Source organism: Parasteatoda tepidariorum, chromosome 6 (genome assembly GCF_982258835.1).
Source record: "Parasteatoda tepidariorum strain Cologne lab strain chromosome 6, Ptep-v5.0, whole genome shotgun sequence".
Lineage (NCBI taxonomy): Eukaryota > Metazoa > Arthropoda > Arachnida > Araneae > Theridiidae > Parasteatoda > Parasteatoda tepidariorum.
This window is the reverse complement of record NC_141760.1, coordinates 110,970,860-111,042,948: the sequence shown is the minus strand read 5'-3', so window position 1 is coordinate 111,042,948 and position 72,089 is coordinate 110,970,860. Positions and strand designations below refer to the sequence as shown.

Here is a 72,089-nt window from a genome sequence, read left to right as displayed (position 1 = left end):
CGCATTCAGGACTGGATATATTGACCACGCATTCAGGACTGGATATATTGACCACGCATTCAGGACTGGATATATTGACCACGCATTCAGGACTGGATATATTGACCACGCATTCAGGACTGGATATATTGACCACGCATTCAGGACTGGATATATTGACCACGCATTCAGGACTGGATATATTGACCACGCATTCAGGACTGGATATATTGACCACGCATTCAGGACTGGATATATTGACCACGCATTCAGGACTGGATATATTGACCACGCATTCAGGACTGGATATATTGACCACGCATTCAGGACTGGATATATTGACCACGCATTCAGGACTGGATATATTGACCACGCATTCAGGACTGGATATATTGACCACGCATTCAGGACTGGATATATTGACCACGCATTCAGGACTGGATTTATTGACCACGCATTCAGGACTGGATTTATTGACCACGCATTCAGGACTGGATTTATTGACCACGCATTCAGGACTGGATTTATTGACCACGCATTCAGGACTGGATTTATTGACCACGCATTCAGGACTGGATTTATTGACCACGCATTCAGGACTGGATTTATTGACCACGCATTCAGGACTGGATTTATTGACCACGCATTCAGGACTGGATTTATTGACCACGCATTCAGGACTGGATTTATTGACCACGCATTCAGGACTGGATTTATTGACCACGCATTCAGGACTGGATTTATTGACCACGCATTCAGGACTGGATTTATTGACCACGCATTCAGGACTGGATTTATTGACCACGCATTCAGGACTGGATTTATTGACCACGCATTCAGGACTGGATTTATTGACCACGCATTCAGGACTGGATTTATTGACCACGCATTCAGGACTGGATTTAGAGCAGTTCCTATCAGTAAGAGTATTTTATCCTTCTAGGATCTTTATTCCAAGACACTCCCCTCTAAAATTATCTATCGATAAGTTATTCAATATTCTCTCAAAGTTAAATGTTTTGTTAAAAATGTTAGATAATCAGTTAGATATGTATGATTTATGCAACAACGTAACTTTTTATGCTATATTCAAAATTTTACTTGCTGTTTTGTGTTAAAATTCAGTTCAAAATTCTTAAATTTTCTAGCTTTGAAGTTAGCCACTCTTTTTAAAGTTTACTTAAATGCAATTTTGTTACAACTAAGTTTTTTCAAAGTATTTAACTTAAATTTACTTTAAAACATAATTTGAGAGCAGATTGTTGCGAGAGAAAATTATTAGCATACTTATGAGCAATTAGAAAACTTATATTTTGATCCCTTGGTTTCTATTGAAATTTTTATACGATTAGAAATTTAGAGGTTGAGATTTTAATTCTGGTATTACACTTTACTCGTATTTTGTTTATCGCTAGTGGTAAATTCGAAGCAGCATTGATAGAATGTAATACTTGCGAACTTTTAATGTATTCAGCAAATCTTCATATATTTTAAAATTCTAAATCCCTGACAATTTTATTTTTAAAAAAAATTACAACTTCAAATTGAACGGATAAATGACAAATTTACTGGATGTTTCAAAACTGCGATTGATATACAAGAACTGACAGTTACTATTCAAAGCAATGCAGTAAATTATATGTAAATTCTACGTTCTAGGGATAATCAATAATATGATAAATATACCATATCTTTAATTTTACATTGATAGTGTCGGATCTCATATGGTTTGTTACGGAATAGTCACCTTGTTTTATATAAGTTTGAATATCATAATCGAATTTAATACTTTGTTATATACCAGAAATAATTTCCAATGAAACCTAATAGATTTTAATAAAAAAGCAACCGAGCATTGACATACTTTTATTAATCTATACGCAAAATTTTTTCAAGCATTATTATTTAAAAACTTGTTTGCTTAAGTATATTTCAATATTGTCTAGCCTCAAAAAATATAATTGTGTGTTAGCAAATGATTTTGGTTTCCTATTGAAATTTCTGTTAAACCAAATATTTCGGGAAGTTTTTAAGAAATACTTGATTAGTTTTTAATACTATAAGAGTCGGTGCAAATTTTCAAGTCTTTTAGAAGAAAAAACGTTTCACTAATAAACATGTTATATTCATATCTACAGATCACTTTGCGACTGCTTTCACACGCTAATTATTAAAGTATTTTATCTGTTTAAGCATTATTATACAAAAACTTTGCTAAAAAATTTCTTTTTCAAAGAATCTGTGAAAATCTCCTGCGTATGAATTATATTGGGAAAAAATATAACGTATTGTAACGTACATTGTAGTATTTTTTAAAAAAAAAAAAGACAAAATACAGTTTGTGTTAACTGAAGTTTAAGAGCTCTAGATTCTATTCCTTCTACACAGTGTAAAAATACCTTTAACTTCATAGTCTCGGGGCATACAGTTCAACTAAGCGGTAAACTGGGTTGTATATTTGTCACTCTTTTTCGAAGCAGACACTCTATGATCACATTCATTAAATATTCTTCGTTGCTAAAAAAGTTAATATTCGTTAAACCAGTTAAATAACAATACTTTACACTCACTTGAATAGTATTGTAATTTAAAACAGAATAAAGTGCATTATTCAAATTGGGCGTCATGTTACTCTTAACAATGAAATTTTCGAAGCTCTATATCCAAATTCCTTCTCAATGAATTCTTATCTTTAAAATTTATTTATTAATGATGCATTTTAATAATTTTCTGTTCATGTTTCGTTTAAAGTGTAATTTTACTTATTGCTTGGCTTCTAAGGATGATTGCGCACAAATATAAATAAAACAACCTATATAACTTTAGATTCAGCCCATAATTAAACATTGCATATACTAAACACCGCGTCAGATGACGCGGAGAAAATTAAGAAAACAGATGTTTTCTTAATTTCGGCAACAAAAAAATTTTAGAGGTCTCAGAGGAAATTAATTCATTTTCAGTGATACGGAATTCAATAATTCTAATTTAATGTAATCACTTTTAAAGAAAAGTCTATGCGTTTTAATTTTAAATTTTGCGAAGGAAAAATTCTGACTCATTTTTAAGAGTATGTGGGGAAAAAATGTTTTTAAGTGAAATATTTAATATTTTCTCTCCTAAATACGCACAACTTAGTTTTAACAATTTTTTTTTTTTTTTTTTTTTTTTTTTTTTTTTTTTTTTTTTTGGATTGATCACTTTTAAAAGTAGTGTAATTGTAATTTTCATGTCTATTATTGCAAATTAAAAACAATTTAAGAGGATTTAATTCTAAAAAGCGAAATAAATATTTTATCGGGAATTGTAATTTGAGAAACTAGTTAATAATTCTTAAAATTAGGAAGAAACTGTTTAAGACTCAGTATTTCTTCCAATATGGTATTCATGAAATCTAAATTATTTTTATTTACGTTGGAATATTTCATTTCTTTCGCATTGCTTGTGAAACATCAACAAAATATCTCAGTATTTAATTTTATTAAGGATAAGAAACTACCAAAACGGTGACTAATAAAATGAATAAGAATTTTTGAAAACCAATTATTACAGTAAGTAGATGGTTTTGATACAGGTATTTTAAACTGGTATCAACAACATTGATGATACACTGCTAAATACTTTGATGCTAATAACATTGACTTTTACTAAACACTAGCATTAATACTAATAATCCTAACACCGAAAAGTATTTAGGAGTGTTGTCAGTAACATGGAGGGTCTACAACTATTTTAAATATCGGGCATCTGGTCGCTACTGCTATAGCAGGCCCAAAAAGTGAAACAAAAGCAAAAGTCTTTAAGGCTAGTTTATGTTCTAGAGCATGCTGGGCTCTTAAAAATTTATACTGATTCCTAGAAATTTGTTTTTTTGTAGACCCCAGAATATGAAATGAGACAAATTTATTACCTTGCAAATAATATGCTATGAAATGTTTTAATTAGTTTTTTGTATAAAGTACACAAGGATGTATACAGTCTATGCAAGTAGTGCAAATGTGTAACAGTACGTACTTTTTTAGATGCAAATCAAGCAATGCAAAAGAAATACTTATTCTAATGTAGTTTAAAATAACGCAATACTTTTAATATGAAATTTGATAAAATCTAGTGTAATATGGCTTCAGCTAAGAAAATAGTGATGGGAGCTTCCAGATTATGAAATTTTTATCGGAGTAATTTTTTATAAATGGAATTAAACATGGGATGAAATAGCCCGGGAATTTCCTCTTGAGTTTAATTCCAGAAAATAAACTTTTCTCAATAAATTTAATTCTTACTTTGATTATATAATTAAATTTATTAATTTTAGTATGTTAATAGTAACTAAATTTATTTCTTCCCACATACAGTCTTGTTCAGAACTTAATTTTAATGATTTTTAACAAATTAAAGAATTCACTTCTTACTGATTTTACTTAAGAATTTAGTTATTTCAATTTATTTTCCACTGTTTTCTAGTTTTAAGCTAGCTTATAACAAGCGAGTTCTCAACGGAGCAAAATTACATTATTAAATTCTTTGCTAGTTTTAATTTATCAACACAGTACAAGAGATTTAAAATTTTAAATACAATAAATGTATCTAAAAAAGTTGAACCAAACATTAAATTCAGGAATCTGTTTATGAAGTAAAGGAGCAATTTTTAATATTGTATTTCAGGAATTTTCAATATGAGATCTGAAACTTCGCGTTCATTGAAAATATTATTATTTATAATTTAACCGAATGTAAACGTTGACCAACTTAAACCTTAGTGTACAATAGATTTTTTAAGCTAATTTTAATTATTTTCTAACCTAAAATATTTAAATCTATCAATAGTTCGATTTTAATTCGATTAAAAAGATAATTATATCAAAGTAGTTTGAGTTCGTGGTGAAAGAATTTAGATTATATTAATTTAAACATTTCTTCCATTTTTAAAATATGCTTTAAAGATATAAATTCGTTAAGATTGGAATTTTGTCTAACATTGTAAATTAGTTACAAGTTTCAAAATGAACTCTCCTTACAAACTTCAGTTATCACAAATAAAGTATTTTTTGTCTGCAGATGTATGGATTAATTAAATGATACTTGAATATACAGCACAATGGCAGTATAAACAGATATTTTTTGTTTAAAATTTCCTCTTTGTATCTCATATTTTAAATTTGAAGGAAATCTTAAATTATTTAACACACTGAAGTTGTAATTCCTAACTTTTGTCCCATTTAATTTTTATGCTTATAAGTCTCTTTTCAGTCAAAATCAATTTGTGTTAAATTACTATTTTTAATATACATTTTTTGTAATGTTATGTTTCTTTAAAAATAGCACACTTCCTTAACGAGGACAACTTCAGCAGAAATGAGTTCTCTAATTTGTTACGAAATACTGAAATCCGTTCAATTTCTACAGTGCATATTTATCCCAATTTTATACATACTCTACAATCTTAAGCCTATATCATCCAAAATACTTAAGGGAAGTCACCAATTTAAGTTTAAGAAACACATTTTTACCCTATGTAGCAAAAGGTGAAAATTCGGTAATAACACCTGCTCGCGGAATTCTGAAAATGCTGAAACAATCAGGGTTAGTTCAAATATAATAAAAATTAAATGAAGGTTTCCAGATTTTTAATTTCCCGTTGATAAGAAAGCTCAGTTTTAGCAATAAAATTTTTAGTGGCTCTATATGACTTTAAATATTTACACAATTTTAACTGTATCCTATTTTTTACTAAACCAATCGGGTTCCTGATAGGATACTGGCAAATATACGCGTTTGAATAATACTCTAGAAATTTGACGGGGAAAGAATAAGCTGTGGGTAATAAAAAGTGCAGTATTTTAATTAAAGAAACTAAAACCAAATGTTTTTCATTTGCTCCCTACTGATTGATTTATTTGTATGTATTGCTATGTTTCTAGAATGAAGTAAAAGCAAATTCTTAAAATAGTGGTACTGTTCGTTTCCGAAGGGAACGATTACCAGGACGATTGTCATAGAGAATGAGTAATTTGGTTGTATACATCCTGAAATAAGCGCGGCACACGTTAAAGACGGACACTTTTTTTTCACTACACTCATGCATTTATGAAATCGAAGTAGTCCTGACTCATGCGCAAATGTGCGGAATGCTTAGCGATAAAAAATATACAGAACTACCATTCCAGACAGTGGTAAACTAAAACTTTTATAAATAAAAAAATTAACTGCTTATTATTTACTGGGAGTCTCGTATTTAAGAATGGATTTATTTACTGGGAGTAGCCACGCATTAAAGACTGGATTGAGAGCAGTTCCTATCAGTAAGAGAATTTTATCCTTCTAGGATCTTTATTCCAAGACACTCCCCTTTTTATCTATCAATAAGTTATTCAATATTCTCTCAAAGTTAAATGTTTTGTTAAAAATGTTAGATAATCAGTTAGATATGTATGATTTATGCAACAACGTAACTTTTTATGCTATATTCAAAATTTTACTTGCTGTTTTGTGTTAAAATTTAGTTCAAAATTCTTAAATTTTCTAGCTTTGAAGTTAGCCACTCTTTTTAAAGTTTACTTAAATGCAGTTTTGTTACAACTAAGTTTTTTCAAAGTATTTAACTTACATTTACTTTAAAACATAATTTGAGAGCAGATTGTTGCGAGAGAAAATTATTAGCATACTTATGAGCAATTAGAAAACTTATATTTTGATCCCTTGGTTTCTATTGAAATTTTTATACGATTAGAAATGTAGAGGTTGAGATTTTAATTCTGGTATTACACTTTACTCGTATTTTGTTTATCGCTATTGGTAAATTCGAAGCAGCATTGATAGAATGTAATACTTGCGAACTTTTAATGTATTCAACAAATCTTCATATATTTCAAAATTCTAAATCCCTCATAATTTTAGTTTTAAAATAATTACAACTTCTTCAAATTGAACAAATTTACTGGATGTTTCAAAACCGTGATAGATATGAGAACTGACAGTTACTTTTCAAAGCAAAGCAGTAAATTATATGTTAATTCTACGTTCTAGGGATAATTAATAATATGGTAAATATACCAAATCTTTAATTTTACAATGATAGTGTGATAGATGATAGTGTGATACATATGGTTTGTTACGTAATAGTCACCTTGTTTTGTATAAGTTTGAACATCATAATAGAATTTAATACTTTGTTATATGCCAGAAATAATTTTCAATGAAACCTAATATATTTTAATAAAGAACAACTGATTATTGACATACTTTTATTAGTCTATACGCAAAATGTTTTCAAGCATTATTATTTAAAAACTTGTTTGCTTAAGTATATATCAATATTGTCTAGCCTCAAAAAATATAATTGTGTGTTAGCAAATGATTTTGGTTTCCTATTGAAATTTCTGTTAAACCAAATATTTCGGGAAGTTTTTAAGAAATACTTGATTAGTTTTTAATACTATAAGAGTCGGTGCAAATTTTCAAGTCTTTTAGAAGAAAAAAACTTTCACTAATAAACATGTTATATTCATATCTACAGATCACTTTGCGACTGCTTTCACACGCTAATTATTAAAGTATTTTATCTGTTTAAGCATTATTATACAAAAAATTTGCTAAAAAATTACTTTTTCAAAGAATCTGTGAAGATCTCCTGCGTATGAATTATATTGGGAAAAATATAACGTATATAGATATTGTAGTATTTATTTTTTAAAAAAGTGATAAAAATACTGTTTGTGTTAATTGAAGTGTATGAAAGCTCTAGAATCTGTTCCTTTCCTTCTACACAGTGTAAAAATACACTTTATAATTTAGTGATATACGGTTCTCTTAAGTGGTAAACTGGATTGCATATTTTTCACTTTTTTGAAGCAAACAATCTAATTCATTAAATATTCCTCGCTCCTAAAAAAGTTAAATATTCCTGAATGCAGCTAAATTAGTATACATTAACTTGAATAGTATTTTAATTTAAAACAGAATAAATGACATTATTCGAACTGGGCGTCATGTTACTCTTTACAAGGAAATTTTTAAAGCTGTACATCCAAATTCCATTTCAATAAATTTTTATCTTTGAAATTTATTTATTAAATGGTGCATTTTAATAATTTTTGCTCTTAATGCTCCATTTAAGGTGTATTTTACTTATTGCTTGGTTTCTAAGGATGCATGCACGCAAATATAAATAAAACAACAAATATAACTTTCATTAGATTCAGCCCATAATTAAACATTGCATATGACACTGAACACCGCGTAACTTTTTTCTTAATTTCGGGACAAAAAATTTTCAGAGTTCTGAGAAGAAATTAATTCATTTTCGGTTGAGTATACTTTCAAAACAAAATATTAAATATATTTACAAAATTGTTTTAAAAGTGTCATTGTTAATATTTTTTGATGCAAAATTCAATAATTCTAATTTAATAAAATCAATTTAAGAAAAAGTCAAATAAGCGCTTCATTTTTAATTTTATGAAGGAAAAATTCAGGCTCATTTTTAAGATGAGTATGTGGGAAAAAATTTTTTTAAGTGAAACATTTAATATTTTCTCTCCTAAATGCGCACAGCTTAGTTTTTACAGATTGTCTTTTTTTTCTTTTTTTTTTTTTTTTTTTTTTTTGATTTATCACTTTTAAAAGTAGTGTAATTGTAATTTTCATGTCTATTATTGTAAATTAAAAACAATTTAGGAGGATTTAATTTTAAAAAGCGAAATATTTTATCGGGAATTGTAATTTGAGAAACTAGTTAATAATTCTTAAAATTAGGAAGAAACTGTTTAAGACTCAGTATTTCTTCCAATATGGTATTCATGAAATCTAAATTATTTTTATTTACGTTGGAATATTTCATTTCTTTCGCATTGCTTGTGAAACATCAACAAAATATCTCAGTATTTAATTTTATTAAGGATAAGAAACTACCAAAACGGTGAGTAATAAATTGAATAAGTATTTTGGAAAACCAATTATTACAGTAAGTAGATGGCTTTGATACAGGTATTTTAAACTGGTATCAGCAACACTGATGATACACTGCTAAATACTTTGATGCTAATAACATTGACTTTTACTAAACACTAGCATTAATACTAATAATCCTAACACCGAAAAGTATTTAGGAGTGTTGTCAGTAACATGGAGGGTCTACAACTATCTCAAATATCGGGCATCTGGTCGCTACCGCGTCTAAAAACCTATAGCAGGCCCAAAAAGTGAAACAAAAGCAAAAGTCTTTAAGGCTATTTTATGTTCTAGAGCATGCTGGGCTCTTAAAAATTTATACTGATTCTTAGAAATTTGTATTATTGTAGACCCCAGAATATGAAACGAGACAAATTTATAACCTTGCAAATAATATGCTATGTAATGTTTCAGTTTTTGTATAAAGTACACAAGGATGTATACAGTCTATGCAAGTAGTGCAAATGTGTAACAGTACGTACTTTTTTAGATGCAAATCAAGCAATGCCAAAGAAATACTTATTCTAATGTAGTTTAAAATAACGCAATACTTTTAATATGAAATTCGATAAAATCTAGTGTAATATGGCTTCAGGTATGAAAATAGTGTTGGGAGCTTCCAGATTATGAAAATTTTTTATAAATGGAATAAAACATGGGATGAAATAGCCCGGGTATTTCATCTTGCGTTCAATTCCAGAAAATAAACTTTTCTCCATAAATTCTCACTTTGAAATATTTATTGCAAATACAATTTGTGCAGCAATAAACACTAAATTCGAAATTTTGCAATGTAAATATATTTCTACGTCAAATTTATGAATTTTTTCGTGTGTATAAAAAGTCCGTGTGTAACAAAATTTCTTTCTTGTAGATATAAATTTAGTGTTTCAAATGTCCATTATTTTTTTTGAAAGAATGATTTTTGAATATTTTATTTTCATAATTAACGTTTTCCTAATTACAAATATTTTAATTATGTCTTATAAATGTTAGCATGTAATAGTTCAGGGTAACTAATTTTTAACTATTTTTCCCATATAGTCTAATTTAGTTTCTAAAAGATAATTTTAATGATTGTTCAACAAATTCCCAATAATTCACGCCTTGCAGATTTTACTTCAGAATTTGGTTATTTAAATTTATTTTTCGTGGTTTTAGATAGTTCTAATGTCGTTCGTAACAAATTAGTGCTTTATTTTGCATTGTTGGGAACAATTACATATTTAAAATCTGCACGTAATAAAAGAGATTTAAAAATTAAAACTTTTAATTCAACATAGCAAACGAGCATCTGAGTTAGTTAAACCAAATTTTAAATCTGGGGATCTGTTCATTAGTTAAAATAAGGAACAACTTTTAATATTGAATTTGGGGAATTTTCAATACGACTGGGAATTTTCAATACTGTAACTTTGCATTCATTGAAAATATTTAATTTATAACTTAAAACCAAACTTAAATCTTGACCAACTTAAACCTTAGCGTGCAAAGGAATTTTTTAAAGCTAATTTTAGTGATTTTCTAGTCTAAGATATTTAAGACCATTAAAATAGTTCTATTCTGTTAAAAGATAATTACAATATTATAAAGTAGTAACAGTTTTAAAAGAATTCAGATTACAATAATTTCAACATTTCTCCTTTTATTTAAAATAAGCTCTAAAATTTATCCAGATATAAATTCGTTAGCATAAGTTTCTCAATTATTGTAAATTCATCAGTTTTAAAATAAACGCTCATTACATACTTCAGTTATCACAAATCAAGTATTTTTTGTCTATAGATATATTAATTAAATAGTATCTAAATATACTGCACAATGAAGCATAAATTGCTGCTTTTCGTTTTAAATTTTTAAATTTTATCATTTATTTTAACTTTAAGGAAATGAAATCATTGAGTTATTATCATTTTTACGAGTTAATGAGGAATTTAATTTTTTAATTCGTAACCTTTGTCCCGTTTAATTTTTATTCCTTTTCAGTCAAAATAAATTTCTATTAAAGTCATATTTTTGATCTTATATTTTTGTAATGTAGTGTTTTTTTATTTACATGCTTACTTAACGGGACCAATCTCTGCAGAAGTAAGGTCTCTTAATTTCTAATAAATACAGAAATCCGTTAAATTTAAACAGAACTTATTTATCCAAATTTCTTTATAGCTACTCTACAATGTTAAGCCTATATCCACAATACTTGAAGAAAATCTCTAACCTAAAGTCAAAAAAATAAACTTTGTCCCTATGTAGCAAAAGGTGACAATTCGGTTACAACCCATGCGAATGCTCGTGGAATTTTAAAAATACTGAAACAATCGGGGTGGGGTTACTACTAATAAATTAATGAAGGTTTTAAAATTTCTAATTTCACAAGCATGCTCAGTTTTTTATTAATTCCTAAGTAAAAGTGGCCCTATACAACAATACTTATACATGTAATCACTTCAAGGCAAAATCGGAGAAACGTAATGTAAATTTTTTAAATAAGCAGTGGCGAAGATTATAAAGCCTCCAAAAGATAATTTTAAATGTCCTAAATTTTTCTGTACTGTCAGGTTCCTAATATGACCTACTTACGGGCTTTGAATAATGCTCTAGAAATATGAGTCATAAATATGATAATAAAAAGTATAATATTTTAATTTACAGAGAAATTAAAGCCAAATATTTTTAATTTGTTCCTTTCCTATCAATTCATTTGTATGTTTAGTTTCTGGACTTAAGTTAAAAGCGAATTCTTAACTTAGAGATTCAGTTTGTGTCCAAAAGGAAATGATACTACTGCAGGACGATTTTCTTCGGTAATAGGTACTTCCCGAAGAACGCGCATAGTAATACAAAGTAACCAAACTATTTCTCCTCGCCTATTTTTCGATGAAATCGAAGCAGACCTGGCAAATGTGCATCCATGTTTCTCGATATACAGTATTAGCATTCCAGATAGAGGTAAACCATTTACTTTTTATATACAAATAAAATCAACTACGCGTATTAAAACTACTCTCGGCAAAAATCCATCACACTGTGTTGAACATTATGTGAAATTCAAAAGTTCTAAAATTTAAAAAAATCATACTTCTAGTTTAAATTTCACGTGATTTTTTAAAGTTAATTCAAAATGTTCCTTAGACATTTAATGTTGCATTAAATAGAAAGACTAACGAGTAAAATAGCATGAATCATAAGTTTTGTAACGAACTTAAGCTGAACTGAATTAACTTTTCTTTATGCTCTAATTTGTTCTCAAATTTATATTATTCTGTATTTTATACAATGTGTTATGAGCGTAATCAATTTTATGTGCTCATAACATTAAGATACTAAAATGTCAAAATTTCATGAACAGACTGCATTAAAATAAGCAAAATTTTTAAGTACATATTCAGCACAATAAAGTATAAAATATATATATTTTTTAAAATATTAGATTCGAAAACTTCCTGTAATTCTTACTAGAGTGTCGTTAAATCTCAGTGATTGCAGCATTTTCGATTGTAGAATATAAATTCAAGCTTATTCATTAATGCACACTGCGTGGTAATTTAGTATAACAAAAATAAAATTATGGCAACAAACAATGTAAATAAAATTTGTATGAAATATAAGTTTATTTAAATCTGGTAATGTTTTTTTTGTTTAAAGTTACATTGTGCTGAATGCAGTTAAAGTTTTAATTAAAAAAAATTTTTTTTTTGATTTTGCATCTAATATTTATTTTGAGGACATTTTTTTTGAATGCTTAATTCAGTACTATTATTCATATAGTTTAATGTTTCATTTAAAATAAATTTGTTGCCATTGTTTCTATATTTTATCCATAACTGTACTAGAACAAAACTGTTAGTAATCCATAATGTAACAAAATCTGTTAACTGCTATTAGACTAAAAGTAACAATTCGAACAAACCATGACAAAAAGTTCAATCAAAATCATTTAATAAAAATAGGAGAGAGTTAATATTGAAGCCGTGGAAAAATTTCATACTAGTTTCTTATCGAAAATTGCAGTTGACAAATTTTGCATCCAGTTCTTTATTCTAAGACCAAAAAGATGCTGCATATTGTTGTATATTGTTGTATTTTGAAATTAAGTGTAATTGTATATTTGGCTTAAACCCGAAAATTAATGTATAATTTATGAATTTAGAATTGAATAAAATTGATTATTAAAGCGTGATGTTGTTTTTAGTGTTTCTCACTGAGAAATTTATCCTTCTTTAAATATATTGTTCTGACTCTTTTGCGTACATAGTGATTGCTAGATGTTACCGTGTTACTTTAATGTTTTCAGAGTGAACGTGAAATTTTAGCACTTAACTTTACTTGAGGGAATTTAAGTGCATTTCTCTTAAGCTACATCGATATTTTGACATAAGAGGAGAAATAAATGTTTTTAATTTGTAGACCTAGTCTAATAATTAATCAGAGGAAAGTCTTATAGGGTTAAGATAGTGGCAAGACTTCTTCAATCCCCAAAGCATAGCATATAAATGAATTTAGAGAAAATTAATTTTAAAAAGAAAAGGAAATTCACTGAACAGTTATTCCGTTAATTAACTTTAAAAAATTTTGATTCAAAACTGAAATACAATGATATTTAAAGCGTAAGAGAGATAAAAGTTTTGATTTAAGAAATAATCAAAGAAAACTTTGTTCATTTGAAAGAAAGTGTGCTAATTCATAGTTAAACAAAGTTACATGAATTACTAACTAAAGAAAAATAAAATTTGATATCAGATTATAATCTATATTATTGGGAATCCTTTGGGTAACATTCTGGAACTTTAAAATTTCAGAACGTAAAGAATTAGAGTAAATTAGGGTACTTGTTAGTCAAAAACTCTTTCATTTACAGGTTTATTAGTCCGGTGGTATTCGCTGAATTTAGAGATCAATCACGAGACTAAGACTCGTCGGAAAATATATTTTGCCTGATAAAGATAGTTCCTTGACAACAATATAAAGTATCAGTATGCGTCGGAAGTTGTACTTGAATACATAAAACTCCTGTATTTTTTGAACTACAGTCGCACTTCTATTCCATTTTCCGATTTTTCTCCCATTCTTCCATTTTGCAATTTTTTTTCAAGGAACTTTGGAAATTTTTACGTAAAATAACCTCTAAATAGCGAATAAAGAATTTTCTACTTAACGAACTTTTCTTTGAGATCCACTTTCCCTATTTCCCAAAATATTTCTGAACATTTCAAACTTGTTAACGCATTTTATGGGTGATATTAATAATTCAAATCCACTTAACTTTTAGAGAACGCACTAAAATCCCTTTCCCTTTTTATTTGCATTTCGAAAGAAAAACTCAGACAAAATTAGCGGATTCATGAGTAGCAATTAAGTTTAAGAACGCATGTGGTAATGTATGTTTAAAATTAATTTTAAATTAAATGCAGCTATAATTTTACACATAAATTTAGCTTTTTTTTAGTCGAAAATGTATGCATCTTGATAGTGTAACACTGTATAATGTTTTGCTCTATTCTTGCTTTCCATGCAGATTTCTTTTATGTTTAAGACTTATAAAACAAATGCGTAGTAGATACTAGTTTACAAGATAGAGGTGTATCAATTACTATTTTAATTAGATCTAGTATTGATGAATTCAAAACCAGTTTTGTGTTTAAGTATTTTAAAAGTTGATTTTCTATTGAACGAATTTTCCATACAACGAACTTGTTATCGGATTTAGCGACTTCGTTAAATAGAGGTGAGACAGTGTTTTGTCCATTGACGTGTGTAGTCTCATTCAATCCATCATAAGAAATTGTACAGAAAAATTTCGTCACTTGTTTAGGCAGGGACCGATCAAGGCAAATTCAGGCCCTCCAGATTTTTTGGGCTCTTTACAGAATGTTTGAAATTAAATTGCGGAAGAGTAGTCCTAGCAATTAAAAAAGAATCTATTAAGGTGCATGATTCAAGAGAAACATTCTAAAAAATTTTAAAAGCAGGCAATTGAAGATTTTCCTTCGAAGAGAAAGTTAACGCATCTATATATTAATACAAAATATGTTATGTCAAAATAAAAATAGTTTGGCGACCACAAGCAATTGATTTTAGTGATTTTTGCTAAAAGTCACTGATTCGCTGAATTATTTTTATTGTAAGCTGTATTTATTTTTTATTTAGTATTTAAACCAACACAAAGCTAGCCCACCTTTCATTAGATATAAATACAAGTTCAGCACGTATTCTGAGATATTAAGGCTGTTAATTATAATTTTTATTAAAATACTTTTCAACACATAAAAAATATCCAAAAGAGCCAAAATATAGATAATGCTCATAGATAATTAAAAACTCATTTAAATAATAGTTTATTCAGATGTAACATATTTTAAAAAATTAAAATTCATATTTAATGAAAAAGTTATACTCAAAATATTCATACATTTAAAAGTATTCAATACAATGGATTTCTTTAAAAAAAAAAACTTTTTTTTTTAAAAAAAAAAACATTTTTTTCAGCAATTTCGAGAATTTTAAAATCCTATTCTATAGTAATATCTGATTCAACTTATAAGATAAAATTTTTAATAAAATTACTTAAGAACATTTGGTGGCCACTAACAAGAACTTTTGCTGCTTCACTAAGCTGCAATTATTCATTAGTTAAACGAACACAAAGCTAGCCCATCTTACTTTCGAATCTGATTAGTGCAATTTTTACGTGAGTTTCGTCATATCACGATATAAAGAAAATTTGAAATAAAGAAAATCTATTTTAAAGAAAATTTGAAATAAAGAAAATCTTAGAAAAAAATGTTTCTTATAGTATTTAAAAGAAATAGTAATGTTGATTACATTTTATTAATTTTCGTGACCCCTTAGAAATTTTGGGACCTAGGCCCATGCCCACTAATCAATAATAAGGCAATGTGTTTAGGTCAGATTCGTAAATACTTATAGTACAATTTTGTACTTAAAACGCTTATAACTTCTAAACTATTAGTATGATAGTTTCGACATTGATTTCATTCTTTTCAGGGAGAAAAATACAATGTGTCACTTGCCGTAGTTTTGTATTTCAGGTCTCTGCTATTCACTGATTATATAGGAGGTCTGATAGGAGAAAAACATTGGTCATTTGGTGATGGGATACTGCAAGTACAGAACTTCCTTTTTCGTGTCCGCGTGATTGAAATAATTATAACGCAATTTCAAATTAGTTAAAACCATGTAAGAACTTAAAAATCGAATTAAAATGTGAAAAAAAATATTCCTAGTAGAAAGATATTTTTTTCATGTTTGCTTCGTGCCCCCTTTACCTCTGGTGCCCTACGCACGTGCTTAGTATGCTTAATGGTTAATCCGGCCTTGGGAGAAAGAGAATTTGGTTATGGTGACCTCTTGAAGACCAGCGAAAGACGTTTTCACTCTCTGATAACGGTGCCCTCAATTCGATTTTGTAAGAAGAAACTGATTTTTTTTTTTTTTTTTTTTTTTAAAGAAGGAAAAAAAAAGTAGATATTTATTTTTTCCTTTAAATTTTCTCACTGGTGTAATCAATCCTGTATAAAATGGTTTTTTACATTCTAAATTTTCTACCAGCAAATTATTAAACCCGAAATTATTTTTACCAGAAAATTATAAAATGATATCAACCCTAGATGTTTATTTAAGAAACATATCAAGAAGATAAATAACAATTAACGATTTCAAGGTTAAATAAAGTCATTGATTTAATTAATGAGAATAACAGCTTAAGTACTCAAGATTAAATACCCATTGTAAGTAATATTTTTATGAGCATAATCTTTTATGACATATAAAAATATACATAAACATTAAAATTTATTTTTTCGTGCTTTAGCAGACGCAGTTTTATAGACCACAAAACCAACTGTTTTTGTGGTTTCATTTTGGATAGAAATTATTGCCAAAGAATTTAGTCTCTCTTGTGTCACTATAGATATTAATTAGGTTTTTCAAGCTTTCAATTTACTCAAAGAACGTTCACCACTTGCTTCAGATAGTGCAATTGTTAACAAAATTGTTTAACTTATTCACAAGTTATGAAAAATATCTCTTAAACTGTTCTTATTATGAACGAATATTATGAGACGGACTAGAGACAAGAAAGAAATAGTAAGATAATATAATTGTACATGATTAAATTATAAATATTTTTTCTATTCAATATACGCCATTTTGTTAACGCTTATTTTAAAAAATTAAAAACTGTTGAGATCAACTGCCGAAAAAAATTTTATGCCTTATAAATTCATTCTCTGATTCGACCATTTTCGAAAATGTCCTTCTATGATTCGCCGATAAACAGATTCACTGCGATTTATTTCTGACTCTTTGTTAATACACCATTCACTAATACGTGTGTGCCAAAATGTTTATGAAATATATACTAACCATTTAAAATAAACTAAAAATGGAAGGTTAAAAATACAGATTAGATAAGGGGAGATTAGATATTGTTTAACTAGACTAATTTTTTTTTATTTTTATGAAACTATAGATAAAAATAAATAAAAATCTACGTGCAACGCAAATTACAACAATAATAAAAGTTAAGATAAATCAGATGAATCACGAAGTTATCGATTTCGCTCAACAAATATTTGTAGAAAAAAAGAAAGTCTTACTTTAGTTTCCTAGAAAATCTTTTAATAACTATTTTAAATATGTATCAGAGAACAAAATACCTAAAATATTTTAAGAATGAATCGATATTTCACGTTGTTAATATAAAATTTACTAAAATCTTCGTAATTGTCTACTTATAATTTTTTCGTCTGGTTTCTAAATAGCCCCCTCTAAAACTTGGATGAAAAACTTAAATTAAATTTTTTTTTTGAGACGAAACAAGAGTATTTCCTACGTTTAAATGTTAAGGTTTATATCAATAAACTAAACTTATATTAAGAGAGTATTTCATACACGGATTCACCTGTACAGTGCGCAAAAAAAAGGGGGGGGGAACACTCTGAATAACTTTTGGTTAAATGATCTTATTTTAACATACTATGAATCAATCTTAATGGTTTGAGGCATCGACCTCAAATATGCTAACTAGTTAGTGCAGGACTATTTTTTAAGTTACGAAATCAAACACAAAAACGTTCTGTCTCTGAATAAATTTACCTTTTTATCGATGGATTGTCGAATGGATGTTAATGATTGTATATTTTCTTATTGAGAAAATCAGATCTTCAAACAGAAAATATTATCAAAATTGTTCTACATTGTTTTATTTTCTTTGCACCCCTTTCATTTCTCAAAAAGAGAGAAACAAACTCTGCACTTTCTCTTTAAGGGAGGAAAACAAATTATTTTGAAAATACCATTGTAATGACTACTTTGGTGAAATTGAAAAGGCACAGGATCATCCATAGAGAGCAAAATAAAGCTAAATAAATAAAAATGAACTATTTGATCTAATGATAGTATGTTTACGTACTAGGAATCAATCTTGGTGGTTAATAGAGTGTTTAATGGTTTAAGGAGTAAATATGCTAATTAATTTCAAATTTAAAACTTTTTAAAATACAATTTCTCTGGTATTACTCGACCGCCGATTGATTTCGCTCAAATTTTGTAATTTAAGTGATGTAAAAAAATCTATATACCTTAGGTAGAGAGTTCTGCTCTACGCCAGCTATAGCCCATTTCAATTTCAATTAAAGATGTCTTCCAAATAAACTATAGAAAAAAAATTCTTTTTCCAAAGTTCCAAACCTCATCGTGTGGGTTTGGAATGATAGCGCGGACCCTTAAAAAACTTCATATAAAAGCTTAACAGTTTTCATCAACTAATTTCTTATGTAACTTATAATGCATCTATTAAATTTACTTGACAAATAAAATTATAATTACTAAAAACTTGAATGCGTTTTCATAAAAATTGCATGCATTATAGTTTTAAATTTTCTTATTGAAAATAAGGACACATTTAGATAGATTCAGAGACAAATCCTGTGTTATAAAATCTGTTTAATTTTTTGATGTTAATTATAGTAATGGTTTTTAAATAACAGCTAAAGCAGAATGTGCAAGCTTTAATGCAAATTTCTCCAATTGAGCAATTATTTAAAACCAATTTTTTTACAGTAACCAACAGGTTGTTAAGCGCAAAAAAAATTTATTTAAAATACAAACATTTAAATAAAAGTATGTTGTTAGCGCCAAGTGAAAGGAAACCATAAAAAATAGATCTTTCTTTTTAAAATAATGAAAAACTTTTACATATACGAAACTGTCTCTGCGAGTTACTACTAAACTTTTTACCCATTTGTTTTCTTGTTTAGTTATTCATTTCAAGTTAAACAATTATTTAAGAACTTTACTTTTTTACTGTAACCAACAAGTTGTTACGAGCAAAAAATTTATTTTTCTTTTAAAAACACTTAAACATAAGTATGTTGTTAGCGTCAAATGAAAGGACAATGTAAAAAATAAATCTTTCGTTTTTACACAATGAGAAACTTTTACATATATACGAAATCGAAACTATCTCCGCGTGTTACTAAACTTTTTACCCATTGGTTTCATTTTTATTTCAAATGGGAAAGATAAAGCATGCATTATATTATTCCTTCAACGTCACGTTCTTCTAGAATTACATTTATTGAGTGATTTCACTCTCTATCGCACTTAAAATTATCTTTTTTAAAGCGAGTTACGTTTCTCACATGATCGAGCTCTTTTAAATGTCTTTCACAATATCAAAAATGATAAAAATATTCTCTTTCCATTTATATCAATTACAAAACAGATAAACAGAAACAAAGGATTTGCTGCAATTGATAAATCAACGCATGTTCGGGAATTTCGGACACAATTTTTTAAATCCAATATGTAAAATTAATAATAACTGAATGTATTTCGTAATTCATTTGGTATTCCATAAGTTAATCTTAATTTTTTTCAGACGTTGGTTGTTTTCAAACACCACTGAAATTTAAAGGGGGGGGGGATTCTTTTAATCATTGCAGAACTTAATAGAGTTGAGAATATTTTCTACATATTAGGAAATATAGAGCTTTTTACATTGACGCGCATTGATGTCGCCTATTCTCAAAATTAATTATATTTTTTTACATGCACCTCTATAATTTTCAACCGATTTATTTAAAAATGTAAAAACCTGAAGGAAAGCAACGCAATTTGCTTTGCACATACGATTTTATTCATAAAGTTAATCTTTTTCTCTCGCATTACAGCTCAGATCAGGTAAATTTTTGATAAAGTAAATTTAGCGTATTTTTTTTAAGAAAAATATTTTTAAAAATTCCAAGAAAAAAAAAATGTTGCAATGGACCAGACACGAACCTGGAATCCTTGATGAAGATGCAATGAACTTTAAAACGTCTTACGGGAGCTTTTCTATATGAAATAGGAAAGGCTTGATAGCACCCACTTACTCTGTCGCAAAATAAAGAAATTGCTTTGCAAATTTAATAAAAATCAAAAACGAAAAAAAAAAAAAAAAAAGCAAATGCGGGTTATTTTTATCAAAAAGTTCTCTACTGAGGTTAGTTTGTCCCGATGCTTGATACAGGAGTTCCCTTGATTTCTGGGTTGGATTCAAAATTACGGTGCCGGTTATAAAATAAAATAAGAACAATGAAATTTTTATATCGTTTTATCATTAATAATATTGAACTAGGTTTTCACAGTTAAGGAGTGGAAATCCAGTCTAGCTATGAATTTGTTTTTGGAGTAAATAGGTAAGCTGAAAATGAATTTAAAAAAAAAAAAAGAAAGCAAAGCTAAGCTAAGATTGCTGTTTAAGTGAAAACTAAAAAGAATTGAACGAATATAAACGCTGAAAATAGTTACAAGAAAAACATAATTTTTTATTAACGAATTTAGTTTTTTTTTTCTATGGCAAAGCATGATGGGAAATATAATGCAATTTTTTATGAATACATATTCTTTCCAAAATCAATTCATTATATTGTTATTAAAAAAATTATACTTTTCAAAAAAATATTTGCAATTTTTTTCATTTAATTTAATGAAGACAACCGAAATTTTGAATAAATATTGGATTATTGATTGCATGCATACTTGACTATTTAGTCTTTGCATAATAATAACCTAAAATTCAAAATGATTATGTAAAGCACAATCCCTTAAATCTAAGATTATGTTGTGAAGGGGTGTAAAAGCTGAGTTTGTCCCTAGGAGATGTGAGATTCAGCTATACCTCTGAAACTAAGCAGCAGATGGCGCCGGTAGTTATATTTCGTAATAATACTTACAGGTTACTTCTTTTGATTTATTTTTATATCTAAGCTTAAAAACCTCATCATCATAGACTGTTATTGTATTTGCAATGTCTTGTGATATTTGCTATTCCATTTGTAAATATATGAAATTTCAGCTGATATTAAAATAATTAACACTCAAAACATGGCAACCTTTACACTCTATTTAGGTCATAATATATCTTTTATAGATTATAACTTATATCCTTAAGTCGATTTATGGCTCATGACCTTTTACAAAATACAGAAAAATCTAAAGAATACTAAAACTGTGTGTGAATTTAAATACAAATTCGACTCGTAAAACTAGCTAGAATATCAAACCTTTTAAACAGATCATAAGCGCAAGGATACACCAGAAGTTTTCAAGATTCAGAGTGCGAGAATCCTGTTATTGTTTACAGTCAGTTAACCATCCTTAAAATAATTGTAGCTTCGTTAGGTTGATAAGCCAGATTTAACTATGTAACAGACAGTAAATGATGAAAATATCTGCTCCTTTTAGACATTCCACTTAAACTAAATTTGAATAAAACCATATCTAGACTTCTAATGAAATACAGAATGATGTCTTGTTGATGTTTAAACCCAAATAAAGGAAACATTTATTGACAATAACATATATTTAAAAACAAATGAGAGAAAAATCATATTTCTTAAAAATTATTTAAATTCAGCATTTAACTGGAAGATATTTAGGGAAGATTATTTTGTATGTCTGATCACACCACCAAAATTCTTAAACCTGATCAGTTATTTGATATGTATACCTACGCGAAAGTTGGATTTTGTTAGAAAAGGGGTAAAAGGGTTTGTTTTTTGTCCATTTATGCTTCTGATCTCTTGCTGTTAGAATCGTTATTATTTCATTTATTACCATTATTATTGAATTTTTTGTGTGCAGTACCAGATGAAAATGGCGGGCGTATAATTTAAATTGTTTCTTTTTAATAATTAAAAGGCAACGTTGATTCCAGTAATAATTGCGAACTTGGCGAGATTTCAAAGCCAAGAGGTGGGCTATTCCAAGATTTTACCATATGATTGTATAGCGCATTACAACAACTATCTTTATACAAAGAGTTTAATGGGTCCACATAGGTATTGCCAGTATCTTTATAGCACTTATCATATGTCAGAGAGACATTTCATATTGTGATTTTAAATTCGCCGAATTTATTAAAAGAATTTCCAATTATAGTTCAAATATAAATTTCATTAAAAAAAAAACGTCATTGACGTCAAAAACGTTTACTTCCGAACTATTGTAAGGAAATTATCCAGAAAAAAAATTCAGTTTAGATTATAACCAAAGAAAGCTTAAAGTTAATATGTTCTTTATTTATCAAATTTGCCATCTAAAATTTTAATAATAATAACTGAAAGAAAAGTAAGTTACAGAATTTTATAAGCGTGAAAATATTATTGGATTAATTTAGTTAAAAAAGTTTAGAGCTAGATTTCTCAGTTAACATCTTCTCCTCTTCCAAAACAGATAATTTTTTTGGTTCGAGAGTTATCTGCTTTTAAAATATGTCACAGTATATATCTCAAGTGGCATCAAAATAATACATACTTCTGTATTTAAGTTGGCAACCAGTTATTTATATTAGCATATGATCTACTGCTGTCTTCAGAAAGTATACAAATATAAAGCAAATTAAAAAACTGAATTTTACATACACTTAAAAAAAGTTTTGAAGTATAAAATACATTTATTGTAAAAAAAAGTTTTTTATTAAATATATTTTAGAAGTCAAATATGTAGGATGAAAAATAGGTTACTATATTATGTAAGCACTAACACTTCAATGATTTTGGATTTGTGAAGATTGAATTAAAGGGATTTTTGAAATATTAGATTTCAGAAATAAAGTATTTAATAGATTTGTAATAAACATAGGTAGTTATTCTGTTTATTTTAAATTCAAACTTCTAACAGTAGTTTGTTTTTATGATAAATGTACTTTTTGTCATATTTCAAAATAAATAATTAGAATAAGAGTTTAGTCTCCAACAAATTAATACCTTTAAAAGTTTCACAATTCTTTGGGGTTAACTAAAAGCTACGAATAAAAGTTAAGAATATCATATAAATGAGCTTAAAGTTTTTATTTTAATACTTTTTTTAAATCAATTATTGAAATGTCTCAATTCCGAAATGTCATATTTGGCAGTCAAGAGTTTGTGAGCAGATTGAGCTGGTCTCTAAAGGGGGCAAGATATCTTTAAAACTGTAAATTATAATCAATTTACTGCCCAAAAGAAAATAAAAAGCACTCTTTAACTGAAGAATAATTTTTAAAATATAACTCAATCATCAAAGACTAAAAATAATAATCTAACCATATAATAAATAAATCTAAATGCAAATGATAAAAAACCATAATTCAACATAATAAAATAATAACTTGTAAAAAAAAAAAAAAAAAGAAACTAAATGAAAATAGAGTGATTTTTATTTTTATGATCGCTATCAGAATTTAAGAAATTTTGCTAATAAATGTCAGGTGATATTGCAAAAAAAAAAAAACATTATTTTATAATTAAGAAGTATTACTTAATTATGCATTTCTTACATTATGTATTACTTCAGCAAATTTGTAAGATTGGTTGGTAAAATAAATGATGTAAGATTGTGTAAATATAAACAAAAATTTCCGGTTTTACATGTCTAAATTTGGGAAAAAAATAATCAAAGAAGAACGCTTGAGTAAGTAGTATATAAAAATTTTAATCTCAGTTACAACTAAATTTTAACAATGCAATCAACAATATTTTGCAGTTCAGAAACACTATTTTCTAAAAGAATGAATTTAAAAAAAAAAAAGAATGAATTAAACAAAAAAAAAGAATGAACCAGAGCATAATCTAAAGAATTATAAATAAAAACAAAATAGCATATAAAATTAAAAAAGAAACATTATAATAAAAATACAACTGCAAAATAATTATATGAAAAACACCAACAAAGTTATTTCCGTGAGGAGTATTCAAATCAAAAAGTTTTTCTTTTAAGTTATAACCAAGAAATAGAAAAAAAAACTCTCGTGGGCAGCTTTCTTCATTCTTTGAAAGAGGCCTGAGGTTTTCTGTCTCTGTAGTTAGCACAGATGTGTCAGGCTTTAGTGAAATCAACTGAAGATCACAGGAAAGCATCATTTTGATTCTGTACGCATCTTTTTATTCTGGAAAGAAAAGTTACTTTATTGAATATATTTAGAATAATAGGAGGGAATTAAATTATGCTCCTAAAGTAAATCATGCAAAATTAAAAAAAATATATATGGAAAATAAAATTTCTTAAATTGGGTTCGTTGAGCCACGGTGGCTCAGAGGACAGAGCGCTCACCTCCCTATGGTGCGACCTAGGTTTGTATCTCAACAATATGAATTCTGATCCCAGTTTGCACCTACCACATTTCCGATGTAAAATATCCTTGATGGTAGATGGATTATGGGTAAGAGTCCCCTTGCCATTGGGCTAACCATGTGGGATTTTCTGTTCCATGTAATGCAAAAGCAGGTTTCCATCAAAAAATTCTTCCAAAGGCTAGTCCCAATGGTTGATCCAGGAGTTTCCTTGTCTTCTGCGTGGAGTTCAAAATTACAAAGCTATGGAGTTGAATATTGATAAATTGTGAACTCAAAAGCAGGTCAGCTGCTTAAAGATTTCGATAGTAAAATAAAATTAAACAGGGTGTGTTGATTTAAATCAATGCGACTTCAAACATAAATTAAATTCGTTTTAAAAAAAGTTATTGATAAATTAATTAGTAAAATGAATAAAATAGAAATAAATTATTATTTGTAATTCTACAAACACTAAAATGAATGATGTGTACTAAAAGGAAAATGCGGCAGTAAAGCATAATTAAAAATTAATTAAATTTGACAACAACAAAATTCACAACATTAACAAAAATTTAACAATTTATTAATTCAAATTTAAGTTTAAAGTAAAAAAAGAAATAACTTTCTAACAAAGAAAGAGGAACAACAAATCCAAAATGTATCTCCACGAAGACAATCAAACATATAATTTAAAATATTAAACATGTAAGTTGTTTTATTAAGCAGGGTGCAGAGATAAATTATGAGTGTCCCTCCCCTTTCATTTCATTCAAAAGAGAGGCTGCAACATCCTCCCACCAAAAAAATTTTTCTTTCATATTACATTAATAAAGTTATTTTTAATAAATTCAAAGAATGAATTAAATTTAAAACCATTTTAGCAAACTGAAGTTTTATACTTAAATCTGACGTTAAAATTTTAACGATTGTTATTAAAGATAAAAAATGCTAACTGAATTCAAACATATATGGGTGATTCTTTTTAAACATGACAATTCGTACCAAAAAATTTCTTCATATTTAAAGACTTCAAAATAATCTAAAATTTTTTTTGTATACTTCTTTAGTTACACTTATTAATATCTTACAGACAGCAGTGTAGTTTATTAACATTTGCTTGAGAAAAAAAAAATAAAATTGAAATTCACCAAATCTTGAATGCCAGGAAAATGACATATTAGCTTAGAAGTTTAAAATAGTCATTTTAAGTTAATAGTAAGTAACTCAACTTGAGCCTTTATGTTAGATGGACCATCAATTGCTTAAATTAATTCTTTTTATTGACTGTAGAAAGAATCAAAAAAAATTTTGTTGCTGATATGTACAGAATAAAATTGTGTATAATAATCAATCATTAAATAAATAAATAACTTTGATTACATCTGAACATATTATAATCATACGTAAACTTGGTATTAGGTTAATATTTGCTTCCCCTCCTTACAGTATTAGCGGTTAAAAAAAAAAATTCTGGGAACACTTCAATGTCTTGGCATTCATAAGCCAGGATAATGACAAATTCGCCATTTTATAGCATACAACTTTACTTTCATATTTTGGCTTAAGACATTTATATTCTACAGAAAACAACAAGATTTCTAATAACTCAGATAAATTTATGTAGTTTATGTTATTAATGATTTCAAGAGGCCAGGAAAATGACAACCCAAAAACCTACTCAGCTTGAAAAATTTTTTGAAAAAGATTTTGAACCAGAAAATTGGTTCTTTATTCATACAACAAGACATGTTCATATAGGAGGGTACCTAATCAATCTATTAACATAAGATATTGATTGCTGGCTCTATCTATTTTGGTTATAAACCACTAAATAAAAGTATCCAGGAAAATGACAGATTTTCTTAGGATAAAGAAATTACTGACAGAAAAAATTATTTTAAACGAAGTTTTTGTAAATAATACCCTCTGCGTATATTCTAGAAATGCTTACACCGGTTGAGATAAAAAAAATTAGATATAGAAAAATTTATGGAAAGTTTTGAAGCTAGTTATTATTGGAAACATTGTTTGTGACATGAAAGAAACATGAAATTTTGAAGTTCAATTAAATTTTTTAACTTTACAAAACAGTCAATGCTAGTGCAAAGTCATTTTAAAATGCTAACAGCAATGCCATTTATTAATTTTTTTTAAAAAAAAAGTTCTTTTAGTATTATAGTATTAGATCTTGGAGCAAGGCAGTGAATTGTCAGTGTCGTGCATATCATTTTTCAAGCACAAATCAATATTTAAAGGCATTAATACAAATATCAAAATTAAACCAAGTATCAATAAATTCAAATCAAATAATTTAAATAGGTAAATAATGTAATGATCAATAATAAACAATAATAATAATGAAAAGAAATTCAATCTAATGAAAAGAAATACAAATTAGTTTATTGTTCGTTATTCTATGGCAACAATATCAGTTTCGTGATTGGATGTTTTAATACACTACTGAAGGTCTTGAGTCTAACTACTCTTCTAAACCAGGACCTTTTCACCTAAACCAGGATAAACCATTAGCTAGCTTCCATTTTAAAGGGGGTAAATTCTCATCTTTCAACATAACAAGATTACCTACTCGTAAGTAATAACATTGCTTTTGCCATTTAAATCTAGTTTGTAACTGTGACAGGTAGTCTTCAGACCATTTTTTTCTAAAAGTTTTGCATCAGATGTGGAACAGCTATCTCTTATTTAAAGAAAAAAAATTTCTAACTAAATTATTATCTGCGATCTCAGATAAATAACAGCCTATAAGAAAATTCCCTGATGTAAGAGCTTTCAAATCTAAAGGGTCAGTATACACGGGTGTGAATTTAAACATGCCTCAATTTGAGTGATCAAAGTAAAAAATTCTTCATAGGTAAGAATTTTCTTGTTTAAGATTCATTACTTTAACAGAAGGTTATCGAAGTCCCCTATGATGTAGAGTGGCACTAATAACTCTTATAACTTCAGAGTTTATATAGTAATTAAATTTGTCACTAGCTTTCAAACACAAATTTAAAAAAATTTGAGTTCTTTACTAGCCCCAACTCAATCAGTCCCGTTATCCACGTAAGGTTTCCTCTCCGTGAGGTAAATCGGCATAACAAAACAATATCAGTTGATAAATCAATAGTGATTTGTAAATGAACTTTCATCGTAAAACAAACAAAAATGCAACCTTAACTATAGCTAGGAAAAAATTGGTAAAAAATACCCCATCATTTTCACTTGGTTATGTTTTTATTTTTTAATCATATTTCAATTACAATCATATTTATAAAACTTTACTAGTTATTAACTAAAGTTCTTAGAAAAATCTAATTTTAATAAAGAAATCCATTTTAAATCTAAGAAAAGTTGGTACTCAATGATCCAAAGCCACAAAGGCCATCTCCAGGTCCCACACAATGACAGGCAACTGAAGGATGACTAATTTTAAAAAGAATAGAATGCTTAATTTTTACAATTTTTTTTTCAATTGAATGAGAAATCTATGTTACTCATAATTTAACTACTGCAAGCATGAGTATGTTTAATTTTTTTTTTTTTTTTTTTTTTTTAATCTTACTTGAAATTTCTTCAACTCCATTTGCAAGGAATGTACTTTGGATCTTTCTTGTTCTAAAGCAGTATGATATTCACTTAACTATAAGAGATAGGAAAAAAAGAAAGATATTAATTTTAAAAAAAACAACTCAGATTTTAAACTAAGATCTAGTCGTAAAAATAATAATAACTTAATTACTTGATCTGTTAACTCATCTTTCACAGAAGTTAGTTGATCTATTTGCACAAGTATTTCAGCCTTTTCACGCACTAAACATGAATTGAAGGAAAAAAACTGTCAACAGATTTGAAACATGCAATATATTTAACAAGCAATCAATATTAGTAATTCAAACAAATCATATCAAACTGTTCACCTACGTAATTTTGTTAGTTCCTCGTAAAACTACATTTTGGGAAACGCTGAAGTTTTACACACATTACATTGAAGAACAGAAAAAGTTTCGGCAAAAAATTTGGAGCTAATCGATAACCAACACATGCTTACAACAGTATTAGGTAAGACTGCTCACATTTTAATGTACACGCATTAATCGAGACAATGACATAAATTATTAAATACAATAAAAACTCAATATAATTAAAAAATATAAATTTTATTCTGATAATAATAATGATAATAAGAATAAGAATAACATTAAAAAATAAAAAAAAATTTTTTTTTAAATAAAAAAATTTCTTATTCCTTTTTATTAAATTTTTTTTTTCGATCAACATTTTAAACTGCTTTAAAGACTTTATTGAATGACTAAAGACTTGAATAATTTTACAAACCATTAATCAAAGCCATTTAAGAAATTCAAAGCCAAAAAGTTCTCATAATCTAAATATCACAATTTGAAACTAATCACAAAATATTTGAATTCACACAAAAATCATTGTACTTTGTTAAAACTCTGTAAAATAGGTATTTATGATATTTTCTTGTCATCCTTAAAAAGCATTATTTTTAATAACCTTAATAATAATCACTTCAATCGCTATTCTTGTTTCCATAGCAACAGACGACCTCAGACATTGTGGCTGGGGAGTTCTTAACCCTAGACAAACTATACATCGACTTAAAATTATATTATCATCAGTAAATCCACTTTTAGCATTAATACATTTAAGCACCAAAATGAATAGTAATGATGATCATGCATCTCCTTCCCAAACACCAGTATTGATATTTCAGAAATTTCATTTTGAACGAAAACAGAAGCTTTAGATCATTAGAAGCTTTAGATTAAATCATTAATTAATCTGAACAAATTAATTTGCATTAAACATTACAAAAATGTCAGTAATAGGTAAATACTGAGTTTTCAGCTAAGGAATAACATTTTTATGAAGCAGAAAACTGAGATAATAATGATACAAAAAGTACAAATATTTAGAGCTGAAATTCTCTATGACATAAATTTTTTTTAATTATTCTTGCTGCATCAAAGTTTAATTAATACTTTTTGTATTTTTCCATGAAAGTTTGTTACAATAGGTAAAAAGTCAACTTACTTTCCCCAGATTCTAATATTTGGTACAACTTTTTGTTTCTAGACTTCACATTTTTAAGTTCTTCCTATAAAAACAAATATTTTGCCATTACATTTCAATGCTTAAAAAGAGAAACATATCACTTGCACACAAAGACTTAGCTAAAATATTTCAATAACACAGGCTTCATGAAATATAACGTTGCTTTGGACCGTGACAGGGCCAATTTTTCATTTATTCATGAAACTTACCATGATATATGATAAATTCTTGAAGAAAAATAATAATAATTTAAACTTTCCCTATCAAAAAAGATTTATTTTGAACTATAAAGCCCATTATTTAGTGTAATAAGCAAAAATGGAAAATTATGATTAGTTAGGGTTACAAATAGCAATCAGGGTTTCTGACATTTATATTATATAATTATTTATACTTTTAACAGAGGAAGAAAAACAAATATTTATTTAAAATAAAAAAAATCTTGGCAAAAAAAAGAGAAGGGAAAACATATATAAATTCACCAAGCAAGTTATTTCATTATGTGTAGTTTATTTCATCTCCTAAAAAAACATAGTTCTTTCCTATAGCGAATATTTTTGAAAATGATTCCCTTTATTACCAACACAATTTTCTTTTAATATTAATTTTGATTCCCCCCCCCCCCAAAAAAAAAACTTAAGCTCCACTGAAATTTTTAAATGTACCAATGACTCACGAGAGATTATGTTCAAAAATAAAGAAATAAAAGCTTGAAAATTAACAAAACAAATTACTTGGAACTAACAAATAGTAAATAAAAATAGTGGATAAAGCATACTTTTAATTTCTGTACGCTTTCATTTAAGGTAGCTATTTCCTCATCTTTCTTCCGCATGTCCTCTTGATATTGAAGAAGACGTGCTGATTCTATCACAGGCTGAAGAAAAATAAAGAGGTATTAATTATACAAAAAAGTAAGAATTCATAAGCACAATTAAGCGAATGAGCTTTAAATTTGTTTAAAAATTCAAGTTCCGGAAATACAGAAAACCATTTTGCATCAATAGTTGAACCATATTACATAGTTTAAAGATCTTAAGTGAACATATAATCCATACCCTCCAACATTTCAAGATTTCCTATATTATTTTTTTCATTCTCATATCATTTTGGTCAGATTATTAAAACAATAAGAATTTTTATATAACTTTAAAACACCACCAACAATATATCAGCCCTTTTATTTACTTATTTAAATGTTGAGATGGAGAAAATTCCTTGAATAAAAATGAAAATTCGCATATGAAATTAAAAGCATAGACTTTTGAAAAGTTCACTAAAAATGTAGTTTGAAATTTAGGTTGAATAAAAAAAAAAGTTATCTAATTCGCATTTTCTTTTCCTTAAGACAGCTTAATTTCGATCTTGTTCTTTTTTCCCCATATCCTTTTAGAATTTCTAGATGGACATCTTCTTGCAGACATAGCAATTAGAAGAATCAATCACAAACATTAACAGATAGATAATCAATTGCAACAGAAATATTTTTATCACATCACTTCAGTTCCTTTATACGCAAGGCCGTTGTTCAGTTTGAGGGATCACTCACACTGTTGCATGTGATTCACGTATTTCTGATTATCATTGAGATAAAAGGGAAACCTGTTGTATGAGTTTTTCACAGAAGTATATGTTCAGGGCTGGCCTGCGAGGTGTAAGCCTAGTAAGTGGTTGTGTAGGGCACCTAGCAAAGTAGGCGTCGGAATTTGGTAAGGCTAGGTAATAGGAAAATACTTCTTATCATATTATTTTTCCTTTTTTTATTTCAATTTTTGAGCAAATTATTTCCGAATATCATCGATATTTTAACATTTTTTACCATGGAGAAAATGTTATAGCAACCTGTATATGGTAATCTAATGGTGTACCTTTGGGCAATTACGATGGGTGATTGAAGTACTCCTACTTTTAGTCATTAAATTTTCACAATAATTGAATTTTACATAATAATGCAAAACAATTCCTGAAAAAAAAATTATGAATCGGGTTGATAGTTCACAAATTACCCACCAGATTTGCCCGACATGACACTATCAGATTTCCATATATTCCGATCGCTACCTTTTTAAGCGCAACAAAACATTTTAAAATACGGATATTTAAAATGCCATCTTCAGATAATTTGCTCCCCTCCCACTAAAAAAATTGGTTTTTAAGAAACCAGCATTTAAATTTTCTACACTAGATGACAAAAGGTTTCTGATGACGTAGATAACAGATAATTAAAACCTGCTAACTCTTTTTCAATTCAATGTAACAACAGGGTTCCTACACTATTTTGAGAAAACAATATCCTGACTTTTGCAGGTTTTTCCTGACCTTCTACAATAAAATTCCTGACCGTCGTTTCCCACTCCAACAAAACTTTTAACATTGCAGTTTCAATTAGTAATAATATGCTACTTAGTCATAAGTATCATATATTGAATAGCATAAACATTTATATATTAAAGTGGAATTGCATAATAGCACTTTATATCCCAAATTATATTTTCAGAAAACTTGTGAAACATATTTTTAATTATCAAGATTAGATTAAACTATTAGTGTGTTTTTGTAGTTAGATATGAAAACTATTTAAATAAAAAGATCAAGAAAATCTGTTGGATTATGGAAATATTATTTTATTTAATGTTAAGTGGAACCAAATGCAATCTCAATCAAATCTGCGAGATATGTATCAGTGTCCTCAAATAATATTTACTCTTAAAACATACTAGAACATTTGTAACATCAAGTTATTAATTTTTAAAAATCACCAATTCTCTTCAAACTGACTTTTCTTTTAAATTTTCTCAAATGTTGTCTGTAAACCAGTTATTCACACAAACAGCAATAAACCTAGCAACCCTATCAAAAATTCCTTATCATTGAATAAACAGGAGGAAAATTGCTAACAGGACAGGTTCTACCAGGGAAAGAGGAATGTTATTATGAGGAAATTACATATTTTGAATTACAGAATTTTTCCTTGAAACTTTACTTTTGCCTGTCAGTCTTTGAATGAATTATAGTTTTTTTTCTCCGACTCTATGAATATGTAAGAAAAATCCTGACTTTTTAGCTTAATTTTAGAATATCCTGACTTTTGCAGGTTTTCCTAACCGTGTAGGAACCCTGAACAAGAACATTCTTTTTCAGTCTACTTGATATTTTGCACATTGTTTTCCTTTTACTGCTTTTTAGGCTGTATATGCTATGTAAAATTATGCTAATTAAATGAAATAATTAGATAAATAAATAAGGAAATTAATTTCTCTGAATTTATATGAAGCTTGTTGGAAGAGTATAAAACATAGTTCTTTCTATAGTATCTTTCACTCCTAAAATTATTTATACTTAATGACTTTTGTTTTTGAGAGAAATGTATCCATTTCATGAACTTATTTATCTCTTCATTATTTTAGAGCTTCATAATTCAATTATTCTGCTCGATAGAATTTAAAATAAAAGAACATTATATAAGCTGTTGGTACCGCCTTTCTATAAAAAAAAAAATTGTGGCAAAGTTCATACGCACCTGGAAAAAATTCAAAACTGGTATCAATTTTGTTATAAAAAAGCTGAACATTTTCTTAATATTAGCTTCCATTTTTGAATTAAAGTTTCATATACTCCACCTTCAGATTTACAAATATTTATTAAGAGAAAATCAAAATTTTTTGGTAGCAAATATAATAACATATAAAATTTATATTAATATCACTACTTCTTTAATTTTCCAGGTGTGTAAGAGCCTCTTGTAGACTTTGACTTATTTTTAAAATCGAGGTTAACATTTATTTTACTCTGTTCATATTTATTATAACCCTAAATGGAGAAAGGCATCAAAAATATTTTTGTTTACACGAGAAAATCAGCTAGGACCAGCTCTGAATATATTACACCAATCAGTTTCTCAATCTCCCTTGTTGGCAATTGAAATCTATGGTCCCAAAAGTTCACCAAATCTTTTAAACTTTTGAGTTTAATCCTTTGTTTAAATAATAAAGTTTGAGGGGTACCTATAAATTTGGGAGCCTTTGGCCAGGACCTCACAAGCTTTATTGAAAATCAAGCCCAGCTCTTATCTATTTTACTCATTCGCTTTGACCCGTACATATACATAAACACACTAAATTTAAATTATGATAATTGTAAGTAGATACTTATGCCTCACATTAATTTTGTACTGCTCTTGCTTCTGCTCCTTTGTAATGATTTTCTCTGCATCCTCTTCAATTTTGTCAAAGAAATTACATTCTTCTACAACTGGTTGCTTTACTAGAATTTCAAAATCATCTAAATCTGTACAAATAAAATAGTGTTGTCAGCAATGAAAAAATAAATAAATAAAAAATTCAAATTCAATTGGTAATAAATAAAAAATAACAGTTACCAGAAGCTTTATGAAAAGACCCCGGGGCATTCTGATATGATTCCAGGCTTTGGAATTCATCTAAACTCATGGTCCCTTTTTCTTTCTTTTGATTGTTTTTCTTTTTCTTTTTATTAGAGTTTTTGTTTTCACTTTCTCTCTGAATTGCATCATAAACCTAGAAGTTAACACAAGTTATTTACTCCACCTTAAATTAAATTTATTGATTCAAACTTAAAAATGACAATAATTCAATAAAGTTTCGAACATAATAAAAATGAATTCTTGCTAAATATCATAAGTCATGTTCAACCAAAATTAAAAATAGCAACTAAAACTCAACTCCAGAGTCATCATAAATCGCAATAAGGATGCGTTCCCCTTTTGACACTAACACTCACTTGAATGAGACATTGTAGGATGATAATCATGCAGGAAAGATTAGTTGGTTTTAGCCAGGTAAAATTTTTGCCATTTTGATGATACCTTTATCCAATATTACCAACAATACTTTAATGTTGCTTCCAAAGATGAGTAAATTTTTTTAAAACATTATTTACTGTCTTTTAATTAGACTCAGAACTATATTAATATATCAGGGATCTGCCAAGGTTTTTTTTTTAAGAGGTACCTATTTTGTGAAAATTTAAGACATGATTTGTGAAAAATAAAACTTGTATTAAAAAAATCAATACATAAACAAGATAAAGTAAGAAAATATTTTTAAAAACTGTCACCACTAATAAAAATTATTTAACTGGTAAATTTCTATGTCTTTTTTCCCATATATTCAAAAAAAATTTTACTATTGTAAAATTTTGGGCTTAAAATTTTATCCAAATTTAAAATTACATAAAAATCATTGTCCATAGTTAAATTTCAACTTGAATTCAATAAATAAATGCATTTAACAGTACTAGCACTAAAAGTTATTTTCATTATGAGAACATTTTAAAATTATTTTGTGAAACGATTGTTTTTCTTTAAGTTAAATTTGTGAAGGTACCGCTAAATGGTAGTAAATTTGCTTGATAGATTTGTTTGTAAAAGTACTTGGAAGATTACTTGAAATCTTTATTGGAGAATTCAATTAGAAATTAATTTAAATTGCATTTTTAATTTAACCTATAGCCATAAATATTTGAAGAAAAATTTAATAGCTTTTAAGAATAAATGGAGAAAAAAAAAGCAATTTATAGAAAATCATGACAACTTGTTCAAGCATTGAGAGGAGTTAATTTCTCTATAACATTTAAAATTTTACTGTGGTGTTCTTGAGAAGCTGCTTGAATAATTTTTTAGAACTTTGTTTTACAGCTTTTTAAATAAAACATTCTTTTCTACAACAGTATACAAAAATGAAATTATGCTAAAATACAGAAAAATCACTCTTCTTTTACTTTAATAAAATGTTAGAAAGGAATAGAGTTTAACAATTTATAATTTCACTTCTTTTGCTAAATAGGTATACATAAATAAACATTGTAAGCTGTGTTATTTAAGAAATCTACACCTATGTAACTGCACCAATTTTTAAAAAAAATTTCCATTGTAAAAAACATTTATCAAGTTATATAAATTTCAATTGAAGTTCCGAGAAAACTAAACAATGAAGCATATAAAACATTACATCTTTCTTTTCTTCATAATCTATTTTGCTCAAAAGAAGTGCTTCCTGCAAATCTTGCTCATAGGTTTCAGAAACAAACTGAAAAATAAGAAAGATATATATTCATATTGGTAAATATTTCAACAATTTAAACATATACCTATGAAACCCAAACTAGATCAGGATATTTTTAACATATTGTGATCAACCCAAGCAACAATCAATTCCATTTTACACCCCAAATTTCACAATAGAGTTGAGTGTTTAACCCTCTGCTTACGATATACCATGTTGTACTATCACATGTGGTCCATATGTTGTACCAGCTGTAAGCAAAAGGTTAATGAAGAAGAAATTTTTTTTAACAAGCCAAAAATAAATACTTAATAATTCGAATGTCAGAAGGAGATGGGGGGGAGGTAATAGTAATTACGTTCGAATTACCTATCTTAAATAAATTGATGATAAACATTTAAACTATGCAGCAGGATGTAACAAAACACATCAAATATAAGGTGGTTGCATAATCTGATTAAAAAGATAAATTAATGCATTTTGAGAATTTCCTAAGTTTTTTTTAAAACTTTTTTTTGGATAAAATTATACTAACACAATTTTTCAAAAGTCTCTTCAGAAAAGTAATTCAATACTGTCTATTTTTAGACTTTTGAAAAAAAAGTTGTAATAATATCATTTACTTAAGAGAATTTTTCAACATTGCCTAAAGTCATTTTTATCTGTTTAAACAAAAATAAAAAAATAAGTAAAAACAAAGAATAAAAAAATATAATTGCTTGATTAGTAAGAATAACAATAGCAATATTTTGGCTCTTACAAACATTAAATCTTTTTATTAGATAATGTAGTTTCTAAAAGACACTAACATAATTTGTTTTTATAAACATAAATATTTGCAAATAGCCAGTATTTGTGGTAGATAATATTTGTAGAAGACTATTTCAGATACACCAAGTGATGCTTTTTCTAAATTTAAGGAAATTCAAAATAATGTGAGGCACTAGGACAAAGTATATCATACTGTTTGGCAATAAACGGCTCTATACTTGATGGTGGTTTTCGCGATAGTTTTATTTATTTTTAGGTGAAGATAATGCTTGGGAGGGAAAAAAATTAGTCTCCGCTAGTTTCTGGTTGGTTTGAGATGATTGACGCCATCCAACAGCGAAATGGTCCCGCAGCGAACTATTTAGAAGAGCCCAGTAGAACATCGAAGTCAAGCATCACTGGCTACGGTCAGTGTGGGGGTGGGTGGCCACTTGGATCAGTCTACGAAGGGATCGAAGGTGTGAGGTGGTGGTCTTCATTGAACTGTTCTACTGTAAAGTGCTCGACTTCGTGCGCAGGTCGTCGGGCCACCGAAGAAGGGGTTACCTACCACCCCTCTGCAGAGGATCAAAATTGTGATGGCATGTCTTCGGATCATCCTCAGGGATGTTTCCCCAGACTGTCCCCAATAGCCCATTGTGCATCTCTAGTGCGACACAAATAAAAAACTAAAACTATCTAAAATTAAGAAATACATCACAGTAACTAAAAATAATATTGGTAAAGTGATTAAAGTTATACAAAGCAATAATGGAGGGGAATATATTGAAATAATGTTGAGAATTTCTTAACAAATTATGGTAATGAACACCAGTTCGAATTTCGATTTCAAGCCCTCGATATGAAGTACCAAAGAATAAAAATAGAGCCTTGGTTGAAATGGTTTGTATAACTTTCAATAATTTTTATCAAAATTAATAATATAAATACTGACTTACTTCACTATCCTTCTGCTTCCATTCTTCCCATTGCTTTTGGCTGGCATTAACTACTTTCATATTACCCGAACCAGACTTATGCTTTGACTTATGAGTTCCAAAAGCAAGGTTTTGTAGCTGTAATTACAGAAAAGATATATTTAAACCTATATGACCCCAAAACTAATTTTAGTTAAATATTTAATTTAAAAAAAAATCATAGAGTTTTCAATATTTTTATGGCTGATTTTTATAATAATTGACTACTATTTTGGAAGAGAATTCCTTCATAAAAAAAAAATAATTACTTAGAAAATTATCATTTTAATATAGTGTTACAATAACATCGTTAATAATGTTTTAAAAGAATAATTTAAAAATAAGAATGAGATCTTTAATTTCGTTTAATCAAATATATTTTTGAGCCCTTGGCAAGAATTTTTTCGGGTTTTCAGTGACAAACCTCTCTAGCACTAATGTCTTTCTGCAAGGTACTTTTGATAATAACAAATATACACAAAGTTACTAATTTAAAGTAATAAAAGCATTGTGTTTACAAAAAAAAAAGAAAGAAAAGAAAAATTAACAAGTTTCTATTTGGACAAAATATAATTGCATATAATTTTTTTAATTGAATAGTAATTTAATTACAATACTATTGGCGATATTCCCGCATTTTCTAAGGAGAAAATCACACTAATAACCACACACTAAGTCCTTTTCTGTGATATTCTGTTTAGTTTCACATGGGCCGCTTGCCGGAACTTTCCAAGACTTAGCGATTATTCTGCCACAGATCAGAATATCCAAATCACCCCCAAAATTTCTTACTTCATAATTCTTTACCACAAAAGAGAATAGAAAAATCACAAGTATTTTCCCACTCCGATGCACAAGAAGGACAACTTTTGAATATAATTCTGCAAAGAAAAACTTTTTGAAAATTCTGGCAAAAAAGAAACTGAAGTTCTAATAAAAAAACTAAAGGAAAAATCTTTCTGCAGAACTTGGTAACGTTCTGCAACAATGTCTGTGTCGCAGCGATTTTGAGAATTGACTGATAAAATATATTTAGTGGCTAGAACACTGATGATTATATAAAAATTACCATAATTGCTGTCAACATGTCTAAATACTTGGACATGCGTCTGTTATAAACTGCACAGAAAATTAGGATCTTCTGTGCAAGTGGATATTCATTCAAAAAGGTAGTGTAACCTTAATGTAAAGGTTGCAAACACAAGTATACAACATAATGATTGCATACTTGAGAATAAAAGAGAAACTAGAATTATAGTTTGAGTACAAAAATGAAATTTAAAATAAAATTGTTTGAAGAGGAAATAGCTTTAAATTTAAAAATAATTGCAGCTTTTTAAAACTACTGTGATTTTTTTATAAATTTAAAGAAAATCATAGTTAAATAAAATTAGACTATCCAATATTCAATATCAAGTTTCAGAAATTTTGCAAGTCAAAAAATAACTACACGCAGCTTTGCATATTATTCTTAATATTTGGAAAATGAAATTTTACTAACTTCAGATACTTCATTAGATGATTTTTTCTTTTTCTTAGATTTTGACTTAGAGTCGTTCGCATTTGTTTTGGAGTTGCCTTTACTCTTGCCTGGTAAACAATTACTCTGAGAGGATACATTCTGTTTCTTATCCAAGGATTCTGATACATCATCATCCTCTAGTTTTAAAACAGAAAATCTAGAAGCACAAGCGACTGCCATAATCTTTAAAAACAAAAGCAGTTTAGAAATTACGAATCTCTAAAAACGTTTGAAAAACAGAAAGAAACTAGTTTTCAGTTTGAAATAATTTCAACTAGTACTCAAATTGCAAAATTAAGTAAAATATTTTAACAGATGACTTTGAAATTATAAAGAAAAAGATTTCAATATTTTTTCGATTTGCTATGACTATTATTAAATAAACAAGAATGGTCTCGTTTGTCACCCTGTGGCCTAAACAAAAACAAAAGTTTTTATTAGATTTAATTTTTAATAACTGATACTTTAGATAACTGATATCGAGTAAAGGAACAGTTATTTTAAGTTCTTTTTACACTGACACATTTGAACCATTTGTTCACTAAAATGAACGCAATTACAGTTTTACACACTTTCGTCTTAAGCTATGCAGAAATAATCAGCTGGAAATGACTTAGGTAAATAAACAATATTTTCGTGATATAGGACTTCCACATTTAGATTTTTATTTGTTGTAAAGGCTTGTTCCAAAGTTCATGCAGAAGTTATCTGAGAAAAAATAAGTTGCATATTCGTCTGGAACTTAATAGCGACTTTTTCTTCTTTTTTTTTCTCAATCTGATTAGAAACCTTTTTTTTCTCCAAATAATATGGCTGGTGTTGCTACAGCTGCGTTAAGAGCTGCTAAAGCCGCTTTACGTGGGGAATTAAAAAAGAGAATTGCTAGTATTCCTCATGGAGAGCAACATCTTCAGTCTAAATTGATTACTGAAAAGGTATGTTTTTTAATCTCATTAATTTTAAAACTTCACACCAGTGTTGAATTTTTGAGACAAACGTCGAAAATTAGTTAAAACTGTCAACTAGTTGAAACTGGTTAACTCCGCTAAAAACATAATATGATTGTTTCGAAATCAAAATGCTTGTGAATATTTTATAGTTAATTTCAGCATTAATGTGTGAATATGTACAGATATATGCTTCTGTAAAAAATATTTAATTCTTGAAAATTAAAGTAGACAGCTCTGAAAGAAAGAAAAAAATTTCGCTTATATATATATATATATATATATATATATATATATATATATATATATATATATATATAAAAATATATATTACTCTTTATATCATTATTGAATTGAAAATATTTTTTTAGTTATGATCTACAGCTAATTTTGAAAATTTGAATGTTGTTTAGCTGCATAAAATTCAAATTATAACATTAGGTTGATTTGAATACAGCTTAATCGAAGAAATAAAAAAAAAAGAGATATATAATATTAAATAAATAGGAAAAGATTTAAAGGAATCAGAACTTTTAGTAATTTTACTTTTAAATATGTTTTATGTTATCTTGTATTTTTATTTATGAAAATGATGGCATTAATAATTTCTTAAAATTCATTTTTTATTAAAAAGGTTTCTTGAAAGCAGTTTTAAAAGCAAAGGACGTTTTGTTTGTTGTAATCCAGAGTTCCTAGTTGTCTTGATTTTCCTGACAAAAAATTATTTTGTCCTGTTATTCTTGATCTTATGTATTTAAAAAATCCTATTTTCTATGAATACAAATGTGACATAATCGAAAAATTTATTTTAATAATTTTTTTTTGCATCAATTTTTTTTTATATTGGTAACAAAAATTGTGAAACTCAATAGTTCAAAATTAAACTTTGGGAGCCGTCTACTTCTAAGCCGTTACCTGCAAGAGTAATTATTTCTAACTTTTAGGGAATTCAGTCATTTTATGAAGAGAGAAAAAACTCAGTTAAAAATTTTATATTATCAAATTTTAATACTGAAGAATGTAGTGTCTTTATTTGTTACTTTTGACAAATGTAGTAACAAATCTTTTAGGGTTGAGATTTCAATATAAATTTATAATAAATATGTTTAACTTCATATTTAGATTATGTTTTCTAAATTTCATTTTTGTTACTTGTATTTATATATTAATTGCATTTGTTGGAATTGTGTTGACATTTTTGATAAAAACAAGTAATAATGGCAGTTTTTGAAAGTTAAAATAAATATCAGAAATCTGTTTTTGTAATTTTATTTTTAAAATCTATTTAATTTAACAATTAGGTTTTATGCATTTCATATATTTTTATCATATAAATTTGTGCGATATAAATTTATACAATATTTATTAATTAAATTTATATTGTTTTTATACAATATAAATTTTTAATAAATATTTTTAATCTCCTTTTTAGATTTTGTTTTTCTTAATTTAATCTGTTTTTGTAATTTTATTTCTAAAATCTATTTCATTTAATTATTTGGTTTTGTACATTTTATACATATTTCCTGTCATTATGAATATTAATGTTTTTAGCATGAATATTATGTCAAAAAAGTAATTTTACTGATTGTAGAATCATTATTTAACAATTGCTGTTTATCCACTCTCCTCAAAAAGCATATTTATTTGGTATTTTATGGTATCAAATTCATAGCTGCTTACTCTACTAAAGTTTGCCAATTTCTCCCAGTTTTAATGTTTTAGATATTTTCTTAAATGTTGAGAAGGTGGGTTATTGAAAAATACTTTTTAAATTAGATTTTTTCTATTTAATTTATTACTTGCTTAAAAGAATAAGTAGTTAGTACTACTAAGTAATGAGCTGAACTTGAAATAAAAAGTAAATTTAAAAAAATTAAGATGCTTTTTTTCTATTTTTATTTTAATTTAAAAATATTTATTTTCTTGTCATCAAGTAATATGTTAACCAGTCTAACCTATTTCAAAATTTGAGAATTTTCCATGACTCTCTTTCACTATTCAAAATTATGAATTTAATAATTTGAATTGAAATTGAGTTAAGTAATTATCTCAATTATTTAACTCAGTCAGACAGTTGGAGGATAAGGAACAACAACAAATCATCAATTTAGTGAAAGCCAAATGTAAAATATTGCAATGAATTTAAATTTATAATGCAGTTATTGTACTTTAGTTTTTGTATTTTATTTCTTTTATTGATTATAACAATCCATTTGTTTCCGTACTCAGAAATGTTCTATCTCCTGTCAGTAATTGTCATAATATTTTTATTGTATTGATTTTTATAGCATAAAATTTTCTGCATTTTTTTTCATCTTGTGTTGGTAATCATTAATTTTATGCAAAGTTTAATGAGATGAAATTAGTGTTATCAGGGGTCTGTCTAGGTTTTTCTGACAGGTACCTATTTTGTGAAAATTTAGACGTAATTTGTGAAAAATTAAAAATTATATTAAGAAATCAACACAAAAATATGGATTTATCGTTTCTTAAGGGATACAAAAATGAAATTTTAAGAAAAAGTATTTTGTGAAACTACCGTTTTTCCAAAATTTAATTTGTGAAACTACCGTTTTTCCTAAAGTTGAATTTGTGAAGGTACCCCTAAACGGTAGTAAATTCGGCCTGGACAGACCCCTGGTTATGCAACTATTATCATGTTAAAATTTGCTGGGATGAAGTTAATATTGTATAAAATTTATATTAAAGTAAATATTATTTTACAGGTTCTTGCTAACTCTCGCTTCAAAAACTCACATAGAGTATCCATCTACCTTAGTATTCATGATGAAATTCGAGTTCAGACTGTTGGAATATTAGAGCAGTTATTGGAACAAGATAAAGAGTGTTTTGTGCCAAAATTTACGTAAGTATGTATTTAAAATAAAGTATTGATCGAATTTTGTTTTTATATCCGGGAGTTTTGCATTTTTTGAACTACAGTCGAACCCCACAATAGTGAACAATGGTTTATAGTGAATACCTGGATATAGTGAACGAAATATTTGCTCCCGTGTCTTGATATACGCGTGTAATATTATTTTTTGTTTATATAGAGAACCAAAAGAAGAGAGGAAATTTGATATTATGAACTTTTTCCTGTCTTCAACTGATTTTGTTTTCTTCATTTTTTGGTAATTTTGAAATTTCTACATAAAATACATTTACCGATTTTAAAAACCATCTATTGAGCGGAATGCAGCCATAAGCATTTTTTCTTGATTGCTTCTTCTATCTAAGTTTCCCATCCCTAAATAGAGGGAATCCCTAATTTTTTTGTACGCAAGACGGACAGTTATAAAAAATAAAAGTTAACGTGTTTTTTTATTACTATAGGATATTGTTTTTTTTTATATTTCGTTTTATTGGCCATTTATTTAAATAATATGTAATAGAGGGGAAAAGTTCCGAAAAATTGGTTAAAATTGTTTGCCGTACGGATATAGTGAGCTCCCGATTATAGTGAACCGAAATTTCAGTCCCTTGAAGGTTCTCTATACCGGGGTTTGACTGTATTTTTTATGTGAAAATAAATCATTTCAGATATTATATTATGCCTATAGCAGTAACTGAATAATAATTTTACTACCACTTGGGAAAATCATTCCAGAAAGTGAAAATGTTTGCAAGTATAACATCTCAAATATTTCAGAATAATTTAATTTATTTTTTTCATTTTCTTAGACCTAATAGTCATGATATGGCCATGTTGAAGATACATTCATTAGAAGATTATGCTAAGTTGGTTGCTGATAATTGGGAAATTCTGCCACCTACCGAGGAAGATTTAAAACGAGAGGATGCTCATACTACCGGTAAGAAGGTTTTGTCTGACTTTCTTTCTAAATGATTAGATTTAATTATAAATAATCTTTGCATTAAAATGTGCTACAAGAATAGCCCCAGAACATGCAAATAAAGTTGAGAAACTTAATTAATACTATAAAACGTGTGTATTCTTCTCTGTCAGAAAAAACATATTTAATTTTAATGGTCAAATGCAAATCATAGTGTGTCAAATCAAGTCGCTACAGACGAAATTCATAATTACATCTCTTTCAAATAAATAACAAAGTCAAAGATTTAATAATGTATTTGCCAATTAAAAAAACTTTATTTATTACATTTTGAGTAAACATGTTTTTGAAATGAATTTTATTTGAATTTTTATAATTATTTTTTGATCAAAGTTAAGTATATTAAGAGTTTATTTAGTATGGGCTTAGAAGATCTCTTTAATTCTATTAAAGATTTACTGGACATGCTAAAAGTTAAATTTGAATCAACCAGTAGCACTTATTCCAACTATTCCTTGGGAAATTCTTTACTGTTTTATTTTTTCTGTATAAATTTTCTATAATTAGGATAGGTGCAATCAAAATAGATTTTTTTACTTATCTTATTATTTGAAAACTTAAATTAGTAATATGTTCTTTAGACTTTCGATTAACCAAGATGGCCAGGAAATGCCTGGATTTGAATAAGCAAATATCCTAACTGATTGAAATTACACAAATTATACTGAATTTTAAAAAAAATAAAATTAAATATTTTAATAATTATGTAAAAGCACATTAAATATTTTAATTACTAAAGGCGAGCAATGGATTTAAAATTTCATGATGTTTTATGTATTATGAACCTGGTTGCATATATATATATATATATATATATATATATATATATATATATATATATATATATTTGTGTAAGTGTGCATATCTCAAAATATGCTGATGAATAGGAATCTTTTCCCCAGTTCAGTATTTATTATTATGATGGGGTCACATGTCTGAATCCTTCCTTAGTGGATACCTACGTCATCACATTAACTCAATGTCGAAAATTCATGTTTCTATCTTTAGTAATTTAGGCTATACAATGATGAATCAGTTAGGATATGTCTGTATGTATTATAGATTTTTTTTAACCCAGCAAGTTTCATTGCAGGTGGCTTAGATTTAATGATAGTGCCTGGCTTGGCATTTACTAAAAGAGGTCATCGACTTGGAGGCGGTAAAGGTTACTACGATGTTTATGTGCAGAATTGTTCTCATGATCCCCATGGCAGGCCTTACACAATTGGGCTTGCATTCAAAGAACAGATTCTTCATAGTATACCAGTGGATGTGCACGATTTTATGGTGGATGAAGTAATTTACCCTGACTAGTTGTGTGGCTTTAATCTACTCAGCTAACTCTTAAAAAGAGATTTTTTTCAACCAATTTAATTTGGATGTGCCTTGTTGAATTTCGAAAAATTTATTTGTTATGTCAACTATTCTTTTTTTTATATTTGAATGAGCTTTTATATTTTTGTAACTTACTACTATTGACTTGATAAAATAATTAATTATATCTGAATTTTCTAGTTTATTGTAGTTGATTTAATGCTGCAGTTCCCTATCTTCTTGCACCAAGGAACCCTTTAAAATAGAAATTTTTTCTATGAAACTCAAATCCTTCAATATGCTTACTTGCTTAATTCAAAGTGTATATCTATTATAAGCGTTAATATATCTAGTGATTTCATTTTCAATGATCTTGAACCTGCGTTTTGTGGATCGAACCTGTGTTTTGTGAATCTTATTTTTTCTTAAACTCTTTACTATAAGCATCCTTATAAAAAAAGTTTGCTAAAGTAACTATTTATTATTAGCATCCGTAGAGTCCTCTTGTCTTCAATGCTTTTGAACCTAAAGTGTTTTATAAACCCTATTTTTTATTAACAAAGTAAATATTAATGCAAACATATCATTATATGACAGTCATTGTATCTTGAAAAAGTCTAATCACCCGGTTTTACTCCTCTTTGCTGCTATAACTTAAGATTTGAAAATAGTTTAATTAATAATAATTAAATAACAATGCAGTAATAATATATTTATATAATATACTGACATCAAATGTTTGATTAGGTCATAAAAATTGTTTAACTTAAAATAATTTAAATTTTAAAATCAATTTAAAGTTAAGATTCTGTTTTTTTTTTTGTTTTTTGTTTTTTCAATGAAAGAGTCAGGATTATTCTTCAGCAATGAATTAATGAATACAAAAAAAAAATTAATGATTAAATCTGATATATGTGTTCTCAAAATATTAACAATTTATGCTAATTACTCTTGAATACTTCTTAGCAAGATATATAGATTACCTTTATTGATTCAAAACAAATACCTATTTTTTCCTTAAATAAAGGACAGACATAAATTAACTCACGCCCAATATTTTATCAGGCAAAACAATTATACAAAATTCACTAATTACAAAACATAGATTAATCTATGCAACCTCAATAGTTTACCAAGCAAATAATATTTCAAAAACAAAATTCGTGTCCAATACATGTTTCAAATAAAAAAATATTACGTTTCACAAATTATTAATACAAAGTTATTTAATATTCGACATCTCTGTCACACATTTACTTCTCTTTTTGGTCATTTAGATTTATGATATTCCTTTTTTGGTTTTTAGAGACACTGTATATGAACTCTCTCTTTCTTCATAGGATATCTTTTTCATGTTTTTTTCTTTCATCTGAAATGGCAAACCGGCTTTAGATGGGGATGATGTTAAAATGACAGATTTACCCTTTCAATACATCTTTGGGTGATGTGGCAAACATTGCCAAGTTTATGCCAGGCTTAGTCTGAGGTACTGGCTTTGTGCTTCCATATGAACTCCAGCTGCTAGATTCTCTTCTGTAAAGGTCTGGAGGAAAAAGCACGAGTTCTGGCTATTGAAGGAACAAGCATTGGAACTGGAAAATATTTTAGTTTAGTAGATAAATTCCTGTTTTTTCTTGAAATCATTTATTGCCGTCTGCATTCCTGCTGAAAACAAAATTAATTTACATTTGGCAACTTGTTGAATAGTGACAACCATTCCAGAATGTGTTGCAAACCAGTGGCATATATCTTAAAGGTAATAAGTACTCATTAAACCAGTGGCATATATCTTAAAGGTAATAAGTACTCATTAAAAGAAATCATGTCTAACTGCTAAAACCTATGGAAACAATCAAGGGGCAAGTACAAGAAAATTAATTGTTTTTTCAGGCTGAGTTGATCAGATCGAGGCTCTTTGCATGGGTGGCAGGGCCGTCTAAAATCAAGAGAACTGATTTCCTATCTGATGGCTTAGAAAATTGTATAAACTTTTAAAATCAATATCTTTCTGTCTCTATCCATCTAGAAGGGTGATATTGCATAAAGGTACCTGGTAATGCATAATTAATAAGTGCAGGGCTTTCTGCTTTTCGAGGGGAAATGAACATTGTTGGCATATAGTGCAAGGCTGCCCTCACGCATGTTTCAGCAGTTACTAATACACCACATTGATACCAATGCTCCATCCTGCTTTTATGCCCAAAAGGCAAGTACTTTTGATGTCTTATTAAAACAGTGATTATTTCTGTCTCATCAACATTATATACATGGCAAAGAGAAAAAAAAATTTATTACAAACCCTCTAAGAAATCAAAAATATTTCTCAACAGCTCATTTGTTGAAACTAAGGTCTCTTGATATTAAAGTTTTTTCTGGAAATAGCTGCGAAACCTTGTTCTTATGTCTGTTTTGAAAACCATGTAACCAATCTTTTCCGTCCATTTTCGTTTCATAATTTAACTTGTGCTTTAACTTATTTTTGGCTGCAAATTGATATGCTAGTCTCCAAACATCAATTAAAGTTAAACCAAAAAGCCTGCTTTTTAACTTCAACATGTTATCTACTATTTCTTTTTCTTGTTGTTTAGAAAATATAAAGGTGTGTTGCCCTACTCCGTCTTTTGTAGAAGCTTGGTTGGAAGTTAGTTAATTTGCTCTAGCCTTTTTTACTCTATTTTCTGTGAAACTTTTTGCAAATTTCAAATACCGCATCCTACATGACAACACTTCTTCCATTGCTCCTCCCCTGCTTTCCTAACTCCTTAATTGTTGATTTGTCTCCCTCGTGGTAAGTTATCGGCATTGAATGCTGAAAAAGTTTAAAAATGAATAAATATAAATAAATAACTAAATTTTGTTTTGTGTGTTCCTCCATATATTTACGCATATTTAATTTTTAAACCTTGTTTATCGCTTTGGAAATTAATCCTTTCTTGTGCAGTTGCTATTAATTCTATCCCCAGAGAAAAAAGATATTTTCTCAAAGCGGGCAGTGGCAGGTACTTGCTATTATCAGCTGCTGCTTGATAAATGTCGCGTTCAATTGAATGTGTGGCGCGCTATGATTATTAAACATCAATTCACTAGCATATAAAACATGCTAACTTGATTCAATCTTAAGGTACCTTTTGATAGATAAAGATTGGCATTGTCGATAACTACTTTCCCTACATTGGTGACCTAAAGACGTGATATGAACGCGCTTGCATCGGAAGTAGGGCCCACATCGATGGATGGTCCATATTGAACAGTTCACTTGCTATTTGTGACTGCGTCATCGTGCTATTGCTTCTCAGACTCATTTACTCAACGGGATCCTGCACATACTTGATTGCTAATAGCAACACAGGAGAGACTACACACAGAACCGTGAACTTAACGCAGCTCTCGACACAAGCGCTCAAAGTCCGGTGAACTTAATACAGCTCACCCGGTCTTTCGCAAATACGACAACTTGTGACATCCGTTTATCGAATTCTATCCCTGATAAATTCTGTTGGTGAAGTATTGTGGCGTACTACGATTATTAAACACCAATTCACTAGTGTGTGAGGCAAGCTAACTTGATTCAACCTTTGGATAAATGAAGGTTGTCGTTGTCGATTTCAACTCTCTCCACAAATACATTCATTCTTGCCTAATTTCTCTGTTTTAGGGGAATTTGTCAATTAAAACTTCAAGCCCAGTTTTATAATTACCTTTACATTTCGGTACAACACATACATTTGGCATGCTTAAAATTTATACTATAATAATAGATTTAAAGAATAGCATAATCGACGGACAAACGATGCTGTTGTTCAATGACAAATATTTAAAAGAGGCGACTAATCAGTTGCGGTCAACTGTTGGTGATCTCGAAGGCCTTATTTCTCGGTGTTTTATCCCACTACCCTATTTCTAAACAAACAAACATTTTATGTGCGTGAAAATATTTAGAATTCATGTTATTCTACTATTTCAGTGCTGAATTTTGACTGAAGCAGTAACTATTTCAACTGGTTTATGAACTCAAGAAGTTTTACTTGTTTTTTTTTTTTTTTTCGAGCAACATAAAATTAGCCTTTCTAATGTATGAAGCTTTAAAATTATTTTTTCCTGCCAAATATTTAATATAGTGTGGGAAAAATCCTTAGTTAGACTTCTTTAAACTAAAAAAAATAATAATTTAAATTTCAAAAATATTTTCATGTATAAAAATTATTTATTCATATTCTTCAAAAAGCCGACCAACCTGTGTAGGGGACTGGGAACTGTCCTTGCATCAGAAAGGTTCTGGGTTCGAATCCCGGGCAAGGCATGGATGCTCTTTCCTTCTCTGTACTATCTGTCCTTACTGTGGGAGCGACGTTGGCCCACTTAATATGGTGCCCCTGAAAGAGAAGCCAGCAAAATCGCCCTGTAAATGCCTGAATTGATGGATGTTAAGACAGGTGGGCATTGGAGAAAAAAAATATTCAAAAAAATCATGAGTAAAATGATAAGCTCTAGTAGTCCGTCTAATGTGGAATCACTCCAATCATATATTTTCTTAACAACATTTGTGAGGCTAGTAGTTATCGACAATTATTATAGTAGTTATTGTCAACTTTCATCTATGAAAAGGAACCCCACCATCGAATTGGGAGTTTCTGTCAAGGTAGGCATGTTCACATCACATCCGAGTCGCCAATGTCGGGAGAGGAGTATTCGACCATGTCGACCGTCATCTATGAAAAGGTACCCCATTATTGAATCGAGTTAACATGCCTTATATACTAGTGAATTGAAAAAATTATATGTTCGTAGTGGTAGATACACTACAGTACCCCCCCCCCTCCAGAAATATATCTGTTATATAATTCGATGAATGGATAGTATAGTTGATTCATTGCTGTTTTGTGAGAAGCCGGGAGAGCTGTATTAAGATCGCCGTACCTCTTGAGTGCTGATCGTGAGAGCTATATTAAGTTCACAGTCATGGTTGCTCCTGTGTTGCTTTTAGCAGTCGAGTGTATACGTTGCGTGTGAGAGAGAATGAGAAGCAACAGCGTGAGGAGTCGGATAATGTCGCAGTCACAAGTAGCAAGTCAACTGTTCAATGTGGACCATCCATCGAAGTAGGCGTGTTCAGATCGAATTGGGAGTTTCTGTCAAGATAGGCATGTTCACATCACGTCCGGGTCACCAATGTGGGGAGAGTAGTTACTGGGAATGTCAACAATATCAACCTTCATGTATAAAAAAAGGAACCCCACCATAGAATCGAGTTAACATGTCTTATATACTAGTGAATTGGAATTATATGTTTGTAGTGGTAGATACACTACAACATATAAAATGTATCGCTCTGGATTACAGTACTCTTTGTTAGGAGTCAGGGCCGTCTTCATGGCATGCAGGAACCGGGGGCACAAAAATGTTTTGTGCCCATATAACATATCATACTGTTTAAAATTCAGCTACAAAAAATTTATGTACATAAAATTATTCAGTTATATGATGCTTAACCACATATTTTTAAACCACCCAACTCTACATTAAACTAATGTACGTAAGATCATGAGACATGAAATAATTTACTTTCACTTTAATACTTATGTAATTTATTAGTACTGTACTTGCATAATATAATTAATGTATTATAAAAATTACATTCATTAGAATAGATTTATCCAATCGAATATATTTTATTCCTTACATTTACTCAATAGCATACCTGCCTACTTTTAATCCCTTCAATTACGATCTTCCCCAGTGGTATTAAAATGGAATTAAAATTTAAATTTTAAGCAACGAAATAGGTTGTAATTGAAAAAGCTTGAGCTGATGTCGTTGAGAGTAACGCATATTAATATATATGCGTAAGTTTTTTAAAAATAGTGGTGATCAAAATCATTTAAAAATTAAGTTTATAAAGGAAAAAATAGTATATATTTACTACCACTTTAAATATAAAAATAAAATTTTACGCCAAATGCGTAAAAGTTGGCAGGTATGCAATAGAATATATTTCTTTTAAACTTCATAAAACAATGCAATTCTTCCTCCTTTTTCTTTTTAAAATACAATTTTTTGAAAGTAAGATTCTCAAAGGCGCCCTAATTAATTGGGGCCCCGGACATTGCCCGATTATGCCCATGCGTGAAGACTATACTGTTAGAGGATGTTGCATTACAAACTAATTATTGTCATTCCAAAAAGTTTCTAATTTTAAATGTTGTATTTTATGTTCTGACTGATGGAAGGTGAATGTGTCTGCAAAGTGGATGATACCCTTTTTCACTCACTTCATCAGTAAATTCTGAAGAGTAAAATATTCAGTTTTTTTTTCAGCTTCTTTTAGGTTTGCTACGTTTCTGGTCATTATTTTTATTTTTCTAGCGAATAGGAAAAATAAAAATTAGAATTTCTTAAATTGAGTTTAAAATTTTTAAAAATCAAATAATTTTGTGAAACTCTTGGAAGATCTCTGCAAAACACAGTTTAGGAAATCCCCGATTTATTGATCTTAATGAAATATCAGCTACGAAAAAAAATATTCCTTGAAAATCTATCACACTCCTTTGTCATTTTACGATTGCCCTTTGAATGTTTATTGCGTACCTCTTATATTCAATATATATTATTTAACAGATTACATGTATAATTTTGAAAATTAATCACCTTCTGGAGGTATAAAAATGGCACAGATGCAAACATCCGTGTCTTTAATTGAACATTTACAGAAATATAACTGTAATTCAACAGTAGGAAGGCTACAATTCTAGAAATATATTCAAAAGATGATGCTATAATTTAAAGTGACTATAAACCGAAATTTCTCTGAAAAATATTGCATTTACATTCAGGCAAATCAAGATTTCAATCCAATTGAGCATTTTTTTAAAATTAATTTTGAAAAAATGGGCATAAAATATAATTTTCTATCAGGACATCCAGTACTGGATGTTTCTGTATTAAATACGCGTATTTAATACAGAAATACAGTGCATTATTGATTTTAAAAATGTATTTATCTTATTATTCTATATCTCTTTAAGATTAATTCATATTTTGTAAAATCATATTCAGACTACACTTTAGAAGAACTTCAATTATATTAGCCTTTTTTTTTTTGTAATCACAAGCAATATTGAGTTTCATTTGTTATTCTAAACTTTCAGAATTAGTTATACTAATTGTGCATCAAAATTGGTAAAATTAAATTTAAAGCAAAATTAGTAAACTAATTTATGAACCCCAAAATTTATCATTCATTCTAATATAGCTTTTAAAAGTAAATTTTGCTTTGCTTTTCATTCCTAATAAAATCATGTTAAAAATAAACAGAAAACAGTTTTGTACTTCCAAACATAAGACATATCTTCAGGGATAGGAGTTGATTTTTTATATTTCATAATATTTTTGCTGTCCTTTCCTTTCTTTGAACCTCAAAAGTGAACTTTTTATTTATTAAATAAAATTACAAATTTAGATGGTTTATAATTTAAATTAACAAAGTAACTTTATGAATTTTATTTATATAAGTTCCTTCCTATTAGAATATACATGTCTCTTCCAAAAACTTCTCTTGATTTAAATAATAATTTATGAAACCCTCTTTTCTTGCACTTAATTTCTCGGATTGAAATTGTTAAATAACAATTTCTTTAAAACATATACGATTATTACATGGGGGTCAAAAAGTGATCTTGATTTAAAATGAAAAGAACAGTAGGAGATTCAAAGTGGTGAGTATATATAAAGCAACCAAACATTTAGAAATATGTTGGCTGAGACAGTCTTCCCAATTTAAAAGAAGTAGAAGTTAAAGTAACATTTTCGCTTTATCACCCGTTAATTTAAATTTATAAAAACTTTCACTAAGTAAGCTATAAGCAGAAGTTGTATTGTCTATTAAATTTTGAAATTAGTGCTATAACCAATAATTAATATGATGTGTTTCTTAACTAACGCCCGTTCGGCTTGTATTAGTTAATGTTTTGTGATCGGTTATAAAAAATATTTAATCCAACACGCAAAAGACGGAAATTTTCAACGCTCAGAAGTATTCGGTAATTATGAATGATTTGTTCTGAAATGAACATTTTATTTCAAAATGCGTTAAGCCGGGTTGTTAAATTCTTATGGTAACCGTGTTTTTATTATAAGGAAAAACGGCTTGAAGTAATGTAATAAATTGTGTTAATCCTAGTATACGCTACCTGGTTTCCTTGGTGAGATTAGCGATGTCTGGGAATGCGATAAAATTTTATTCATGTACTTTTTTTCATGTTAAATATTTAACTATTTCAGAAAACGATTTTCTAGGTTTTCGCGGATACCAATACTTGGCCACAAGCGTCCACGCACCATTTCAACTTAGGAGATATTTTTCAAACCAGCTCTAAAAGTGTAACGTATATTAGGATTTAACCAATAATTTTAATTTAACAATTATATTTTTATTGTGTTTTAAAAATTTTGTGCGCAAATTCATAATTTTCTGTTGGAAAATCAATCAATCTATAGCTTATTTCCGAATCTTGATCTGTCTGATTTGTCTCTTTCTATCACGATTAAGGGGAGATTTTCATATCGTGATCTGTAGCAGAATAATCTCCAAGTCTTACAACTTCTGGGCAACGGGCCGCGAGAAACTAAAACTAAGAACATCACAGAAAGGTATAACTTGTAGCCCCCCAGACAAACATCTACATTTTAAAAAAAAAATGTGCAAATTTAAAATTTATTCGGCACCTTGGCTGTGGAAATTGGCGCAATAGTTCACAATACGTAAATTTTCCCACTCTTTATCTGATTACGTATTGCCTAAGACATTCCCCTAAGTACTAAATGAATTTCAAACTTTTTAATATTTTAATAAAAAAACATGTAGAAGTTTGCCTGAGAATTTCTAGGAGTTATACCATTCGAGTTGACCCCTTTCTGTCTTGTTTTTTTAATGTCTTGTGGGACGCTGCTTGGTAGTTGGTAAGACTTCATGATTATTCTACCACAGATCACAACTCGGAAATCTTCCCATCAAGTTCATAAATTTTTTTATTATTCTCCGGCTAAAATTTTAGTATCTCTACCTGAACTATATGTCAGTTACAATTGCCAAGGTGTTAAAGAGTTAAAGTGAGATTGACTTGAAGTTGCCAATTTTTTTTTTTTGTCATAGGTTCCAATATAGAAATCATTCCTCTCTCCTCTTCGCACTATCTGGCATCATTGAAAAGACGGTGCACATCCTGATTCCAGACTTGTTACATGGCAGATATTTCCATTTCCGTACCTGTTTGTGCCAAGTGAAATTTTCAAAGCATCAAGCTAAACTGCCTGGTTGTTGTATGTAGAGTTAATTTAAAATTTTTATAATCTGTTAGATTCTGCGATTTGTTTTTAGTTTCTTAAGTGCCAGTGATAATTATTGTCACCTAATTTTTGTAACAACCAGGCAGAAGCTGTGCGGAAGAAATAAAAACTATTGGAAAATTTGGCAAGCATACATCAATTTGAATGAAAACCACTGTATTCTTTTAAATTATCACAAATTTAAGAACCAGACAGTTTTTTTGGGGGGATTTCAGTTGGCAAAGACATGTTCAGATATTGAAATGTCTTTATTACTATCATTTTTTTGTCGCTTCATTTTTGATAAGCATGAAAAAGAATGAAAAAAATAGAAAGTATCATCAGGGGTCTGTCTAGATTTTTCTGAGAGGTACCTATTTTGTGAAAATTTAGACATGTGAAAAATTAAAAATTATATTTAAAAATCAACACAAAAATATGGTAAAAATATGGATTTATCGTTTCTTAAGGGATACAAAAATAAAATTTAAGAAAAAGTATTTTGTGAAGCTACCATTTTTCCTAAAATTGAATTTATGAAACTACCGTTTTTCCTAAAGTTGAATTTGTGAAGGTACCGCTACACGGGAGTAAATTCGGCCTGGGCAGACCTCTGATCATGTAACATTGTTAAAGAAGGATAACAAAATTAACTAAAATTCTTAATACTCCAAATTATATTAAATACTCTGAAAAAGATAAATAAAATAAAAATAATATATCTATGAAAAGTTCTTACTTTTTGTGACTCAGATGTGGTGCAGAGACTGGATATTTACCACCACCATCTGATTCAAACTGTAGTGGTGCAGCATGTGCCAGTTTTGTTCTTGCATGCTAAATTCAGGCTGTTGCAAATAGCCCATTATTCCAGCTGTTGTGCATGTGTTTAAAATTGTTTTAACCACTGCCAACTTTATAAGCCAAAAAAAAAAATGCTCCAAGCAAAATAAATAAATGAAATTTTAGAAAATAATCTTAGTAAAGAAATAAGCAATAAAAATGTTTGTGTCTTTCTTTAAATCGTTTCATATGTTTCGTATGATACACTTCTGCAACCTTGCCTTTTAGTTGTTGAAACTATACCTAATAATAAATGCATTTTGAAAATATTTTTTTAATATTAATCTTAATGAAAATAACTGATACTTAAAATTTTTAATTGTATGTGGAAAAATAAATTGAGCATACCACTTTGCAGTTGCAAAGTGGTGTACTGAATTTAATAATTCTAAATGCGTAATTAAATATTATTTTCTTTTTTGTATTATTAAACATGTGAAATTAGTGATGCCATTTTATTATTGTTATTAATTCAACCTTTAATCTATCATCTATGTTTTTTAGTGCAACTAATAACGACTAGAACATATTTCAAAATTAAATCAGATAATTATATTTTATAAGGTAACAATAGGATATCCGAAGTTAATTATATTTTGATAATATCTTTTTGAATTATTAAACTATAGCGAAAACACATAAATAAACTAACTGGAAAATACTTCAATTTGAAAATGGGAAAAAAGTAAGCAATGAAATATTTTAAAATTCTAGAATAATATATTTTTTATTTCTAGAATAATATATTTACATATTTTTATTAATAAAAAAAAATGTATGCTTAAGTTAAATGATATATTAGCCTTTTACGTGAAATTTAGAGAAGCTGCAGAAGTTTCTTTACAAAAAATAAGAAAGCTTAAAATTCCTACTAAGATCATGGTTTAGTATTTCGTTTTATCATGAATATTAAATGCATTTTTTTAAGAAAACAATTTAATAACATTACGGCTTCAAAAACAAATAAGTTAAAAAGTTAAATAATTTTTCAATAGCAAAAAAAAAATTATGTACTTTAAGGCATGGGCAAATATAAATTTCATATATAGTTTGTTAGACGCCCGGTGGCTGAGCGGTAGCGCCTCGCGCTGTCGTGCACAGGTCCTTGGTTTGATCCTCGGGCCGGGCAAGGCTGACTCAGCCTTTCATCCCTTCAGTGGGTCGATAAATGAGTACCAAGCACGCTTGGGAACTAAACACTGGGGGATCCGCGTTCGGCTGACCACCTGACCGGAGCATCTGCTCATGCACCTCAGAGCCCATGGTCAAGAAAACTGAGATGGGCACAGTAGGCCTTGGCCCGCAGGGGCTGCCGTTGAGATTAGTATATAGTTTGCTAACAATCCTCTAGAAATTTCTAACATCACTTAAGTACTCAAAACTTATCCCCCTAAAAGTTTTTATCACCTACTGGGGGGGGGGCAATAATGCCTATATTGGCTTATATGGGCAATAATGCCCATCTATCATTTTAAACCAGTATCTTGTAATATATTTAAAAATTTCCATAATTATGTCAATCCTTTATGCTTGTTATGGCATTAAAAAGGTAAAATTATTTTATTTTAAGACATCAGTTTTTTTTAAATTTATTTGTTCTAAAAATATTTATTTATTTAGTATTTATTTCTTTTTTGCTTATTGCTGTTTTTATATTATAGAATTGAAAGAATTAAAATAAAAATGTAATTTTTTTTCTTCATAGTTGGTTAGCTAAAGTCACTATGGTTCTAACTCAACGATCTAAATGGATGTATGCAATTGCTGGAAGTGGTGTTGTACTTGGTATTTTCAATTATTTTCAACCTGAAAAAACAGCAGTTAAGAATTCCTGGACAACTAATTTTGAACCTTCTGTGAAATGGAATCATAATTGGGACAAGTAAATTTAATTTGAGTGACTCAACTTTTTTTTTTTTTTTTTGAACAATTAATCTTAATTGTTTTAGTTTTAAATTAAGCAATCTTATTGCTTTATTTAAAACTAAAAAAGCAGTCCAAAAATTATTTAAAGAAAAGTAGCATATTTGTTATGTTCACATAAAGAAAATACAAAGACTGGTATAGTCTATTCATAAATTGGTGAAAAATAACTAATTTCTAGAAGAATAAGGCAATTTTTTGTCAATTGAACAAAGAAATTTTTTTTTAATAGATGTTAATGTGTTCAAGTCATGGACAAATAAGCTGTTACCAATTCAGCTAAATTAAATGAAAATGTGAAATGTGTTCCCACAATTGCAGTAGAGGTATAATTAGCTATAACATAATTGTGGCAATATATGTTATGCGATAAAAAGTTTTTACTGAACATATCATTTCATGAATAGTTTGAAAGAATAATAACTTTATTTGTTTACCAAGATCTCAAATCTATCAATAAGCATTCAATAAATTGATCTATCAATAAGCAGTTTTAATATTTAATCAGGATCAGAAATTGAAGACAACAATAAAATATTTTATTTTGAAACTTCCTGTGACTAATTTTATATAAATTAGATACGTATTGATAAATAAAGCGTTATTATTAATATTTATAAGTTAGTTTATTATTTCCTATGCCCACCGGATTGACGCTCATCATTCAGGTATCAGTAGGGCAAATTTGTTGGCCACTCTTTCAGGGATATCATATGGCCAATGTTGCTCGCACAATAAGGACTGAGAATGAAAGTACTTCCATGCCTTGAAATAAAAATATATACATGTTTATTCAGACAAAGTACGTTTATGTGTCCGATTTTGTAACTTAAATAATTTTAATATTTAGCGCTAAATAATTTGCATATTTGGGTCACCTCCAGGAGCCATTAAGATTGACACTTAGTGTGTGAAAATCCGATCATTAGAACAAAAGTTATTCAGGTTGCTATCTTATTTTTTTTGCCAACTGTACCAATAGCACATTATTATACCTCTAGTGTGGGGGTGCACAACCTTTTTGAGTAAAGGGCGATTTGCACAGCAGGTTGACTAACAGAGGGCCGCACGCATGTTGACGGCAAATATGAAAATTTTTATCTTAAAATTGGTGTTCTGAACAATAAATATTTTCATCAATAAACTTCATAACATATTTTCAGAAAACTAAATTATTTTAATTATTAAAATTCATTCAATCAAAAAAACTAATATTTTATATTTTTCTTGCCTTTTTATTAATAAACTGATTTATCTATCTATCTATAGATATAGATACTATAAACTCTAACAAAACAAAAAAATTACACTGCTCATAGAATAAATGTGTAAAAAAAAAACTACATACATACTTATTTTAATGAGTAATATAAATTGCACTAAATATTTTAAAGAAAATTTATAGGGTTTAAGTAAAAATTAAAACTTATCTATTATAGTGCATATTAAGATTCAATATTTTGTGAAGAGAAATTCAAAAGATTCCAATTTTTTTTCTATTTTTAAAAAAAAAAATTGTGTTTGGAGGCTCTCGCGGGCCGCACATCGACAGTTGGCAGGCTTTGTATGGCCCACAGGCCACTGGTTGTGCATCCTTACTCTAGTGCTATGTTATTTATCAAAAAATTTTTTTTTGGTACTTTCCTTTTTTTTTTTTTTTTTAAATACAGTCGAACTTGTTTATAACGAGCACAAAGGGACCGTAACATGTACTCGTTAAATCCGAGTTCTCGTAATAAGGCAGGCGTGCAACCAGAAGAGGGGGGGGGGGTCAAATTATTGAGTTTACATAAAATTTAATTAATACGTACTTACTTTAATTAATTTAATTAAATACTTTTCTTAATTTAATAACAATTATCCCCCCCCCCAACCAGCAAAAAATTTCTAGTTGCTCTACAGTCTTAAAGGAAAGAAGCAATAAACGGAAAGAAAAATAAAGGAAAAGATTCTTACCAAAACATTTATTTTTTTCATTAATCTACATATTTAAAATAGTAGTTTGTTAGCTTACTTTGAATTTTCAGTTTGCGTTTTTTTTTATATTTCACGCTCATTTCTTATCATTTTAAAACAAAGATTGCAAGACAGAAAAATATTGCTCGCTAAAACCGGGTCTTGCTCGTTAAAAGCGACTCCTGTTCTATAGACTTAACATTGATCCAACCAAATATTCTCGTTTCCCTCGGTAAATCCGAGTTCTCGTTAAATCCGAGCTCGTTATAAACGAGTTCGACTGTAATTTTTATTTCAGTAGTGTAACATTCTTTTTCACCCTCTCTTCATTATAGTCGAGAGGCTTCAGCTGGGGACAAAGAAAGGTTAAAAGATTCTGATAGCAAAGCACCAATAGCTAAAAGGCACATATTTATGATTCGTCATGGTCAGTACAATATGAAAGCCAAGAGTGATGCAGAAAGAAAATTAACAGAACTAGGTATTTTAAGTGTGTTTATGCTGTTCAGTATTGCTGTTAAATTACTCAAGATGATAATTGAAAGATGGTAATTTAAAATATGAAACATAAATTCATTTAATTAATATTTCATACTTTTCAACAGGTTTGATATAGTTGATTCAATAATTATCAATACATAAATATGTTAAAATTACAACTATCTTAAAATTTATACTTTAGATAATTATTACAAACTGTTAAATTGTATAATTTATACTAGCTTCACATAAGTTTGAAGTGAAAAATGCATTCTAAATATAATACTTTTAAAAATTTTTGCATACTAAAAATAATGAATATTCCTTAAATATTTGTCATTTGGTTATTCAGCCAAATCACGTTTTTGTGCATCTTTAAATATTTTTTTTTATTTTATTGTTTATTTATTTTTCAACAGTAGCCGTTTTTATGTGGTACCTAGTTTCTTATCCAATGACATTGGTAGTTGAATATTTAAGTGACATTGCATATGGCATGGATATCTGAGAGAATTGAGTAATTTCTCACAAAGTTCAACTTATATACATCTTTTGTATCATTTTTTGACTTTTTATACAGAAATTAATTAGGATTCAACGTAATAATAATTATGATTAGATAACAGATAATAATCATTTTTATTCAACCAAAAATCAATATGTTTTTAAATTATAAATAAGTAGGCACTTGTTTTTTCAACATCTAAAAATCAATATATTTTTAATGTTGATTTTTTTAATAAAAAAAATTGATTAAAATCAATTAATTTTTTTATTTAAATCTGATTTTCTTAAAAGATAAAACAAGAGGTTCATTTTGCACTAAGTTAAAATTAATAAATTAAATTATTGTTAAAATATAATTTAGAATGAATCATAACCAACTATTCCAAACCATATTATTGTATCAAATTTTTTTTTTGTAGCAATACATACCATAATGATTATAATGATGATACAATGATTCAATTTATTAAAAATGGAATAGAAATGTATCATTAAATACTGAGAAGTGGGCAAAATAATAATATAAATAAATAATATAAAAATATAATTTTATGGATCTTTTCTTTAAACTTAAGACAAAAAAGAATAGTTATAATAAAATCCATATTCAATAACAATTTTCACTTTTTTCTTATTTGCGGGACTGTCAATAAATTACAAATGGAAATAAAATGCTTTTGAACACTCTATGCTTAAAAAAATTTAGCAATATATTTGCAACTTAAAACTATTATTTTGGTTATTACATGCAATAATTACACAAAATTTCATAAACTTAGCCTAAATATTTATATAGATCTGGACATTTTTATAAAAAATGATCTTAAATTTTTTCGCTATCACTTTAAAAATATTCAACTAAATTTAACAAAACTTTTGGATCAATTTAAAGTTGATCTCAAAATTATTTCTTTAAAATTTGAGAAAAATTTGCTAAAAACTGCACAAGATATGAGTAATTAAAGTAATTTTTTTATTCTGTTCATGCGAAGAAAAAATTAAAAGCTTTTTTTTCTTAATCTTGTAGTGAATCCTAATTGGCAACTAATGAAAAGAATCCGATTTAAATATCTCAAAAATTTAAAAAGTTTCAAGCAATTTTCTAAGCAGTTTTCTTACTTTTAAAAATTTTATGGGGTTTTCTACAAACTTCATTTTGTACCATTAAACAAGATTTATTAAAAGTGGCATTGTTGTGGCTCATCCTTAAGAAAACAATCTTTTCTTTTGCATGTTTTACTTTCTAATACCATCATTTTTTGTTGCATGGACCATCATTAGAAGGGTATTATCATTTGTTAATAAATCTTGTTTAATAGTACAAAATGAAATTTGTGGAAAACCAGTTATTATTTATAACTTTCTTTTAAAAAGTAAGAAAACTACTTAGAAAATTGCGTGAAACTTATTAAATCTTTTAGATATTCGAATCTTGATAATATGATCCAAAAGTTAATAAGTTATAGCGAAAAAATGTAAGGCAGAAAAAAATCATTTTTTATAAAAATTTCTTAGTTTATGAAATTTTGTGCAATTATTGCATATAATAACTAAATTAATAGTCGTAAGTTAGAAATATATTACTGCATTTTTTGGCATAGGGTGTTCAAAAGCATTTTTTTTCCATTTGTAATTTATGGACGGTCTCACAAACCTTAGAAAGTTTTTAACTTCAATGATATGTATGAGAAATATCAGGATCGATACACTTCTAAATTTATAAACTGATTCTCTAAGTATTTTTAGAGAAGTATCGAAAAATGTGTTAGTATCAAAATGTTCCCATTATTTTGCCCAACTCCTATATAAAAATCTATATATATATATGATATAAAGTGTTTGAAATATCATTTTAAAAGTAAATTAATTAATTTCACCATAATTACTAATATGAAAATTCTTAAATTGATTTATTTAAATAAAAGTCTTTTAATCAATGATTTAAATAAACACAGTTGATTTCAATCTACAACCTTTATTTAAATTACGAACAATATTTGTTATTGCTCAACCTAAAAAGTCTGAGTGTTTTTAAATTAAAAATGACATTTATTTTTACTTTACCTAAAAAATCAGTGTGTTTTATAAATAACAAACGCTTTTAGGTCGGAAGCAGGCAGAGTTAGTGGGGCAGCGTTTGAAAGACTTGAAATTCAACTACACCAAAATGATTCGATCTACGATGACTCGTGCTATAGAAACTTCAGATATCATACACAAGTGTTTCCCAAAGTTACCTATAGAGAGCTGTGATTTACTTCGAGAAGGAGCTCCTATTCAACCGGATCCACCGTCAAATAATTGGAAGTTTGACGATGAGGTCTGAAACTGTATTTTTTATTTATTTGAAGTCAATGTTGTGTGTATTATTATGTTAACTGTTAATGTCTTTAATTTTGGTTTTCAGAAATCAGAATTATATTTTTACACGCATGCTCGATAACAGAAATCCTCCAACGCAGCAGTGGGCACTGCAGATTATTTTTCATATGACTTTTATTTTTAAGAAACAATGGAGAAAATTGCTAAAATTCTTTTTTTAAAATATCTCCAAATTTGCGTCTAATAAAAATTAAAAAGATGAATTAAGAACAAGAATTGTATAGGAATTATTTTATGTATCATTGCATAAAATTCAACTTAAATTTAAACAACATAAGAATTAACAGTTCGTAATTATTAGTTATGGGTATTGATGTTTATGTGGGTAACAACTCGAAAAAACATTCGTCAACACATGATCTTTATAACCGATACGTAGAAGATGAGATTTTGGGCGACAACAATGGATAGATGCCCCAAACATATTTAAGCACTAAAAAAAGACTTAGATCAGTCAAGGTCTCAATTAAATGAGCCCCATATTAAAGTAAGGAAAATTTTTAATAGCAAAAAATCTTTTGTCTTGGCTTAAAAAAGTATAATAAAACTTGTTGGCAAGCTTTGCTTTAAAATGTATTGTTTACTGTTTTAGATCAGTGTATCCTTTTGTCTTAAAGAAGTTTATAACAGTTAAAGTTAATTTTGTTTGGGTGGAAAAATCCTTATAAATGAAATCCATTGGCTTGCATAATTAATAACAACCAATAACTGCATTGTTTGATTTTGACAATGTTGCTAATTTGATTTATTTTCCATCAAAGATGCCATTGAGATAATTTGCATATTTTTTTAAATGTTAACCTATGTAAATATTGGGCAAAAATGTAGAGGGGAAAGTGCATAACATTATCATAAGTGTATGAGAATAATTTGAAAATATGCTTTTCGATAAATTATGTTGTAATGTTTCTAATTGTAGCAATATCGTAAAGATGGTGAGAGAATAGAGAAAGCTTTCAAGACTCATTTTCATCGGGCAGATGTCAATCAAGAATCTGATAGCTACGAAATAATGGTTTGTCATGCAAATGTCATTCGGTATTTTATTTGCAGGTAATAAGCAATGTTCTTATTCAAAAAAGTAATGAAATTGAATAATTCACTATAGAATGATAGTTGCTACAAATATTTTTAAAATGTAGAGAACTCAGTTTTAGAAAGTTGTTTTTATTTTCTTTTACTAAAATTATTAACTTTCCAGCTCGTAACAAATGTATTTTTAGGTGCAACACAAAAATGTTTGCTTACAAAGCAAATAAGTTTGTAAAAAAAATATATAATAATTGTTGTTAATAATTTATTTTTACCATAAAATAATTTTCACCTGCACTTTTAGATATGAATATAAAACAAGTATTAAAGTTATATATATCTTTCCTGTGCTCTATTTTTTAAAAGAATAAATAAATAAATAACTCTTAAAAAAGTTATGATTTAATCTATCTAATCCATATGTCTTTATGTTGATCTTTTGTAAGTAATTCACAGTTTCTTTCATTATGTAAGGAGGTTTCCATAAATGTTACACTTCTAGGGGATGGAGAAGGTTTGTGAAATTGTGACAAAGGGGTGCAAGGCAGTAGTAAGAAGTGTGATATCACGCATTTCGGTTAAAATAAAAATATTTAAAATCAGCAAATTATTCTTTTGCATATATTTTTTTATATATTTCTCACGTAATTTCTTTTATATTTTTTTTCATTTTTTTCTCAAAATAAGTAAATATCACTATTATATTTAATATATGTAAAGTTTATGTACATTAAATATAATATATAAAATTTATATTAAATAACAATTAATATCAAAATTGATATTAATTATTTATTTTTAAAACCACACAATATATAATCTTGTGCTCTTAATTTTTTTTAAAATTTTAAGCTTTTATGAACTAATTATGCTGCCAGTTTTCAATCTTTTTTTATAATTCAATGGATGTGTAACAGTCGCATGTAGGAGCATTATAATTCAATTGAAGCAGAATAGTTGGTTACAGGAGCAACTGTATTAAGTTTAATTTCTACCTTTAAAAGCTTATATCTTTCAAGGCAAAAAGAAAAAAAAAGTATTGCAAAAATCGAATTTTGTTTTTTTAATTTGCATGATTTAAATGTAATAATTTAATTTGTATGATTTAAATGTAATGGTATGTATTGTAATAGTATGATTTAAATGTAATAGTTTTATTTGTTTGATTTTAAATTAATAGAAGAAATATCTCGGCAAAAGGATGTTACATTAATTGTAATGCAAAATCACTCTGCCCAATTGCATCCAAGCAGCCCCCCCCCAACAAAAAAGTTATATATTTTTTCCTAGTTTTTATTTAAGGAATGAAAATCTTGCTACTACTTTTTATTAATTTTATATTCTGGGGTCAAATTTACTCATCCCCTTGGGTTGACAAGTTTACGCAATGGGTTAGCTTAAAATTCTTGCTATCACGCTTTATTTATTTTTTAAATTTAGAGTCACATTTACTTCAATGTACAAAATAGCAAGTTTATGCAGTGAATTTTTTTAAAGCACGATTTTCAAGTGATGCTTTATAAAATCTGATATTGCAATTGTCAAAAATTAACTTGCCAATGTTCATTAGTCATTTTAGGCACCCCTTGTTGTCAGAGTTTTATGAAAATTGGTATCAGAGGTTATTTGTGCGCAATAAATTGAATATAGTAAAAAAGTGTTATATGTTTCTTTAAAAAAGTGCATTTTTTCGTCAAAATAAGCATATTTGACCAATGCTACAGTTAGCTGCTATGTATAATTTAAGTGATTTCTTTGAGATGCCATAACTCTTAACAGAATGAAAATCTGATTAACCATTCAAAACTTATATAGATGATCTTCTTTTTTTTTACTGACTGTAAATTTTAGATTTCATATATATATATATATATATTTAGATCTATAAATGTATATTTTACAAATAAAAAGTAAATTTCAATTATTAAATTAATTATTTATTTTTGTACATCTTTGAATGCTTGAGTTGATGCTAGTTGTTGCAAAAAATATTTAATTCTCATCTATTTAATTATGTTTTTTAGATATGGCAAAATATTCAAAAAGTAAACATTAAAAGATTCAAGATGTTATCTGCCTTTCCATATAAGTGCCATATTTTGAGAGTTAAAAGCTATTTGTTCAAAGATAGTACATTTTCTTGTCTAGTTTAGTAATTTAAAATACTTAATTAGCATATATATTACCCAGGGATGCACAACCTTTTTTTTTTTTACAGTGGGCATCAAAAACAAAAAAGGGCCTTGTTGGGGCTAAGATGAGTAAAATAAAATTGTAATAGTAAAAATATAACGTTTATTTAAATCCTTATTAAAATGATAATGCATATACGTAGTGAAGTTTAAAATTAGTAGGAAATAACATTTTGCAAGCACCAAACTCATGATCATAAATTGAACAAAATCATTGCAATCAAGCTCAATCTTGTACTACATAAGTAAAAGAGCAGGATGACCAATAAAATAAATAAAATTAATTAGTATTTATTTTTCAAGGAAAAAAAGACTTTTCCTCTTGATTTTTATTAATTTTTTTATTAAAAATACTTTTTTTTATTATGTTTTTTTAATATTAAAAAATGATCAAATTCCAAGTAATAAATTTTAAAGACTAATTTTGGTCTGTGCGTCATAGGTTATGCAATTATTACAAACATGTCTTTCAAGATCACGAAAATTACATCTTATTACTTGAAAGTGCAATTACTAGATGACAAGTTATTGATTTTAGTCTTTCTTTTATTTATTTATTTGTGCTCTGTATTTTGCTATTAAATTTGTTATGAGCTAAAACATCCTTAATTCTTTACAGGTTGTTGCAGTTTCCACCTGAAGCCTGGTTGCGCTTTCAGCTGCATCATTGCAGTATCACATGGGTTGTTATCATGCCGTCCGGAAGGGTTGGCGTGTACGGTATAGGGGACAGTGGATTCTTTGATTATGATCACATGACAGGTTGAGAAATGATTGGACGAGTTCTGTGACACGGAGTCAGTAGAACACACTCTGATTTGCTTAAACTTTTAGAATGTAAAGCAATTGTTCTACTCCTGACTTTTCGAACTATCTAGTTCATGTGATAATATCCTTTAATAAAATTTTTTATCCATATTTCAAATATATATGTTAGAAAAAACTATAATAGTACTGATTAAAATCTTATTCTAATTATCATTTTCAAAAAGTTATGGAATATCCATATTGAATTTGTTTTGATAAGTCTGCTTGAATTGCACCGTTAAAATTCTCAATACCTGATAGATATGAATTTCTATATTGTTACAATAAAGATAATTGACCTGGTGCCAGAGAAATTTTATTTACAGATAAAAGCTTGTTATTAAAATATTTGATTTAGCTCTAAATTATTTATTTATATTTTTAAAAAAAGTAAAAGGGTAGGAATGTCTTCACTCTCCTATATTTGGTTAAACTGTTTGATCTTTTTTAACTCATTTTGTCCATTGTTGTTTTAAGCAGTTTTATCATTTCAGAGTTCATTATGCATTAACAATTTTATTTGTCAATTCTATTATTGTTTACTTAAAAAGAATGAGAGAGAAAAGACTCTCCTATATTTGTTTAAACTGAATAAACTTTTTCAACTCGTCATGTCCAATTCTTACTTAAACAGTTTTATCAATTCAGAGCAAGCTCCACTTAATTCATGTTTTCAGAACTCACCTATTAATCATCACCTTCAGTCCAAAGAGTTTAGTCATTTTATCAAAAGGCTTTAAACGTGAGCTTTTGAAAAAAAACAACTTGTTTGTTGAATTCTTAAATTTTGTACTTTAATGTATTGAAAATGATTTTTAGTAATTATGGAATTGTGTGTTATTTATGTTACTTATGAATATGTTTTGTTTATGTACAGATAACAAATAATGTTTCCATGTTTAAAAATTTTCAAGAATAAACTGAAATTGTTGGATAAATTTTGAGCTTAACTTCATTTCATCACTCCAACTTTAAAAAAGCTTAGTGATAATACGAGAAAAGTTTGAAGTAAGAATGGAAATTTGAATCCGCTTTTCTGTGAAAATAATAATATTCATAGCTGCCAACTCTACTGGATTTTCCAGGACTCCTGGATTTTGCCAATTTCTTCTTTTCTACTGGTTTAGTTAAAATTCTCCTGATTTTTGTACATTTTAGAAAATGCCTTAAAGTTTTCTAAAAAAATCTTTATTGAAATAGAATTTTTGTATAAATTCTTTCTTGCTTGCTAGAATATTTAAATAAGTATTACCAATACATTACATAATGAAGCGAACCTTATTTATAGAAATCAGTTCAAAACTTTTTTTGTTCTAAAAAGTTCAGTTCATTTTTATTCGGAACGTTCTTTTTACATTAATTAAAAAAATATTTTAACTATTTTTGATGAATTAAATGCCTATTAATATTCGAAATTATGAGTAAACATAATACATAACATATCAAGTATGTTTAAAGGCAATCATGACTGGAAAATATTGCAGTTTTTCTATTTTGATGACTTTAAAAATCCCTAAAATTCCCTATGCGTTAAAGTAATGATTATCATGAAATTTATATTATTTCTAAAATCCCTTTCGTGGTGAATATAGATTCATAAATTTTCTGAGTACTATTCTACTCAGTTGACTAATATTTTATGCCATTTGAAATAGTGATTCCCATCTCACCATTGTCAATTTTATTGAAACTTGGTATTCATACATCTAAAATTATTCAACTAAATGGATTGTTTTTATTATAGCCTTAACATTACTTCAATAAGTAACCAAATTTTACTCTAAAAATTTGCATCAAAAAATTACCATTTGTAAAAAGTTTTATTTAAATACTTGGAATCTTTTTTATTGTATTATCTCATATTTTTAAGCAGTATCTCTTGCATATTTCTGTGAAATGTTCAAAAATCTATTACACTGTACTCTCGATATCTCAAAGCTGAGGGAACGATAAATTAATTTCGAGATAGCGAGTTTTTGAGATAACAAGTTTAGAACTAAATATGTTCTAAAAAGTAGAAAAATATATTCTAAAATATTAATCTAAAAATTAGAGTCATGAAACATGAGAATAACTACTGATAATTATGTATGTGATGATAGTTGACTATAAGTCTAAATACAACAATGACAATTTTATTTTTAAAAGTAAGACAAAAATAATTACGCATTAAATAGAAAAGAATTGGTTTACATCAAATTTACATTGTGATTTTTCCAAGAGAATTCGACGTAACAAGGTTTTTTGAGAAGACACTCTTTGACATAGGAGTTCAAATTAACATTAAGTTAGTCTTAACATTATGTCTGTAGAAAAGCTATTTTTTTTTTGTTTACATAGCAAGGTTTTCAAGATAGTGAGACTATACGGTATTTTATTTTCACATAAATAAATTCTAAGCACACTCAAGAACATTGTCTTAAAAACGTAAGAGGAAACAAACAGAGCACTTTCTACAGCAGTGCAAACAGGAGAGAAAGCTTTCACTGAATTTGAAAGCATGATATGGTGACCTTTTATTTATAAGCAGGGGCAGTGGAAAAACGTGTATAAGTGAGACATGCATGTAAATGAAAAACCATAATAAAGAGTTTAAAAATGGGACTTCAATACATTACAGTGCTAACTAATACTGTGTTTAGTCTTCTAAAAATAATTCCATAGACTGTCAATTATTTTACTTAAATCAAAAATCTTTAAGTGTGTTAAATAAAGCATTAGTTTTTATTAAATTTGCCACTGTTCGAAAATGTATTTCATTTTATAAATGTAAGAAAAAATAAATGGAAAGAAAATGTAAAAAAAAAAAAGGTTTTACAATTTTAGTAACTAATGCTCTAAGTTTTGTTTTAGTAAATTACTACCACGGAAAGTTTAACCTGGTTGTTGTTTTGGAAAAAATCTAATGATGGTAAACAATAATAAAAAAAAACTTTGATCATTTATTACAACCACTATCTGCTGGAAGAATGAGAGATTTGTATAAGTAAAAAGGTCTTGCTGTTTTGAAAATTGATCAGTATTAAATTTTTCTGAGTAAAGACATTTCCACTGGGACATTTAGTTAAAGAGAGGAAAATCTTTTATAACCATTCATAATAAAATATCTAAAATAAAAATAGTCACTATTAAAAAAAGTTTATTTAACAAACTCTTATTTTTTAAATTGTTTATGGTTCAACAATCTGGTGTTTTGTCTTCTGTAACACAGTTTTGCCTGTCTGCTAAATTTAAAGAAATTTTGAGTACAAGCTAGCAAAGTACTCTGTTTTGTCCACTCTATGCCAATTTATCTTATGTAATAAGATTTAATAGACTGAATAGCTATATAGTAAGAAACTAAATTTACATCAACTATTGTTACACTTGCAGATAATATAGAATTAATAGTGAAAAAATATTTGATGCATTATAAATAATGAGCCATAGATTAAAGAAAAAAGGAACTAAATTATTTCATGTTCGCTATTATTTTTTGTTTTGAAAAAAATAGCAAGTTGTAGAATTGCGTTTGAAACTGCTTGTCTATGTTTAAAAATAATCAACATTGCTTCAACATTACAATGAAACAAACATCAATACAAATTTTTATTTAACGGATCAAATCAATTAAAGATTAAATCGTACAAATTTGGAAGAAAAAAAATTTGATTTTATTCTTTTAACTACCTCCTTTGATTTCAAACAGTTTTTCTGACGTTAAAATATCCTAGAATTTTTTGCATAGCTGTCCGGTTTTTGTAGCTTATGTATTTATTTCTTTATTTTTTTTTGTGTTCAAAACCTGAAAAATATCAGTTATAATGATTCAAAATATGAGTATAGCGTAAGAGATCCAAAATATACCAATTATGAAGAACTACCTGTGTATTAAGTGCAATAAAATTTGTTAGATTAGTTACTAGTTTGTTACTTATTATATTGCATTGAAAAGCACTAAATAAGTCCCATATATGGATTTCTTTTATGGTTATATTTCTTTATGACTTAAAAAGCTATAAATTTCTATTTTTAGAATAAGTGTGAGATAATGAATTTCGTCACATTTTTGACCTAGAACGAAGCATAAGATTATGTCCGAAAAAATTGTCTCAAAAGGTTACTTGTATCAAAAATATTAATTTTTTTTTGTGTGATTAAAAACTTTGACCAACTAGTGTAAATCCAATTATATTTTCTTGTCAATAATCACTTTGTGAAGATATGGTAACAGGAAAAATTTTAAGTGTATCAAATGTTGTCTGGATAATGTTAAAAATAATATTGCATTAAATATTTGGAATATTTTTATAATTTTAATAAATTTTTGCAATTTCGAGTAGAAGGTTTTGCATGTAAGACCCACTTATAATGAGCTTGCATTTAATGGAATTACGGATTTAATACGCAATCTGGAATGTTTTGTTTAGTGCTTTGTTTAAAAACTGATCAACTTCAAATGTATTTTTGACAGATGGTATCATTTGAAAACATTTAAAATTCTGAATTTCGTAAAAACTCGCAAAAGAAAATCCCTCATGCAAATTGAATTCAATGATACCATGTTAAAATTTAGCATGTTTTACGTAAAATGACTAATAAAAAAATAATGCTCTTTGTGGGAAATGTTTTTAATATCAATTAATATCTCTTTGGACTAAAATTTATTGCTGAGAGATGTTAATCAATTTTGATTTTGAAAAAAGGGCGAAATCAAGGTTATGGCTTGATTGAAATTTACTGTCCTGAAACTCCAACTGCGGGACTCCCTGCAGGTCATAGTCAACCCCTAGAGGTTTGATGTAGATCACTTTGGGTATATAAGGACTAGGGGAGATTGCGTATCGTGATCTGTGGCAGAACAATCACCAAGTCTTGGAAACTTCCGGGCAGCGGCCCACGAGAAACTTAAAAAAAAAAAAAAAAAAAAAAATACATCACACCGAAAGGAACCAACTCGAAAGGTATAACTCGTAGCCACCCCCGGGCAAACATCTAAAATTTTTTTTTTTTTTTTCAAAAAAAAAAAAAAGAAAAATTCAAAATCTATTTGGCACCTTGGCGATTGCGGCTGATGCGACAGATCACGATACGGAAATATCCCCAAGGTCTACTCTAGACTACTGTAAATCTCGTGAGCAAACCATTTATGGAACTTAGTTTTAGTTCGTTAAAGTTAAAAATTAACAAAACTTTTTATCTTATTTCTTACTTATACTATCATTAAATTTCTTATTATTTTTATTATCAAACTCCTATCCATGTGAAAGAATTTGCCGATTCTGCTAACAAGGTCTGAGACATGTTTCTCGATGGCTTATCACGTCAATGATTTCAGACATGGTAATTGGTACCATGTTTCTTAATTGCTTATTTCATAAAAAAAAAAATTAAATGCAAATACTTCCCATTAACAATATGTCACTTTATTATTTTGATTCCATTGCAATTGTTAAAAAATCTAACTTGGTATCATCGTTAATAGTATTAGGAAATGATTCCTATGAGTCTCTATTCCAACACTTTATTGCATGAAAAATTTCCTTTCAAAAACCCATATATTGTTGGAAACTACATTATAAAGTCGCTGCTCACTATAGTGAACCGTCTGTGGATCAGCAATGATTTCACTATAAACGGTGACTCACTA

The 72,089-nt window shown here is 27.9% G+C and overlaps 3 protein-coding genes across 6 annotated transcripts; 2 read left to right on the top strand and 1 right to left on the bottom strand.

The window, feature by feature from the left end:
• Positions 1-23,884: 23,884 nt before the first annotated feature.
• On the bottom strand, positions 23,885-39,402 carry LOC107451884 (G kinase-anchoring protein 1-A). The gene is made up of 10 exons (XM_043051117.3): positions 38,876-39,402; positions 37,357-37,473; positions 35,594-35,671; positions 33,985-34,141; positions 33,766-33,893; positions 30,385-30,483; positions 29,586-29,649; positions 28,267-28,337; positions 28,090-28,167; positions 23,885-24,358 (listed from the first exon to the last, which is right to left on the bottom strand). Exons 1-10 carry the CDS (start codon positions 39,074-39,076, stop codon positions 24,329-24,331), a joined length of 1,023 nt encoding a protein of 340 aa, XP_042907051.1. The 5' UTR covers positions 39,077-39,402; the 3' UTR covers positions 23,885-24,328.
• Positions 39,403-39,499: 97 nt separating this feature from the next.
• LOC107451887 (5-formyltetrahydrofolate cyclo-ligase) lies at positions 39,500-45,210 on the top strand. The gene is made up of 4 exons (XM_043051120.3): positions 39,500-39,831; positions 42,573-42,712; positions 43,531-43,661; positions 44,797-45,210. The coding sequence occupies exons 1-4, from the start codon at positions 39,706-39,708 to the stop codon at positions 45,015-45,017; spliced, it is 618 nt and encodes a 205-aa protein (XP_042907054.1). The 5' UTR covers positions 39,500-39,705; the 3' UTR covers positions 45,018-45,210.
• A 7,677-nt stretch (positions 45,211-52,887) lies between these two features.
• Positions 52,888-67,398, top strand: LOC107451891 (serine/threonine-protein phosphatase PGAM5, mitochondrial). Of its 4 annotated transcripts, XM_087166463.1 has the most exons (7): positions 52,916-53,053; positions 54,166-54,332; positions 56,887-57,063; positions 59,396-59,541; positions 62,153-62,367; positions 63,349-63,482; positions 66,273-67,398. In XM_087166463.1, the coding sequence occupies exons 3-7, from the start codon at positions 56,906-56,908 to the stop codon at positions 66,418-66,420; spliced, it is 801 nt and encodes a 266-aa protein (XP_087022589.1). In that variant the 5' UTR covers positions 52,916-53,053; positions 54,166-54,332; positions 56,887-56,905; the 3' UTR covers positions 66,421-67,398. The 4 variants fall into 4 exon arrangements, with proteins under 4 accessions (XP_087022588.1, XP_087022589.1, XP_087022587.1 ...); XM_087166462.1 differs by lacking the exon at positions 54,166-54,332 and having other exon boundaries at positions 52,888-53,053; XM_087166461.1 differs by lacking the exon at positions 54,166-54,332 and having other exon boundaries at positions 52,916-53,128.
• The last annotated feature ends 4,691 nt before the right edge of the window (positions 67,399-72,089 follow it).

Bases quoted from the DNA above. Each gene is read 5' to 3' on its own strand.
- LOC107451884 (XM_043051117.3), bottom strand. From the start codon at position 39,076: ATGGCAGTCGCTTGTGCTTCTAGATTTTCTGTTTTAAAACTAGAGGAT. The intron at 37,474-38,875 runs GTTAGTAAAATT...CTGTAATTACAG, and splicing joins CATCTAATGAAGTATCTGAA to CTACAAAACCTTGCTTTTGG. The intron at 29,650-30,384 runs GTATGCTTTATC...TTGTTTTTATAG, and splicing joins AAAGCGTACAGAAATTAAAA to GAAGAACTTAAAAATGTGAA.
- LOC107451887 (XM_043051120.3), top strand. From the start codon at position 39,706: ATGGCTGGTGTTGCTACAGCTGCGTTAAGAGCTGCTAAAGCCGCTTTA. The intron at 39,832-42,572 runs GTATGTTTTTTA...ATTATTTTACAG, and splicing joins CTAAATTGATTACTGAAAAG to GTTCTTGCTAACTCTCGCTT. The intron at 43,662-44,796 runs GTAAGAAGGTTT...GTTTCATTGCAG, and splicing joins AGAGGATGCTCATACTACCG to GTGGCTTAGATTTAATGATA.
- LOC107451891 (XM_087166461.1), top strand. From the start codon at position 53,064: ATGATTTGTTCTGAAATGAACATTTTATTTCAAAATGCGTTAAGCCGG. The intron at 53,129-56,886 runs GTAACCGTGTTT...TTTTCTTCATAG, and splicing joins CGGGTTGTTAAATTCTTATG to TTGGTTAGCTAAAGTCACTA. The intron at 63,483-66,272 runs GTAATAAGCAAT...AATTCTTTACAG, and splicing joins ATTCGGTATTTTATTTGCAG to GTTGTTGCAGTTTCCACCTG.